At 40.8% G+C, this 60,948-nt stretch overlaps 3 protein-coding genes across 4 annotated transcripts in view; 2 read left to right on the forward strand and 1 right to left on the reverse strand.

The window, feature by feature from the left end:
* Positions 1-10,202, forward strand: part of LOC103178145 (magnesium transporter NIPA2) — a 10,247-nt gene extending 45 nt beyond the window's left edge. Inside the window, exons 1-6 of the mRNA XM_042340549.1 lie at positions 1-189; positions 1,088-1,271; positions 4,767-4,823; positions 5,557-5,647; positions 8,197-8,357; positions 9,321-10,202. The exon at positions 1-189 is cut by the window's left edge and continues 45 nt beyond it. Of these exons, the coding sequence (XP_042196483.1) occupies positions 1-189; positions 1,088-1,271; positions 4,767-4,823; positions 5,557-5,647; positions 8,197-8,357; positions 9,321-9,970 (1,332 nt within the window). The 3' untranslated portion in view covers positions 9,971-10,202. The remainder of the gene's footprint in view (positions 190-1,087; positions 1,272-4,766; positions 4,824-5,556; positions 5,648-8,196; positions 8,358-9,320) is intronic.
* A 5,941-nt stretch (positions 10,203-16,143) lies between these two features.
* LOC103178215 (fibronectin type III domain-containing protein 9) lies at positions 16,144-16,949 on the forward strand. Its single transcript, XM_007892839.2, has one exon. It carries the CDS (start codon positions 16,145-16,147, stop codon positions 16,823-16,825), a length of 681 nt encoding a protein of 226 aa, XP_007891030.2. The 5' UTR covers position 16,144; the 3' UTR covers positions 16,826-16,949.
* A 16,154-nt stretch (positions 16,950-33,103) lies between these two features.
* Positions 33,104-60,005, reverse strand: txk (TXK tyrosine kinase). Of its 2 annotated transcripts, XM_007892717.2 has the most exons (15): positions 59,726-60,005; positions 49,916-49,964; positions 49,701-49,785; positions 48,965-49,170; positions 47,116-47,181; positions 46,316-46,370; positions 45,931-46,010; positions 44,586-44,710; positions 44,274-44,348; positions 43,245-43,416; positions 40,818-41,034; positions 40,057-40,121; positions 38,378-38,496; positions 35,050-35,207; positions 33,104-33,227 (listed from the first exon to the last, which is right to left on the reverse strand). In XM_007892717.2, exons 1-15 carry the CDS (start codon positions 59,739-59,741, stop codon positions 33,153-33,155), a joined length of 1,563 nt encoding a protein of 520 aa, XP_007890908.1. In that variant the 5' UTR covers positions 59,742-60,005; the 3' UTR covers positions 33,104-33,152. The 2 variants fall into 2 exon arrangements, with proteins under 2 accessions (XP_007890908.1, XP_007890909.1); XM_007892718.1 differs by lacking the exon at positions 59,726-60,005 and having other exon boundaries at positions 49,701-49,780; positions 49,916-49,927.
* Between the last annotated feature and the right edge of the window lie 943 nt (positions 60,006-60,948).

A 60,948-nucleotide genomic window follows, 5' to 3' on the forward strand; every position in this document is an offset into this window, starting at 1 on the left:
GGGCCGTATTTTGCCCACCCCTGCTCTAAGACGACGTGCTTGGCAATGCTACTTTGGCATCGAGTGAACTTTGTGATGGTCTCGATAGTCTGGTTCTTGAGCCACACAGATTCTCAGTGCTCCATAGCACTGCTGAAAACAGCTCAGCTTAGCCAGCCTGGCTATCGGCAAGAATTGGAGGAGCAGCCAGTCACTGAGAACAAGGATTCTTCCCACAGTAATTTTTGTATTGCATTAACCCTGCAAGTCAAAGCCCTAACAGGTAGGGTGGTGCCGTTGAACAAGGTTGCCAGATAGTGCTCTCAACAGCATGTCATACAATTATAACGGGTTAAACTTCAGCAGTATCCCAAAGCATATTCCCCAAGAGTTGGCTCTTGCTAACCTTGAGTGTTCAAACCAGACAGAAGTCCACATTTGCATATTGTTTATGTATGGAAATATCTCTGGTCTGGAATCAATGTAGTCGAAACGCTCGTCCACGCCTTCATCACTTTTCCAATGCCCTCCTCACTGGTCTCCCCAGCTCCAATATTCACAAAATTCAATCAATCCAAAACTCACCCGCACAAACCTCCGTACCTCTATCACACTCAGGCTCCACTGGCTCCCAATCACCGAAAGGATCGATTTCAAGATCCTTTCACTCGTTTTCAAATCCCTTCATGTACTCACACCTCCCTACCTCTCTGATCTGCTTAATCCCCCACTCTCCCACCCACTGCCTCCCTCGGCTGCCTCTGGCCTTCTGGTTGTCCCTCCACCCCTCCGCTCCACCATCAGTGGAGGGAGGAAGAAATGAAACAAATGCTCATTTTTCTAATAGTTATGTGACCAGCTATAAAGCAAAACTATTTTTATTCCTGAACAAATAGTATAATTAGCCTGCAAAATATGGTCACTACACTTTACAGTAAATCCCGTGAAGCACTTTGAGATGTCTTCCCAATGAGAAAGGAGCTGTATCAAGTGCAAGGATTTTATTATTCTAATTCTTTCTTGTTTACCTTCCAGGTGCCATCTTTTCTTTACCCTGCCCGACCTCCACTCAGAAGGCCTTATGTCGGATTATTAATGTAACCAACAGAGAAGCCAATCACGTCCACAGCATCTCCAACACATTAAATGGAACACACACAGGATCAGAAAACAATTCAGTTTGTATATTGGTTTGTTCCTAGCAGTCATTTCCAGTCTCTTCATTGGATGCAGCTTTATATTTAAGAAGAAAGGCCTCTTGAGATTGTCAGAAAAAGGGATTACCAGAGCTGGTAAGGGTTCCTTCTATGTTCGAAATGACAGTGTGTAAGTTTAACGAGGTGTAATTGTTCAGGCATAATCTACCTGAAATATAGCTCTTTGAAAAAGAAATTAGTTGACAGTAAATCACTTGGATGTTAGTCAAGTGTTCCTCAGTATTTTTTTGGTGCACTGCAAGATGTAAAATGTGACCAATGTAATTAACTTTCCTTTTGAAGTGTTTGCATGCCTGATGCTCTGAAGCGTTGTGAAAAATAAAAACACTTTACTGAGTGCAATAGGTTCGTGACCATAAAGTGCAGTTTAGATTATTCACATGATTTTGCTGTGTTGCACTGAACATGCAAATCGAGCTGTATTTGCCTATATTGGTCATTAAGGCCTACAGAAGTCACAAAAACAAACTAGACCCACGGCAGTTCGGAACAAGACCTGACTTTTTGGCACTTAGTCCACTCCATGTACAGAGGAAAGTTTCCACAGTGAGAGGAGGATGAGAGGGGATGCTGAGGGCTAGGGGCACAGTCCTCATTCCTAGCATTTCCCAACCTCTCCACCTGCTCACACCACCACTATTTGGCCAACTTTGCCTATCTATGGTCATTTCCCCTTTCTCCCCTTTGCCTTGGTGTCAAACTCCGCCATTGTTCAACGCTCCGAGACCTTACCCAGCATGAAGGGTGCAAAATAAATGCAAGTTGTCAGTGTTGAAGAGCTTTCCATAACTGACACTTCATTCCATTGTTATGTAAGCCTTCTTGACCATGTGATAATGTGCTATATTAAATGCAAGGATTATTTATTGCCCTTTTGTAAATTCCTTCAATATTTTTTGTACTGAACTGTAATTTTACACCCAGCTAAAAGTAGATCCCACTTGATATTAACTAATCTGTCAGAAGTAAGTAGTAGACAAAGAAAATAACTTGAATTTATAATAATAATAATCCTTGCATTTGATACAGCACTTTTTACCTCTTCTCGACGTCTCAAAGAATAGACTGTAAAGTGAATTGACTGTATATTTGTGGGCAAAACGCAGTAGCCAATTGTGCACAGCAGTGTCCCTCAAACAGTCGTGGATTGAAAATGCCCAATTTATTATTGTTTTTGTTTTTGGAGGGATTAATATCAGGCGTGTGGAATAAGGAAACTTGCCCAAGGTTTCGCCCTGCCTGACTATTATACAACAATAGTCTGATGAATACAAATGCTATTGTTAAACTCTGGAATGCTCTGCCTCAATCCTTCCGCATTGCCCTGTTTTACCCGAATTCAAAATACACCAGAAAACCATCCTCTGCGACTGTGCTTTCTGTTTCATTCGCGCAATAATCACATCTAGGCTCGACTACGCCAACTCCCTCCTTGTCGGCCTTCCCAACTCTTCCCGCCACAAGCTGCAGATTATCCAGAACTCTGCAGCACATGTCCTCTCCCACACCAGGCTCCATGATCCCATCACCCTCACCCTCGCCCTGCTCTACTGGCTCACCATCCCCCAGAGGATAGAGTTCAAAATCCTCGTCCTCGCCTTCAAGGCTCTCCACGTCCTTGCCCCTCCCTACATTTGGGACCTGCTGACCCCATATCAACCTCTTTGTCTCTTTCATTCAGCAGGCTCTGGCCTGCTCCATGTACCCAGCCCACTCCACCATCGGCAGCTGGGCCTTTAACCTTTCTGCCCCCACCCTATGGAACTCCACCCCATCCTATTATCTTCTCAATTCAGCCAGTAATTTGCTCTGTAAAGGTTGGGTAGGACCCAGGAACAGAGGGAGACAGAGACAGTAAATTTCCTTTTTATAATTCTATTTATTCCTTTAACATGCATGTTAGTCATTAATATCCTTCAACTACATTTGCTATGTAATAGATAAAATACACGATCTGTCTCGTGTTGACATCTGTTTTGTAGGAGGTGAGGCAGCCAGCACCCATCTTGACTGTATGGTTATGCAATCACCTCTTCCTTGCTTACCTTGTTGTTTATTACTATATGCCTGTACAATTCATTGCTTTATTTGGAAATCATATGAAAAAGCTGAATACAAGTAGTCTATTCTTCAAATCACAAGTTACTGTTTTGGGCATCTGGTATGACTTCAATATCCCAACAGTGTCACTATTCAGTTCCTCATTTAATTTCAGACTAACAAGCAATTCATTTTGCATACAACATTAGATTTAACAACAGCATTTATAATTATCACAACACTGTTGTATAAATGCAAACTATTGCCTTTGTCTACTATTTACACATGAGTCATGACAGATCAGTCAATATCAAGTAACATATGCTTTTATTTAGGTGTAGCATTACAGATCAGTACAAAAAATGTATCATCATATGTTAAATTGCTCTTTTGGAGCACTTTCTAAGTACTTCCTGTATTTATCCTCCTTAGTTTTTTTTTCTTGGTCAACCAGGAGCCTGACACATGTAGAAACCTATCACCATGCTAAAGAGAATTCAAACTAAACTGAGATTTCCATGCATCCCACCTATACATGGAAATTTGTATTGCTATATAAAAAAAATATATAATTATATTGCTTGCGCCACAAAAGGGAAACATCAGAAACATAATCCAACAATGGAGATGGATTACTTGTGTTCTGTGCCACTACTGATTGCACATTGGGAGTAAACTCTTCACCAGTTTGCATTCTGTCCAGTTCAGCTGAATGCCAAGGATTTCAAGGTCAAAAACAGTGTAATGCTTTGTTTTCTGTAAATACAAACCTGTATGTTTTGTATAACTGAAGATCTGTAGCGCAACCTTGAGTATTTGTGAACCATATAACATGACTTCAGTAACTCAGCCAAACTCCCTTCATCGATTCCTAGTGAGCACAGGTGGTTTCTCTGTCTGGCTTTCTGCCAGGAAACACTATGCAAATTTGTATTGAAGCTATTAAAATGTTGATAATGTTTAGAAAAATATTTCTTTGACAATTAGTAAATATAATTCTTAAATACAGCTTTAATTTTGAAACAAAAACAGAAGTCGCTGGGAACACTCAGCAGGTCAGGCAGTATCTATGGAGAAAGGAAAGTGAGTCAACGTTTCGGTTCCACAACCCTTCATCAGAATTGAACTAATTTTGAAGCCGTTTTTCTGTCATTTTCTTTTAAAGGCTACAGGAAACCAGCTTCAAAGTTGAGACTGAATTCAATAATTTGCCACATTCTGGACCTCTATGTTAATAATAGATATCATATCCATCATATGAAACAATTAAATCATACACAGGGATACGGCACCGAAACAGGCTATTTGGCCCAAATAATCAGTGCTGGTATTATACTCCACACGAGCCTCCATTCTCCTATTCCCCGTTTCCTCATGTATGCATTAAGTTTCCTCTTAAATACATTGGTGTGTTTTTCTTCAACCACAGCTTCTGGAGGTTATTGGCCTTTGTTGCCCCACTGACATCAGCTCCAAATTGGCCCTGACGCTGAATCCATCAAATGAATTGACTTCTGTTTATCTTTACAGGTCAAGGAGGGTATGCATACCTCAAAGAGTGGCTGTGGTGGACAGGTTTGATCTTTAGTAAGTGATGTTTTTAATTAAAATAATAGTGACCAAAGGCAAGAATTAGTTAACATGAAGATCATTTTCTTTTAAAGTTCATTTAATTAAATTGAAACCTCCTTAGCACATCTCGGCCTTAGGCTTCGAGTTCTGCACATTCCGTTGTATGTCTTCACACATGTATTTATTGCTCAGATACCTACCTTACCTTTAAGTGCCTCCATGGTCTTGCTCCATTCCTTATCTTTGTGATTTCCTGCAATCCTACTCCACTGGCCACATCCTGTGCACAGGTACATTTGGCTTGTTTTAGGGCCCACTATATATTTATATGAATGCAATTTGTTATTGATCCACCCTGCCATTGACAGAGAAGCTTTCAGCTACTTTTCCAAAATTCTTCTGTTAACAAAAGCTATCTGAAAACCCTTTTTGACTGCACTTTGACCACCTTCCTCCTACCACCTCCATCTTCCTCCCAACTCAGGCTAACACTTTCTTTGTAAAGTGCTTTGAGATGTTCTTCCTACATGAAAGGTGCTGTGTAGGTGCAAATTGCTATCGTTGTTGAAGATTGTTAGTTTCATTTTAAAAACACACAGGTTGAGAAGACTAAAGCTATCGAAAACAGCTTTGATAGTTTGCATTGACTTCAGATACTGAGACTGAGGTTTTGGAGTCAGGACTGCAGTCCTAATTATACAAAGCTATTTTCGCCAACAGAAACTAATGGTAATGTTTTCATTTTCAGTGGGTGCTGGGGAAGCTGCTAACTTTGCTGCCTATGCATTTGCACCCGCCACACTTGTGACACCATTAGGTGCATTAAGTGTACTTATAAGGTATGACTTTTAATTGCATGTATTTTGAACATGTATTTTTTTTCAAAACTTTCAATTTCAATCCTTGTCCTTTTACATACTAGGAAAGCACTCTATTTACTTGGCATATAGGGAGCAATCAAACACTCAATTTTGATCTTTAAAGAATAAATTAGAACATAAATTTTTATTCAAACTCTCAATAGAATTCGATTCTTTGATTCAACAAGTTCACCAATTATTTAAAAAAAGTGTAATGCTGTGATGGCAGGAGTACAGCAGGGAGGGTATTCTGGAAAGGTCAAATGTCATTTTCAATGAATAATAATAATAATCATTGCATTTGATATAGCGCCTTTATATCATGTCTCAAAGGGCTTCACAGAATATACTGTAAAGTAAATTGACTATATATTTTGTGGGTGAAATGCAGCAGCCTGTTGGACACAGAAGTGTCCCACAAACAGTCATGGATTGAGTGACCAAATTTATTATTTTCATTTTTTTTTGGAGGGATTGTTACCCCACCCCCCACCCCCCAAAAGTGATCTACCAATCGACTAACAACCGGGTTCCTACTAACTGCTAGGTAAACCTGTGTCCTCTTGCTTGTTAACTCTGGATTTTTATTTGAATAATTTGCCGAAGATCTTTTCGATATAATAATTTCATTCTGCAAATACAGTATTTTCTGTGTGTGTAGTGCTAAGAAAATAACATGTTCAAGGCAAAAATTAGAGACTGGATTATTTTATCGATTTTTGTTCTACTGGCATTTAGATTGAATTGTAAATGGACGTTCCAAGGTGCTGGACAGTGTATAGCATTTCAGACCCGAGCTGGGGTCGGTAGTGGGGAAGGGAGAGGAAGGGAAGGGGGGTGGCCGATGGCATGGTCGAAGAGGAGGGTCTTGAGGCGGGACTTGAAGGAGGGGTCGAGACGGAATGACTGGGTGATGGTATTCCAGAGGTTGGGAGCAGAGTGGCTGAAGGCTCTCCCGCCAATGGTGGGGCGGGTGGGTCGGGGGACGTGGAGCAGGCCAGAGCCAGTTGAGCGGAGGGAATGGGCGGGTTAGTAGGGGGTTTAGAAATTTGCAGAGGTAGGGTGGGGTGAGGCCATGGAGGGCTTTGTATGTGAGTATCAGCATCTTGAACTGGATCCTCTGAAGGATAGGGAGCCAATGGAGTTGGGCGAGAATGGGGGAGATGGGGTCACGGAGTTTGGTGCGGGAGAGGTCACGGGATGCAGAGTTCTGGATTATCTGCAGCCTGTGGAGGGAGGAGTTGGGAAGGCTGACAAGCAGGATGTTTGCATAGTCAAATCTGGAGGTGATGAAGGCATGAACAAGAGTTTCAGTGGCCTGAGGGGTGAGGTATTGGCGGAGTCGGACGATGTTACGGAGGTGAGGGAAGGCAGAGCAGGTTATGGTTTGAATGTGGGGGAGAAAAGACAGTTGACGGTCGAACAAGACACCCAGGTTCCTGACTGGTTTGGTGAGTTGTAGTGTGCAACCATGGAGGCTGATGCTGCCAGAGCCTGAGGTGCTGAGGCACTGGCACAAGCCAATCAGGAGGGCCTCAGTCTTGTTCACATTCAACTGTAGGAAATTTGCCCTCATCCAGGATTTGATGTCCGACAGACAGTCTGTCAGGACAGCAGTGGTCCTGGAGTTGAAGGTGGAGGCAGAACGATAGAGTTGGGTGTCATCCGCATACATGTGGAAGTTGACCCCATGTCTGTGGATGATGTCACCAAGGGGAAGCATATAGATATTAAAGAGGAGAGGGCCAAGGACAGAGCCCTGGGGGACGCCAGATGTGACAGTGCGGGGGCTGGAGGAGAAACCGTTAGAGGCAACGAAGTGGAGATTGTGAGAGATAGGAATCGAACCAGGCAAGGGAAGGTCCACGAAGATTGAGTAAAGCGGAGAGGCAGTGTATGAGGATGGAGTGGTCGACAGGATAGGATTGTACTGGCATTTTTTGGGGGTTAGTCGGATGTCTGATAAAATGCGGAAACCCATCACCATCTTTAAGAGTATCCAAACTAAACTGAGAATTCCAAGCATCCCACCTACACATGGAAATTCCAGCGATAGATTGTTGGAATAGAATGCACACTCTTTCTGGAGGGTTGCATCCTGCTTTACCTAATTCCAGAAAGTATTAGGCACAGGTCAGCAAGAGGAGTAGGAATTACATGAGAACATTACAGAAGCTCTGTTGAAGTTATTGTTTTATACGCTGGAGAGCCACAAAGCTCCATCAGGAGCTTTGCTCTGCACCTAAGCCCTTGCACCTGTAGCTAACATTTGGGTGTTGCCCAAGTGCTCTGAAAAGCTACCCTGCGTGGAGGATGCTATATAAGTGCAAGTTGTTGTTGTTACTGTTGCCAACCAAAGATTTTGTTTGTGGAGTTTTCCATTCCCTGTCATTGATATCCTAAAATTACTGAGCATAAATATTCACTCAAAATATAGATTTTTGTATAGAGTTTTAAAAAAGTGCACCTTCAAAGGATGCATCTTATTGAAATGCAGTGCTAACTCTTCCTTTGTACATCACAACCAGTGCAGTGCTTTCATCATATATCTTAAATGAGCGACTTAATATTCATGGAAAACTGGGCTGTATGCTGAGCATCGTGGGTTCAACAGCAATGGTAATCCACGCTCCACAAGAGGAAGAAGTCCAATCCTTGCAGGATATGGAAGAAAAGCTCAAAGATACCGGTATGTTCCCTTTTATTGTTTATTTTATTTTTTTAAAGAACAGAAAGTGCAGAATTCTGAAAGGAGATCTCATTTTAGCAAGATTTGCAGAAGGATTTGTGAATGTGAGGTAGGAACAGACGAGGCACATGGCATGCTGGGCTATATTGGTAATGAGTTGGGCTCAGATTCTCAGAAGTCCGACTGGAGCTCTATAGCTCTGGCCTCCTGCTTGTTCCTCATCCCCTCTGCTCCACCATCGCTGTCTATGGTTTCAGCCACTGAGCCCCAAAGCTTTGGAACTCTTTCCCTCAACTGCTCCGCCCTGCCCCCTCCTTCCCCTCTTTTAGATCATGACTCAAGATCTTACTCTTTAACCGTGCTTTCAGTCACCTTCTCTCCTCCCAGCTCGGCGTCAGGCTCTGCTACTGTTGAACGCTCCAAGACACTGCTCCGTGTGACACCAGACCAGAGCACTGTATATTTTAAAAGGATTACGAAAATAAACTCAGAGGCCAGAACACTGGGCTAATTTTTTTTTGAAAAACAGCTTGATGGTATGATAGGAGGACAGTAGGGTAGGTAATCTGGAAGGATGAGATCAAATGGGTTGAAGGATATGAGATGGCTGACATTCTGTAACTCCACTCAGATGACAAACCTGAGATTGTGTCTGAACAGAGATTGAGGCTTGGCCTTGAAACATCGAGATTCTCTATTTCCAAATCTTTTTACGAGTCTCCCAAAGAGCACCCATGGACTCTTTCCAGAAAGCATTGCTTCTCTTTGCAGGAACAGCCATCAGAATAGTCCTGTGTTTTATTCCACTTTTGTAAAGTACCTTAATTTTAATTGATGGACTGCATTCTTGTCTTCATGTAATGCTAATTGGAAATATTCAGCCCAACTTCACAGTATGCTGGCTAGAAGTATTGTTTTTTGAAAATGATAATCTTATTTTATTGTATCTTCTCTTTCCTCTAGGATTCATCATATTTGCCAGTGTCACAGTTATGGTTATTGTGGTACTGATTTTCTTTGTGGCCCCCAAAATGGGACACAGCAATATCTTGGTCTATATTTCCATCTGCTCACTGCTTGGGGCCTTTACTGTATCCTCTGTGAAGGGACTAGATATTGTTATTAAAGAACTACTTGAAAAGAAACCGGTAGCAACCAACCCATTGACTTGGATTCTATTGTTCACCTTGGTGATTTCCACAAGCACTCAAATCAACTACCTAAACAAAGCACTTGACGTCTTCAACATCTCTATAGTGACCCCTGTTTACTATGTATTTTTCACTAGTGTGGTCATAACTTGCTCTGTAATATTTTTCAAAGAATGGAACAGCATGGACATTAAGGACACCATTGGGAATATCAGTGGGTTCTGTACCATAATCATTGGCATCTTTCTACTTCATGCTTTTATGGATGTTGAATTTACCTGGGAACAGTTAACATCTCTCATTAAGAAAGATAGAGCACAAATGAATGGATTTGGGCATGATGACCACCAAGTCTTACTGGAGAACATGGGCAGCCCATCAATTAATTATAATGATGAAGCAAATATATTCTTTAACTCTACCGGAGCAAATATTTTGGATGACGCCAATCTAAGTAAGTAACCACACACACTATGTATGGCTTTCAAAAAAACCTCCAGGACTTTAACCCTTTGAAGTCCGCTGAAGTATTTTTTGTGCAATATCCAAACCATTCTCCAGGCTGCATAACAAATGTACAATTATTTGTCTATTTTTGTTTGTACTGTTTTCAGAGACTTCTTTAGGGCCAAAGGTGATGTAAAAGCATCTAATTTATAAGATACACAGAAAGGATTTATAAATGGTGAATTATGTATGTGTCTCTATTCAGTCAGTGCTTCTTTTAGGATTTCCATGAAATCGGCATTTGACTAGCATTCCAGAGAGTTGGAATTGACTCGTCCAGGATTTGCTATTTACAAATCCTTTCATGCCTATCATTGAAATTACCCATTTCCAGTCCTCAAATGGTTGTGAGACAATTGTCTGGTGAAAAGACAACTGTTCAAAAACAAACTGGTCAGCAGAACACAGAGGGCTGTTTGACACCTCATCTGGTGATGCAATCCAAATGGTTGTACTGAAAAGTATGCTGCATAGTATTTTTTTAAAAAGCGGTATTGTTTCTTTAGAAATAAATGTATGTGTTGAAACTGTTACTTGTAAAGATCGAGAGAAGCATCGCAAACATAGCACCTGACTCCTTGGTGAATAATTCTTACATTTCATATCATTATGCATTGGTGATATTTATATAAATTAAGAAAGCACTGTAATCACTGACTGGGGTACTTAAAACAGTTGTAAACCTCTGCTTATACCAATCTTTGTAAAGCTTTCACATTAATATGTATAGTGATGTAATAGTACGTAACTGGTTAGCTATATAATGACTGTGTTGCCCTGGTTATTATGAAACAAATGTTAACCTTTGTGCTGTTAAATGTATGCATATAAAAGCTTTTTAAAAGTTTACAAATGAGTTTTCAGAAAATGTTTATACACTTATGTTATGCTGACTATTTTCTAGGAATATTTCACCAAATATTACTGGATACGTGAGCCTTTTTCTGTCTTTGTTTGTCTGTCTGTTTATAATGGTCACTATGTGCTATACCTGGAGTTGAGTAGCCTTTTGTCCATTTGTCAGCAGAAAAAAGTTTACTAAATGGGATTGTTCACCTTTTGCACTATTAAGAATTACTGGGCAACTTTCTCACCCCATGTAAATGGTTTGTGTAAGAAACAGAAGGTGGGCTTCAGAGTCTGGTTAAATGTGCACATTGCAGACACCGGGGAGAGAGTTTATCTTCAACCTGTGCTGTACGTGTCTTGTGAATGCATAAGTTGATTGTACTGGAAGTTTTGCATTCCCTAGCAGAAAAGTATATCAGTTTTTAGTTCTTTATAAGATTGATGTCCTGGAATGGACCAACAGCATAGACCACTCTTACTCATTCTGTATGAATACCATTATCATGTAGTTTCTATACTATTATTGATATTTAAATAAACTACAAATGAAACATATATACATTGGTATTGTATTGGTGGAAAACTGATTAAAGACCAAGAAAAAACTTTGACTCTGAATATTGACGTGGTTGAACATTTTGTCTTACAATTTAAGATAAATTTGCAGTGTTGTATAACATGTTCCTTTTTCTGGTATAAAACACAGACGTTTCTGGGAACATGCAGCATGTCAGGCAGCATCCATGGAGAGAGGAACATGATTTAACGTTTCAGGTCAATGATCTTTTGTCAGACAACCTTTTGGCTAGTTCTGGTCATTGACTTGAAACGTTAACTCATTTTCCTGCTGCGTGTTCCAGCGACTTCTGTGTTTATACCAGATTTCCAGCATCTGCAGTACTTTGCCTTATGTTCCTTTTTCTTATCATGCAAGGAATGGGTTATAAAATATTTCACTGCTAAGTACCATTCCAGGAAAACCACAGGGAATAACTGAAGATCGAGGCAAGAATCCAGTTTGATATCAGTTTCTATTCATTACAGTGAACGATAAAACCCCAGACAGTATCCTTAGATATAATTCAGTGTTGCTATGTTACAGTCTACAATTTGTACCTGAGTGTCATTATTGCATTCTCTTTACTCTTACCTGTATTTCAGTATTCATTGCCGTGATGAACAAACCAGATACATGCTGCAATACAAAAGATGTCATGCAACATGGAAGACAATTGCAGTTGAAATATGGGGGGAAAGCTTCTAATGAATTCAACCGAAAATTACTAGCAGCAGAAAAGAGAGTAATTTAAAATAATAATAGTCCTAGCATTTGATATAGGGCCTTATCACGTCGTTGAGACATCTCAAAGCCCTTCAAAGAATATGCTATAAAGTGGATTGACTATATTTGCGGGCAAAATGTGGTAGCCAGTGTCCCACACACAGGCATGGAGTGAGTGACCGATTCATTTGGGGAATTTATTGCCAAAAAAAGTTGCTTCTCTTTTCAAATAGTGCCATGGGATCTTTAACGTCCACCTCAACAGGCAGACGGGACCTCAGTTTAAACTCTCATCCAAAAGACAGCACCTCTGACAATGAAACAACCCTGCAGCACTGCATTGGAGTATTAAAATAGTTAGCAAACAAGTAAAGGGGGAGTCAGGAGAATTTTGTTTCATGTCGAGTAGTTAGGATAAGCTGAGAGGCTTTGTACCTGAGTGTCATTGATTCTACCTGATTCTACCTGAGTTGAGGTAGAATCCATATTAGCTTTCAAAAGAAAACAAAACAAATATTTTAAAAAAAGTAAAGTCTAGGGGTATGGGGAAAGGGCAGGTATATAGGACTGAAAAGATAGCTCTTCAAAGAGCTAGCACAGATAGTGGGCAGCATGGCCAGCTGCTGTGCCTTAAATTTCAATGGTTCTAAGAATCACAGGATTATTCCAAAGTGTTAATTGGAGAAATGTGAGAATTCAATCTCAGGCTGGAGAGGCACCTCTTCACACCCCCTCTTTATGCTCTCTATTTTACTCCATTTGACTTTCATAATTTGTTTTATATCCTATAGAGCAGAAACCTGAGCACATCTGACAACTGCACCTGACAACAATAACAACAAATTGCATTTGTATAGCGCCTTTCATGTCAGGACAGCATCCCAAGGTGCTGGACAATCAGGGATTTGGACAACAACAATTTGCATTTATATGGAGTAGCATCCCAGAGTGCGAGCATGGGGTTGGGATCAGGAGGGATGGAGGGCAGGGAGGGTAGCAGTAAAAGGGTGAGAGTCGAAGTGGAGGGCTTTGAGCCAAGCCTTGAAGGAAGCAAGGGAGGGATCTAGGCTAAGGGACTATGGGATGGAGTTGCATAGGTTAGGGGCAGAGAGGCTGACATTCACAATGCAAACTGTAGAAAGAGTGAACAGTACAAATTGTACCTTACCACCCAGGGCATCATATTCTTGCACTCCTTTATTTCACACTTGCATAAATGGACAATGCCAGGGATCACATCCGGAGGCAAATCATGTTCAGCCTTACTCAGCATTATATTCCTTAAACACAGGGGCTAAAATCTTTAGCAAAATGGGAGAGAGAACCCAATTGTCCAGCGCTTTGGGACATCCTCCCGACGTGAAAGGCACTCTATAAATGAAATCTTGTTGTTGTTGTTGAGAAGGATGATTTGCCATGTTGTAGCCAATTAAGATGTGGAATTACTACAGGATTGTACAGGAAGGGTGGCTGAGGGGTATGGGTGGGGATAGAGAGGGAGGGGAGATTACTTTGGGTGGAGGCTCACAGGGAGTATAAAATACTTGCATGGATTAGTTTGGCCAAATGATCTGCTTTGTTGCTGTAGATTCTAAATGATTCTATGTAATATTTATTTTATCAGTTTCGAGAGAGAATCAAGCAAAGCTCTGTGATAACAACAGTGAATGCTGCTGTTTTGCATTGAAATTTATTTAATGAGTTTGTGACACATGTAAGTTGACTCTCCTCTCCCCCTCCCCTCCACCCACTCGAGCTTTACAACTGGTCCACAAGCTGCTGTCTCGTTACCATCTTGTTACATTACTAAGAGCAGGCGTTTCATATAGTATATTAACATCCTCCATTTGTCTTCTCTTGGCAAAGATAAAAAAAGATAGGGCTTAGGAAGTAATCTTTCTTTTACAACGCAGACTGAAGTCAAAGAGATAGAGAAGCAGTCTGTCCCTTTGGAAAAAAAACAGTTATTTTAATTAAGTGCCATTTGGTAGACCACAAATACAAGAGCTCAGTGATTAGCCTGAGGTCCATCACCACTTTGATAATAACATCACATTTGACAAAACAACAAAAAGATAAAAGAGCAGCATCAGGTAAGATTGTAAATAGTGTACCAGAAAAAATGATTTGTCGTATCATTATTCCTCAAGAACAATGTACAGAAAATTCTATGAGTGTAACATTCGTTTTTTTTTTAAACATTTAGCCTTTGTGTGTATTTTTCTCTTTTTGATTGAAATGATGGTTAAAATGATTGCCTGAAGCCTGGGATAAGCATATTTTCTGTGCTGTTAAAGCTGCATCATCAGTTTGCCAGTAATGGAAGCCACAGCAGAGACCAACAGAGCAAATGAAAAACATCATTATATTTAAAGAATTTGAGTTGTGAATATTAAGTAAAGTACAATCTCTCAAATGGCAAGCATCAAGCAGAGGGAACATAAATATCTGTGGCTGTTGAATTAAACATTTTTTCTTGAATAGCAGAGGTTGTAGCTAAGGTTCATCTTTCAAATACAGTATGATGAAAAATGAGTCTACATACTGTGTGCTGCGGTTAGTGATAAATATATCAAATATGCTCTTATTTCCCCTTTACAGAAATATTGCAAACAGGATTGCAATCCTGTTTTACAGATGAACATTTTAAAACTGTCCAAAAATTTCCATGTTGAAACGTTTTATACTAATACAAGAGAAAAAATTTCTCTGCAATAGCAATTCAGTGGGAAAATAATTCATTATCATTATTTCATTAATATGCTGTTTAGGTACGCGAGTTTTAATATATTATTATCATCAATAGGCAATATCATGAAGAGAACGTTTTACGAGAGATGATTTTATTTTAAAAAACATTATCCATTTGCTTCTAAGCTTTTGCCTCAAATGCTTGTAGCAGAAATAATATCATTTTATGTTGCTTTTCCAAATTGAGAGATATGGGCTCAAAATGTACACTTTGTGTTAAATGTAATAGTGACATGTTCAAAGTGCCTGTGGTGACATGTTCTATGTGGAGCTGGCTGAGGGAAGTGAAATATCAGGCTATCAATACTATTTTATAAGCGATTGAAGCATGAATAAGGCACAAGCATGAGTAATCTGATAACACCTACCCTCTCATGGAACAGGGTTGGGGTGAACGGGTTGTCTTGTGCCTTTGCTACTTATAGTGAATTTGTATGGGCTATTTTGCTATATTCTGTGGGATAAACTTAGCAAACGTGAATTTTGCAATAGCAAATAGAGGAGAATAGCCCATACAAATTCACTATAAAGAAAGCTCTAATAAGTTCTGCTTTAATAGCTAAAGTGAGGGTTGTATCTGCACCATAGTGAAAACAATGAGAAGTCTTAATACTTAAAAAACTTCATTCATAGAATATAATTAGAAAGACAATTTCTTTAGGATTTGAAATACTGCACTTTATAATATTTGACATTTAACTACAGTTTTCCCCAATGTCATTGTTGATTTCCATATATAGCCATAAGAAAACATAAAGACTGTAGAAGAACCAGGTAATGAATCTCTCACACATCTATCTCTCTGCATGTTGATCCATGTTGAGGTGTATGTAGTGTTATCCCATCACATATCGCATCCACCAACCCCATAGTTTCAAAATATAAAGTTAGCAAATAGCTCAGGAGAATGTTTTTAGTAGAATGGTCATCAATATGTGGAATAAACTGCCATCACTGTCCGAGAAAGGAGGAAATATAAACGGTTTCAAGTAGGAACTATTAATGTGCCAAATGAATACGTGAGGAAGTTAACTCAATATTTTGAGTGAGCTAGGTGACAATGTGGTCTGCACCTGCTTGTAACTGTTACTATCTTGCTCTAATACAAGTTCTCCTTTATTTAAAGCAGTACAATATATACGTTCAGATTATTAGAATGCAAATTCCTCTTTAAGCAGATTAACCTGTAAAGCTAGTTGAACTGTATTTTTCTGTTTAACCTACAGCACGAGAGAGATCTGCATAAAATGAAAATTGAAGTAAAAAATATTTCTTTTACATCAGCCTTGGTTTCCTGGTCTCCTCCTCAGCGTAGCTGCCTCAGGAATTTCTACCAGATCATGTATAGACCTAACTGGAATAGGATTCTCTCTGGAATTTCGAGGCAGAACTTTCCCCGTGAGAAGCTGGTTCCTTTGAGCCACACCTCCATAACATTGAAGGCATTGACACCCAGCACACAGTATATTTTTTGTATGGCATGCCAGGGTACGCATCTTTCTAGAGATCAGTGCACCACCTTTCACACCATGGCCAAAGAGACTGTGGTCGTAGGTGGTAAGAAGCTTGACCTGGCCATGATTGTTTGGCTAACAAGTAGCACTCTTCTCATTATAATTGTCATCATTCTACTTTATGGTTGCTTCAAGATGTGGGTTAAAAGGTGCAAGAGGAATGCCAAGGGATACAATCTTAGCCATAGCACTACTGCCAATAGAGAAGCTAGCCAAGCCTGGCACGTGGGCAATGCTGAAACTGCCCTGGTTGAAGTTCAGTTTGAAGTGCCCACGCTGGCACTACTTGATCGATTTGCAGAATCCAAATCTGATGCTCTAATTGAAAAAGCTTTCAGCGGGACAAAGAATTTGCTGTCACAGAAAAGGGACAGTGATAAAAGGGCTATTTTACCACAGAGTGGTTATGAATAACAAAAGGGTCATCTTGCTTTTGGTGACGTGCATTCAATTACTAGTAAATGTTAAGAGATGTTATAGATTCATAATGTAATGTATGAACATACTACAAATTGTTCAGAGAATTGGTGCAAGTAAATGCGACTCTGACAGATGTTTAAATGTCAGATAAATATATCATATCTACAATATGTGTTCTATCTTTTGTTTTGCTGTAGCTTAATCATCGTAATCTGCTGTTATATCACAATAGGAATTGTACTTATTAGGTATTATGATGCATGAATATAAAGTCTGCAACATATTAAGTCAGATTATAGTAAATTTTGCTGCTTGTTTTAAAAAAGCACCATTTCTGCAGAGAGTTGGGTTGAGATTGTATAAAATGTTACCTTGGATTTAGTGACCAACAATGGCTGTGTTGTTCTTGCTTCACTAAAGATAACACCTTTTTGTTTCACTTATTTAATTGTTTTAGTGTTGAATGCAACATTGAAAGGAAGTGTTATCAAGCTATGAATGCATTTAAAATTTAGAATACAACATTTTATGCAATAACAGAGGAGTCATTAAGCTTATTGTTTTCAGACTGGTGAAGCTGGTGACTCCCTTACTGAAGCTAATCCTGTTCTCATGCTCTTTCTCCATTCCCCTCATCTCCACCCTCTAATATGACTTTTCCTTAAGTATTAGCCAATTCCCAATTAAATGCTGTTATAAATTCTGTGTAATTTGTGGTAAACCACACTGTAACAATTGTGTATAAAAAATGAATTTTCTAACCTCAGTTAATTTATTTTTGGTCAGCCGGGTGTCTTACATGTTCGGAAACCCATCACCGTGCTTAAGAGTATCCAAACCAAGCTGAAATTTCCATGCATCCCACCTACACATGGAAATCCCAGAGATAGATTATTGGCATGGAATTCTCACTCTCTCCCTGGAGGGACTCATCCTGCTTACCTAATTTCAAACAATATTAGGCACTAGTTGGCAAGAACAAAGGCCCAAAGTGTGCATGCTGCAGACAGGACCTTGGTTTAACATCTCATTGGAAGGACAACAAAATTACATTTATAGAGCGCCTTTCACATCGGGAAGACGTCCCAAGGCGCTGGACAGTCAGGGGTCAGGACTGGAGCATGGGGGAGGGGTGGGGTAGGGGTGATAGAAGGCAGAGAGGTGGGAGGGCGACTGAAGGCACGATCGAAGAGGAGGGTCTTGAGACCGGCCTTGAAGGAGGCAAGGGAGGAAGCGAGGTAAAGGGACTGTGGGATGGAGTTCCAGAGTGTGGGGGCAGAGAGGCTGAAAACTCGGCCACCGATGGTAGGGCTGGTCGGGTGGGAGACATGGAGCAGGCTGGAGCCCACTGAACGGAGGGAGCGGGCAGGTTGGTAGGGAGTCAGCAGGTCAGAGAGGTAGGAGGGAGCAAGGCCATGAATGGCCTTAAAGCTGAGAAAGAGGATCTTGAATTCGATCTTCTGAGGGATGGGGAACCAGTGGAGTCGGACGAGGGTGGGAGTGATGGGGTCACGGAGCCTGGTGCGTGAGAGTACACGAGCTGCAGAGTTTTGGATGATCTGCAGCTTGTGAAGGGAAGAGTTGGGAAGGCCGATGAGGAGGGAGTTTCCATAATCGAACCTTGATGTGACAAATGCGTGGGTGAGGGTTTCGGCAGCCTGAGGGGTGAGGCAGTAGCGGAGTCTGGCAATGTTGCAGAGGTGGTGGTAGGCAGTGCTGGTCACGGCGCGGATATGGGGGAGAAAGGTCAGTTCAGGGTCAAATAAGAAACCCAGGTTCCTGACTGGCTTAGTGAGGTTGAGTGTGCAGCCGTGGAGGCTGATGCTGCCAGTGTCCAAGGTGCGAAGGCGCTGGTGTGAGCCAATCAGGAGGGCCTCGGTCTTGCTGACGTTGAGTTGGAGAAAGTTGTCCCTCATCCAGGACTTGATGTCCGACAGGCAGTCGGTCAGGACAGCAGTGGTCCTGGAGTTGAGGGTGGAGGCAGAGAGATAGAGTTAGGTGTCATCCGCATACATGTGGAAATTTACCCCATGTCTACAGATGACATCACCAAGCGGGAGCATGTAGAGGGTGAAGAGGAGGGGACCGAGGACAGAGCCCCGAGGAACACCGCACAAGATTGTGCGGGGGCTGGAGGAGAAGCTGTTTACTGAGACAAAGTGGAGGCGGTGTGAAAGGTAGGACCTGAACCAGTCAAGGACAGAACCTTGGAGGTTGAGGTGGGAGGAGAGGCGGTGGAGGAGGATTGAATGGTGGGCAGCATGGAAACCTGATTGGAGGGGCTGATGGAGGGAGTGAGAGGAGAGGAAAGAGCGAAGCTGGGAGGCAACGGTTCTCTCAAGGACCTTAGACAGAAAAGGGAGGTTGGAGATGGGACGGTAGCTGGATAGCTGTGATGGGTCAAGGGAAGGTTTCATCAAGGTGGGGGTGATAGTGGTTGTTCTTCCGACAATGCAGCACTCTCCCAGACCACAACAATCTTTTATGAAACACCACTTTTGAAAAGGAAATGATTCACCAATGAAGAAATAAATATTATCTTTTGATCCATAAAATAAATAAGTTTCTTGTATCAACACTGGACAACTTTTTAAAGTGAGACATATGGAGCTGCATTGTAAAAATACAAAAGGAAAAAGTGGGTCTAAAATCACAACAAGCATCCAGGACATTGTCATTTGTATTCATTGGGTATAGACAAGAGAAAAACAACTTCATCCAAACGTCAAGTCACTTGTATTATTATTCCACATTGGATTTCTAAGAGTTCCAAGTAGATTGATTTATCTGATGACTCAAACCACTCTGAACATATTATCGCCCATCAGTTGTGCTTTGTTTCTGACCACCATGTGGAGCTAGCTGGTAAAGTAAATATACTCTGAACTGCAGAGGTGGAAATGACACCTCCGACAATGCAGCACTCTCTCAGATTACAATAATCTTTTATGAAGCACCACTTAGAAGCATCACATTATGGTTACAGCACTCGCCTCGCAAGCGAGAGGACCCAGGTCGATTCCCGGGCAGGGCAAAAGTTTCCTTACTTTGGACGCCTCTGTTGATCTAGCAGTAAGTAGGAACCAGGTTTCTACTGGATTGGCAGATCGCTTTTTGGGGGTAATAATCTCTTAAAAAATAAATAAAATAATAATTTGGTAACTGTTTGTGGGTCACTGTTGTGCGCAGTTGGCTGTCGCATTTTGTCCACAAAATATACAGTCAATTCACTTTACACCATATTCTGTGAAGCGCTTTGAGACGTCTCAATGACATGATAAGGCGCTATATCAAAAGCAAGGATTATTATTATGTTTCCATCTACATTTACAAACAGAAAAACTGGAGGGAATTAACTCTCACAGATAGAAACTAAATGAATGAAATATAACAACAACAAAATTATATTTGTACAGCGCCTTTCACATCGGGAGGATGTCCCAAGGCTGAAGGATGTAAATTATTTATTAAAATCAATATGCTAAGTTAGTCATGGTAATGGCCAGTGAGTGGCAGCACAAACCTGTGCACCACAAGTGAAAGGACAGGAAGTTTGCTATACTGAATCTATACTGATTCCCCCACTAGTGGAAATAGCTTCTCCCTATTAACCTTGTCAAATCATAATGTTGTACACCTCTAACAAGTCCTCTCTCAACCTTCTCTGTTCCAATGAAACAGACTCAACTTTTCCAATTCTCTCATCACAACAGTAACCCCTCATCCCTGGTATCATTCTTGTATATCTTCTCTGCACCTCCTCCAAGGCTTTAACGTTCTTCCTGAAGTGAGGTGAGGTGACCAAAACGTAATGCAGTACTCCAGTTGGAGCCTAACCAATGATTTGTACAAACTGAGTATTAGTACTGCACTTTTTTACTCTGTGGAGTCCTGTAGCTTAGTGTTAGAGGACTCGCCTCGCAAGCGAGAGGAGCTGGGTTTGATTCCCGGGAAAACTTTAGGCAAGTTTCCTTACTCCACACTCTTCTGTTAACCTAGCAGTAAGTAGGAACCCAGTTGCTAGGGGATTGACGGCTCGCTTTTCCGGAGATAATAATCCCTCCAAAAAAATGAATAAAAATAATACATTTGATCACTCAATCCACGACTGTTTGTGGGACACTGCTGTGCACAATTGGCTGCCGTGTTTCTCTCACAAAATATATAGTCAATTCACTTCACAGTATATTCTGTGAAGCACTTTGAGACCTGTCAAAGACGTGATAAGGCGCTATATCAAATGAAAGGATTATGATTATTATTATTATTTTTATGTCCCTGTGTATAAAACACAGATTACCATTAGCGTTTTTCACAGTGCTTTCCACTTGCATTGCCACTTTCAAGGACGTATAATAATATATCACCAAGAAGTAGTTATTCATAGGTTTTTTTATGTCCTGTTCATCTTTTTCAACCGCCTTTCAGTCCTTAAAGTTTTTACTATCTTCCCTGACTACCCTCATTTTGTTATAATATTGAAAGAATTGTTTTGCATTATGTTTTACATTTGCTGCCATGTTCCTTCCCAATACTCTCTTGTATGGTGTATACTCATCCCAATGGATACCCTTTCCTTTATCCTTACAAGCTTTGTAAATCTTCAGTAGTATTCTGTTACTGGGAAGCACCCCTTTTAGTTATGTCACTGGGAGGCCCAGAAGACCAAAATTCTATCAAGTGCTACCCTACAAAACTATTTTGACTTAAATGCTAAGATAGAACAGAATTGTGAAAAATACTTAAATTCAATCTCAATTTGAAAGTTGTGTTTTTTTACTAAACTGAACCACAAACAGAAGTTGGATTCTTGTCCACCTATTAGATGTGGAATGCAGAACACAGAGAGACTGTTTAGCAAAATAAAAGAACTCGACTTGGTGATCACCCGGGGCCTCAGTGTCTCGGATGTCACTATCACCGACAAGGCCATCTCCGACCACCACTTCATCTCCTTCACCACCTCCACCCCCCTCCCCAGCTCCACCAGACCCACCACCATCTTCTACCGCCCCTGGAAGAAGTTACCCCCACAATCCCTAACCGCTGCCTTGGAGTCCTCTGAACTCCTCTCCCTCTGGCCTTCAACCCTCACTGACCCCTCTTCTCCTCTCACCCTCCTCCACAACACCCTCTCCTCCACACTTGATACTCTTGCCCCCATCACCTCCCGTACTGTCTCCTACTCGCTCCCCCCTGGTTCACCACCCACCTCCACTCACTGAAGAGCCAGGTGTGGGCCGCTGAACGCACCTGCGTCAAATCTGGCCTAACGGTCCACCGACAAATCTGGCTGGACCTCCTCAAAATCTACCGCTCCACTCTAGCCTCGGCCAAATCGTCCTTCTACTCCAGGATAATCCTGGAGGCGAAGAACAACCCCAGGCTACTGTTTTCTACCACATCCCGACTCCTCCGTCCCCCCGCCACCCCGCGCAGGTCATCTCCTCCAACCTTCACTGCGAGGAGATGCTGGATTTCCTTGAATCCAAAATCAAGGGAATTCGCTCCGCGGTCACTTCCCCTCCAACATCCACCCACACCCCACCCCCTCCCTCCCACACTCCGACTCCTACCCATCCTCCCCTACACACTTTCGTACCCGTTTCCCCACCCTCTGTCACCAAACTCATCCTATCCCTGAAACCCACCACCTGCTCCCTTGACCCCATTCCCACTCCACTCCTTATCTCCCAGCTCCACCTCCTTGCCCCACATATCATAGACATTGTCAACCTGTCCCTCTCCTCTGGCTCTGTTCCCATTCCTTAAAAACTGCCACCATCACAGCCATCTTGAAAAAAAACCTCCCTTGATGCGTCGCAGCTATGAAGTTACCGGCCCATCTCCAACCTCCCCTTCCTGTCCAAGGTCCTGGAAAGAGTTGTCGCCTCCCAGCTGCGCTCTTTCCTCTCCACCCATTCATTATTCGAAATCCTTCAGTCGGGTTTCCGTGCTGTCCACAGCACAGAAACTGCCCTGGTCAAGGTCACCAATGACATCCTGACCATCTGTGACCAGGGCTCCCTCTGCCTCCTCGTCTTCCTCGACCTCGGCAGCATTCGATACGGTCAACAATGCTATTCTCCTCCACCGCTTGTCCTCCCACCTCAACCTTCAAGGACCTGTACTTTATTGGTATAGGTCGTACCTCTCCCACTGTCTTCACTTTGTTTCCACAAATGGTTTTTCCTCCAACCCCCGCAGTGTCTCGTGCGGTGTCCATCAAGGCTCTGTCCTCGGTCCCCTCCTCTTCACCCTAAACATGCTCCCCCTTGGTGACATCATCCGCAGACATGGGGTTAACTTCCACATGTATGCGGATGCCACCCAACTCTACCTTTCCTCCTCTACCCTCAACTCCACGACCACCGATGTCCTGACAGCTGCCTGTCCGACATCGAGTCCTGGACGAGAGACAACTTTCTTCAGCTCAACGTGCGTAAAACTGAAGCCCTCCTGATTGGCTCACGTCAGCGCCTCCGCACCTCAGGCGCTGACAGCATCAGCATCCAAGGCTGCACTCTCCACCTCTCAAAGCCAGTCAGGAACCTAGGTGTTCTGTTCGACCCTGAGCTGTCCTTTCTCCCTCATATCCGCGCCACAACTGCCTTCCATCACCTCCGGAATTTTGCCAGACTACGACACTAACTCAACCATCACGCTGCTGAAACTCTGGTCCACGCCTTTATCACCTCAAGGCTTTACTAAGGGAACTCTCTCCTCGTCGCCCTTCCCGGCACCTCCCTCCACAAGCTGCAGGTCATTCAGAACTCTGCAGCTCGTGTACTGTCCCGCACCAGGCTTCGGGACCACATCACTCCCACCCTCGCTCGCCTCCACTGGCTCCCCATCCCCCAGAGGATCGATTTCAAGATCCTCATCCTCACCTACAAGGCCATTCACGGCCTCGCTCCCTCCTACCTCTCCGACCTACTATCCCCCTACCTACCTGCCCGTACCCTCCGTTCCTCTGGCTCCGGTCTGCTCCACATCCCCCGCCCCAACCGCCCTACCATCGGTGGCCGGGCCTTCAGCCTCTCAGCCCCTAGGCTCTGGAACTCCATCCCCAGTGCCTTCGCCGCCTCCTCCCTTTCCTCCTTCAAAGCCGGTCTCAAGAACTTTATCTTTGACCGAGCCTTCAGCTCCCCTCGACTCTCTACCTCCTCCTCGCTCTCTCCCTTCCCTCCCCTCACCCTGACCATTTCCCCCCTGCTCGGGTCCTGACCCAACTGTACAGTGCCTTGGGACGTCCTCCCGACGTGAAAGGCGCTCAATAAATGGAATCTTGTTGGTGTTGTTGTTGTGTTCATTAAAATCTGTCTCTCTTTGAAGTTGGATCAAAAGGCTAGATCCATTCACTAGGAAAGGGGTAGTTATCCAACTTTCTGTAAATAAGTAATGTCCTTTCACCTAATTATATACTCTTAATTCATTTTATCCACATTTTCAGTATAAACTTGCTTTGACAATTATTGTACGACTTTGCTATAAACTACTACTACACACATCTGGTTACAAGGAAATGGGTATTGTTGCTAACAACTGCTGGCTGAAAGATTTCACTGTGTGACAAAAGCTATAACGATAGAATACAACACTACACATCTACATTGATATACAGTAGTGACTTTCACATCAGGATCATGTCCCAATGCACCGGTAACCACAGGTTACAACAGAGATTCCATAATAGCATTCCCTTTAAAATTTGTCTCTGCAGTAAATTCACCCTATTCACCACATATTTAGGGCTTTGGAATGTCCTTCTGACATGAAAGGCGCTATAAGATGTAATTTTGTATTGTATTGTACAATAAAAAAGTCTACAACATATTACTTTATGCACACATTCTCACAGGAATTTCAGCCCTTCTGGGTCTTTTAATTTGGAGCCACAAATTGTGAAGGTTTTCAATGCATTTTCATCAGCAGCTAAACAGCACATTTCAGAAGTCAAGCTTCATGTTGCATTTGATATAATACCTTCTCATATTAACATGTTTCAGAGAGCTTCATATGTTGAGCAACTGGTGTTATGGTCTTACCTAAAAACCAATCTTTTTAAAAATCTATTTCTTTGACACACCTTCATCTTCCCCGCCTTCTTATCTCTCACCTCAGCTCAGGCTTCACTCAGTCTTTGAAAAGTAAGTTGAGATGTTCACCTTATGAAAGGCACTATATATGATTGTGACAACTGATAAGTAGTGGTCATGGAAAAATGCATTGCTGTATTTAGTTTTGAATACTGTATTGAGGTTCTGATTCGTTGGAAGTATCGACAGATCCTTTGCACCCTGTTGCAGAAGACTGGTGCCTAAAATACTAAAATTAGTTGGTGTACATCTGACAGATTAACCTGAACTTGAATCATCTGGGTCACTTCAGGCCTGGAACTCAGTTCACTGATCATTTCTATTCATCAATTAAACCTCTATGATCAGACTGGCCTGCCGTAATGTCATACATTGATGGAATAGCATTGAACATAAGAACATAAGAAATGCTAGACAAAAAGAGTCCAAGGTCCATCTAGATCGCCTTCCACCTTCCTGGCAGTCGCGTGAACATAGTCCCAAACTACCTATGTAATGTATCCCATAATGTTATTTCTTAAAAGAAAACTATCTAATCCGTGTCTGAAAGAATCAACACTTCCTGCTTCAATCATCTCCCTAGTGAGCCTGTTCCACAGGTTCACTATTTGCTCACTAAAATAGTGTTTGCATAGATTAGTTCTGAACTTAACCCCTTCAGTCGCAGGCCATGCCTCTGGTATTACTAGTCTGGACAAGTTGAAACAGCCTGTCATGATCTATATTGCTTAGCCCCTTTAGAATCTTAAAGACAGTAATCATGTCGCCTCTCAACCTTCTCTTTTCCAGCGTGAACTTGCCCAATTCACTTAGTCGCTCCTCATAGTCCAGTCCTTCCATCCCCTCAATCATTTTGTATCTTCTCGATTTTTCCAATATCCTTTTTGTACTGTGGCGACCAGAACTGTACACAGTACTCTAAGTATGGTCTCACCAATGATTTATACAGTAGCAAGATTACCCCACTATTTCGGCTTACTATTGATCTTTTGATACATCCCAACATCTGGTTTGCTCTACTCACTGCCACAGAGCATTGTTGGGAGAGCTTCAATTTATTGTCAATCAGGACTCCCCAGGTCCTTTTTATTTTCCATACATATTATTTTCATTCCGTTCAAATTATAGTCCCTTCCAGCATTTTTTGTCCCCATGTGAAGAACTTTACATTTCTCCACATTGACTCTTGTATTGAAATATATAGATATTACTCTTTGTTTAATGGATCCACTATTCACATATATCACTCTGAAGTAAAGGGTAATTATTCTGATATTTCACTTATTACACGGTGAGCACTGTTAATGCATGAATCCTGCTGTTCTGTGAGATATGCTCATTGGATACAATTCAAAGACAAAATGTTTACATCTTCTATGCTTTTGTGCTTTCAGCTTCATGAAAATGTGTCATTTTTTCCTGAGCATGTCATGTGAATGTTATTTTAAGATGATGTAGAATCCAATGAGGAAAGCTAGAATGCAGAAATAACAGTGGAATATCAAAGCATTTAGCCCATCAAATTTGTAGTGTGATTTATCTCCGCATCAGCTATCTAATCTAATCTTGTTTCCTGCCTAGATCCCCATAACCTCTAATATTCATTTTTTTAATCAATCTCAGTGAAACCTGAGAACAATACATTACAAAGATTTGAAGAGGGTGTGACAGCTCCACATTACACCAGTTTGCAGGTCACCAGATATATTTGAATGGCCTGAAAGGAAAACATGGGATTGGAGAGAAAATTGGTTAACAGTAGAAACGGAGTGTGAGGGCTTTTTTGGTTATACAGGTGTCTGACACATGCGGAAATCCATTACCATGCTTAGGAGTAAAACAGCCTCAAAACAGCCACTATCAACCCCACCTTGAAGAAACCTTCCTCGACCCATCACAGCTATCCAGCTACTGGCCCAACTCAAATCTCCCCTTCCTATCCAAGGTCCTTGAGAGAGCCGTTGCCTCCCAGCTTTGCTCTTTCCTCTCCTCTCACTCTCTCCATGAACCCCTCGAATTGTGTTTCCATGCTGCCCACAGCACAGTCAAGGTCACAAACAATATCCTGACTGTGTGTCACCAGGGCTCCCTCTGCCTCCTCATCCTCCTCGACCTCTCCGCCGCTTTTGACACCGTGGACCACTCAATCCCCCTCCACCGCCTCTCCTCTCACCTCAACCTCCAAGGTTCCGTCCTTGACTGGTTCAAATCCTACCTTTCACACTGCCTCCACTTCGTCACAGCAAACAGCGTCTCCTCCAGCCCCCGCACCGTCTCGTGCGGCGTTCCTCAGGGCTCTCTCCTTGGTCCCCTCCTCTTCACCCTCTACATGCCCCTCCTTGGTGACATCGTCCAAAGACATGGGGTAAATTTCCACATGTATGCGGATGACACCTAACTCTATCTCTTTGCCTCCACCCTCAACACCAGGACTACTGCCGTCCTGATCGATTGCGTGTCCGACATCAAGTCCTGGACGAGGGACAACTTTCTCCAGCTCAACGTCAGCAAGACCGAGGCCCTCCTTATTGGCTCGCGCCAGCGCCTCCGCACCTCAGCCTCCACGGCTGCACACTCAACCTCACTAAGCCAGTCAGGAACCTGGGTTTCTTGTTTGACCCTGAATTGTCCTTTCTCCCCCACATCCGCGCCATGACCGGCACTGCCTAACAGCACCTTCGCAACATTGCCAGACTCCGCTACTGCCTCACCCCTCAGGCTGCCGAAACCCTCACCCACGCATTTGTCACATCAAGGCTCAATTATGGAAACTCCCTCCTCATCGACCTTTCCAGCTCTTCCCTTCACAAGCTGCAGATCATCCAAAACTCTGCAGTTCGTGTACTCTCACGCACCAAGCTCCACGACCCCATCACTCCCACCCTCGCCCGACTCCACTGGCTCCCCATCCCCAGAGGATCGAATTCAAGATCCTCTTTCTCAGCTTTAAGGCCATCCATGGCCTTGCCCCCTCCTACCTCTCTGACCTGCTGACTCCCTACCAACCTGCCCACTCCCTCCATCCATCAAGCTCTGGCCTGATCCATGTCTCCAACCCATCCCGCCCTACCATCAGTGGCCAGGCTTTCGGGCTCTCTGCCCCCACACTCTGGACCTCCATCCCATGGTCCCTTTACCTCGCTTCCTCCCTTACCTCCTTCAAGGCTGGTCTCAAGACCCTTCTCTTCGACTGTGCCTTTGGTCGCCCTCCCACCTCTCCGCCTTCCCTCACCCCTACACCACCCCTCCCCCATGCTCGGATCCCAACACCTGACTGTTCAGCGCTTTGGGACGTCCACCCGATGCGAAAGGAGCTCTATAAATATCATTTTGTTGTTGTTGTAAGAGTAACCAAATCAGAGTTCCACATATCTATGCCATCTATACATGGAAGTCTTCTTGTGTCTGGAATTGAATGCTCACTCTCTCCCTGGAGGAATGTGTCCTGTTTACATAATTCTGTAGAGTATGTAAGCTGCAGATTAATCAGCTACAGTGGTGTAAATATCTAGCTCAGTTACATACAGGGCCTTGCTGTAATATATCAACTATATTTTAGAACAAAAGCAGAATATGTGGAGCAGCTACAGTTTCTCCATCTCACTAGACCGTATTTAGGCTTCTTGGCTCACTCCTACAATGCTCTGTCCCTTATTAACTTTAGAGCACATTTCATTTTAAGCATACAACAGGAACTTGCATTTATGTAGCGCCTTTCAAATATCAAAATGTCTCAAAGTGCTTAAAAAGACTGTGTTCAAGGAGGGTGGGTGGAGGTTGTGGTGGTGTGGGTGGGTGATGAAATGATCATAAGCACAGTCCAAAAGGTAGATTTTCAGGAGGCTTTTAAAGACAGGTTGAGAGAGGGCAAGGGAGGGAAGACAGGAATGCAGGGATATTGTGTCTGAAGGCTTCCTGTCTTCCTCTACGATTTCCATTTAAGAAACAAACTGGCAGGAAATATAACACTTCATGATCTGAGATGTCAGAAGCCAAATGAGTGGAATGTGTGCAGGAAACCAAAGTTTTACTCCTACGCGTTTCTCACACTAACTGTTACCACTTCGGCATCCCACAAGAACCCTTTTTGCTTTAAAATTAACATTAGAGTAATAATAATCCTTGTATTTGTTATAACGTCGCAGCATCTCAAAGTGCATCTCTGGTAACTGCTGTCGTTGCTGCCAAAGGTGGACAAGTTGTATGAGAAATTGGGAAATTTCCCGAGAGCCTCTGTGATTGGCTCTTGATGCTTAGTACCCCAGAGCCTGACATTCAGGTGAGTGACAGCTCAGACCAGTCAATCATTGCCCGGCTTCTCTGATGAGTGACAACTAGGATAGTCAATCACCACCTGGATCCCACCTTACTATTTAAGCCTGTACAAAGTTGAATGCTGAATCAGCATCCCGGCCGACTAACACCCCCTGCAAATCAACGCCCCAATTTTACCTGGAAATCCTGAGCCCTTTCTGGGAGCCAGTCCGCAACTGGTAGCAACTGTACTTGTAGGCATATGTGGCAGCCAATTTGTATACAGCAATGTTTCATAAACCAATTTTTCATCCTTTTTTTTTAAAAAAGTTAAGTCTCAAAGACGTGATAAGGCATGATGTCAAGTGCAAAGATTATTATTATATAGTATTATTATAAGCAGAATGTGTCCCTCTGGGAAGAGATCACATTTTCCATTCCAAATATAAGAATTTCCACGTGTAGGTGGGATGCATGAAACTCTCAGCTTGGTTTGGATACTTCTAAACATAATGATTGGTTACCGCATGTGTCAAACACCCGACTAACCAAAAAATAATTGTCAGAACTTGCAGTAGCAGGAAAGAAAAAGTGTGAAAATTTAAAATGTCAACTGGACCACCAGCTTTGCTAAAGAAATGCATGCAGAGATGTTATCTGAGGACATGCTGTAAATTAAACCAGATTCACTTGATCCGGTAGCAGAGGGAAAATCAACTAACATGTTTAATCTTATATTGTGATGGTCTCGAAAAATGCAGCCAGCAGTGAAACTAACTCTGTTCAGCCTGGGAGAAAAGACACAGCGGGAAATTATTCTGTTCAGCAAAATTTAAATCCAGGAACGTGGAACAGAGGAACCAAAGTCACTTGTATTCTACGCTCAACAACTCATTTTGTTATTAAGGAAAAAAGACATAAAACATGAGTCCCAGAAGCTCGGGTGGGAGATCTACCCTCCCAGAGGGCCAAAAGATGTACTCAGTCTCTCTCTAACTCAAATTGCTGAAGTGTGGCTCAGCTATGCTTTGGTATATCTTGGCTCTTTTTTCCTTTACTTCAGGCTGAGCCGCACAGGTCAGCATATCCTCCCCCACCTGATAATTGTTGTAATTACCTTGGCCTTAAATCCTTAGGCTGACTTTGATCTAGAAATACAGGACCCTAACATCAACAATTAATACAACAAGCTACAGCTGCAATAATAAATTCACTTCTTTCTCTGAGCCAATTTAACTCTTCATAATACAAGGCACAGCATACCAACATCCTACCCAAAGTGATATCAAACCCCTTGTAACACCTGCCATGCTCAGATAGATGTTTTGCAACTCAGCTCTATTTAATTAAAGAATATATTTTCTGCAATTCATTTTGACACTCCTAATGAGCATAGTGTCTTCATCTAATCAAAATACATTTATAATCAGTATTGTAATTCTGCAGATCAGCTAGATACTAGCTAATATATAATAATAATAATCCTGGCATTTGATATATACAGAATACATTGAAAAGTGGATTGACTGTATAGTTGTGGGTGAAACGTATTGTCCCACAAACAGTCATGGATTGAGTGACCACATTTATTTTGGAGGGATTAGCTAACAATCATAAGTATACCTAACTGAATGATACAATCACTTCCGATCATAATAGCAATTCACTTCTGATCGCAAATAAGCATACTTAACTAAAACAATAATTCACTTCTGATCACAAAAATTGTCAACAAATTTATTTAAATGAATAAAACTATCAGGACCAGCCTTTAATATTAACATGTTTCTAAAAAGAATGGCACTTTGAGCAGAGCAATTCCCTTTGGGATTTCTTAAAATTATGACATGCTTTGGTTAAGAATACTAAGAAATATTTTAGACACATTTCAGATACAAGCTTAATCAAACATAAAAGCACTATTCCACCTGGATCCAGATTTACTCTGTTTATTTCACAGGAGATTTGTTGAATTCAGTCTTAACTTGTTGTTTTTCTACAGGGCTTAAAATAACTTACAGAAAACTGGTCTGAAAATTCTTGGTTCTCTTAAATGTTACATAAATAAGATAAATCTAGATGCAGGTAGAATTTCTACCCGTTAAACAATATTCCATAGAACAAACCAATGGTGTGTGGCAATAGTGTGCAGATATAAGCAACTGCAATAAGGACAGATACCTCACTGATTTGACACTGGTGATTGTTTGCAATACAGAAATAGTAATCTTCTAAAGCTTGCAACCAATTTGTGGCATTTATTAATGGGACTTCTTAATTAAGTTGCAGAGCCTGGGACAAAACATGACAGGCAGGAGATGGTGTGGGTGAAGCTTCACTGTCAGTCTCCTGAGGTTTCCTCCACAACTTTGCAGCCCATGACTTTTTCTGCAGTAGGCTCTGCGAACCATCACCCTCATCTTCACCTGGCTCCATTGGCTCCAGAACTCTGTGTTCAAGATCCTCGTCCTCACTTTCAAATCCCACCTTGCCCATCCTCCCCTGTGTCACCTTCTCAAACCATACAAACCTGGTCACTCCCTGACCTCAGTGAGTATCAGCCTACTTCATGTCCACCATCCTATCCACCCCAAATAGGCTTTAAAGCCTATTTGCTCCACTCTCAGGAAATCCATCCTAGAGTACTTTGACCCGTCCCTTTCCTCAATTCTTTCAAGGTCCATCTCAAGATGTCATCTTTCCCCTGCTCACCCTCCTCAGCTCCCACCCTCAGTTCGGATTCCAAGCCATGTCTGTCAAGTGCCTTGGGATGTTCTCCTGACGTGAAAGGCACTTTATAAATGTAAATTTGTATTGCTTTGTAATGATCAGATACAGCAACAGCTTCTGTGTTACTTGTAATGCTGCTACTGATGCATAAAAGAGTCGCTGTACATTGATTAGATCATTCTGCCCCTTTTGTTTTTCCACAACTGTGGGTCTAACAGCAGAGTTCTTTCTGCAACCTGTCAAACATTTATGAATTTTGAAAACAATAATTTACAGTGAAAAATCTAATTTGTAAAACATTTGCGTTGTCAGTCTATTTAGCAGATGTTAGACATGCCACCCACCCTTCAACATACTCTCTCAGGGGTAGGGACAGTTATCATAACATTGTAACATACAAAGTACTTACTTCTGCAAACACTGCTCTAATCAGGAGACAGAATACATAAGGATTCTACATTTGGAGACCAAACCATTGTGGTCACATCAGCCCATAGATGCTTAGATGATAAATCACTAAATGGAAAGTACTATGAATACTCTTACCCATTAATCTATTTTATATAGGACTGTTACTTTATTTTTAAGAACTTTCAAAGAAATTCTACCTTTTCCACCTCTGTGACCGACTGCAACCCTACCACCCTGGTCGTTCCCTCCACTCAACTAACCGGCCTGATTCATGTCCACACCTGACCCACAGCAGTGGGTGAGCTACCAAACATTTTGCTGTCCTTTGGATGAGACGTCAGCATACTCAGGTGGACGTTAAAGATCCCGTCCGAAAAGAGAAGGGAGTTTGTCTCAGTGTCCTGGTTAACAATCCCCTGGATAAAATTGATCATTGACGTCATAGTTGTTTGGGGGCCAGGGGGCGGGGTTGTTGGGTGCAAATTGGGAGCGTCAGCATTATAGGCTCCACAGCAGTTTAAAGAGAAGATCCAGCATTATTCCAATCACAAGATGAGCGACAAAATACAGTCACTAATGGGAATCCTGCAGTAACTGATGTTGCATCACAGCTGACCTGTGGGATTGTACCTCTCACATTGCCAGTTACCCGCAAGAATCTTCAATAGAGTCTCTGAGCCACTAAGTCATAGTCTTTTTTGGCTCCACTGTTTCTCATTTTTACAAGATGTGATGAGCAAATGTGAACAGGTGAAACATCAGCAGAAGAATTTGCGAGCATTTTTTTGTACAATATCATTGCGTGGTCTGAAAATATAGGACATCTGTTACTGATATTCAGTCCCTGTAATCTCTTTGATTAAATCCAACAGCTCGTCAAAACCGGGACGTCCATCTGGTTTCTGAAAATAAATACCAAAATTATCATTTAGATAACCAATCCTTCAAAATATTAATTACCGATATTCAAAGAGTTTCTTCTGCCTGCCTAGTATACAATAAAAATTTGAACCATGTGACCAAAGTATAGGGAATCAAATGTAATGAGGCTCTGTAACACACACTCTGAGTCAAACTGATAAGGAGTCCTGTAGCATATTGGTTAGAGCACTCGATTCCTGTGTGGGGTGAAATGGTAGGCATGTTTCTGTACTCCACAGGCCTCTATTTATATAGCAATAGGTAGGAGCCAAGTAGTTAGTCGATTGGTGGATCGCTTTTCCAGCGGTATTAATCCCTTCAAAAATAATAAAATAAATAAAATAATAATTTGATCACTCAATCCATGACTGTTTGTGGGACACTGCTGTGCGCAATTGGCTGTCACGTTTCACCCACAGAGTATACAGTCAATTCACTTTACAATATATTCTGCAAAGCGCTTTGAGACATCTTAAAGACATGATAAAGCACTATATCAAATACAAGGATTGTTATTATTATGAATATGTGCAGGATGTTCGCATTTTATGGCAGTGGCACTTTCTATCTACTAGAGCTATTTCTTCTGTGAAAATTAGTTTGAAGATAAGATTAAGTTTAAATGTTCTAAACCCACACCACAAGACAACAGACTAATGAGCACTCATCCTGTGTGCAGCTGCACTGTAACCTAACCACAAAGCAATAGAGGTGAACTGCCAAATCTATTCATTTTCTCTCCCCAATGACACAGTTGATAATACGATTGCTTAGATTGATAGTCCTCGGTGTGATATTCAGTCTGTTACCTGATCTCAGAAGAGGAAGTAGTGGAGCATTACAATTTCATCATTGTCCATACTGTCCTTTGGTACCCAATACAATGCAAATTTATATTGATATAGTGCCTTCACCCAGACAAACGTTTTGCCTCAGTGAGGATTGGCAGGCTCTTTGATCCAGGTGGACATCATAGTTGGGCCCAATCCTGTCCTCTCCAAAACATGCAGACGTGTACATTTTTCAGCAGTAGGTCACTGGCTAATGAGTAGGAGCAGACCTGCAAGGTATTTTTCACTTTCCTAGCCCCGGGCAGTGAAGCCAATTATAGGTCTAATCCCAGCCCTCGCTGAGATCAGATAACTCAGCACAGATTGTGATTCCGCAAAACCTCTGCTTTGTATGGTCTATTACTGCACAGGGCAAGTACACACCTTTATCCTTTAGAATGAATCATTGGGTTATCTCCAAATGCTGCAAACATCAGTTTGTCTCAGTTGAAAGCATTCTCGTCTATAGGTCAAAGGGTTTGGGATTCAAGCCTCACATAAAGCTTATAAACTAAACAGTCTAAGATGATAATTCAACCCAGTGCAGGGAAAGCAATGCATAGATCATTGTTGGCCAGAACTTTGGCAGAAGGTTGGGATTAATAGATTTATGTCTTAAATTTACCGGTTTGGTCATATTTTAAGTAATTGGCTGAAGAAAGAGGCTGCTGTCCTTTGGGTGAGATGTTAAACCAAGGTTCCCTCAGCCTGTTCAAAGCTGATGTTAAAAATCACTATTTGAAGAGAGGTGGGAGCTCTGCGAGATTCTGTCAATAATGATCAAGATAAATTGGTCATTCACTTCAGGTGTGTTGGTGGGGCATTGGTGTGTGCAAATTAATTAACCTACAAATACAGTTTGTGCTACAAATACAATTAACTTCAAAGTGCTTTGATTGATGTCAACATTATAGGTACTATATTAAATTCAAAGATTTATGTTATATAAGTAGAAAATGCCATAGCAACAAACCTCATGCCAGCAGCTGTACATGATTTGATAGACCAGGCGAGATGCCTGGGATGGTCTGTAGAGCCTCTCACCTCGAGAAATCTCATCAACGACTTCAGCATTTGATTTGTTCTCAAAAGGCATTCTGCCCTCAGTAAAAACTTCCCACATCAACACACCTGAAGAAAAAGAGAAAAGAGGCACAGGGATTAATATAGAAATAGTCTCTTTACATCCTCCTGGTTTGAAGTGTGGAAATATATTTCCATATGTAACTGAATTAGGAGTGGATGATTATTCCATTGTTACAAGAATAGGATTCAGGCTTATTGGATTTAGATGTAGATTTATTGAAGGAATATTATGTCCCTTTTGCTTTCCTCAGATGTGAACAGGCTTCAGATGGTTGAGCAACAGATAGGAGATCATTTGCAATCCTACCACATTTTGTTCTAACTTCTATATGTTTTCTGTGACGTGATGGAACACATTTGGATTCTGATCCTCAATCTCCTGTAAAGTTTGCAGCATGCCTGTGAGATGTGGAAAACAATCCAGATACTGTTTCCGTTCCTTGATTGTGTTCTTTGTTTGCAATTGTCCAGCGAGGAGACTTCTCACAGCGATAGCTCAGAATGGCTAATGTTTTTGAAATCAAACGTGTTGTCTTGCAGACCTTTTTTTTTTACACAGATTTGGCTTCATATCTCTCAAAAGAGAGGCTTTGTTTTCAAATTGGTCATTCTTGGGGAGTAAACTTCAATATAACGCCAATCAGGTGTGATTTCAAGAGGAAGAATTGTGCTGCTTCACATCAGAAGGCACAAATTACCAATACAACCTTGAGTGTTCAAAAATAGGAGAGCAGAAATGACGTCAATTACATAGAATGTGACTAAATCAGTCAATATAGCAGTAAATTTAAACCCTAAACCTATTAATCCCAACCCTCCTTTTCAGCCTCACAAGTCAGAGATGTTCTGTGATGTTCTATGATTCCAGTGTCTGTGAACCATTTCTACACTATTGGACATATCAGCTAAACATTGTTTTGAGATTTAACTACTGTGCTCCTTTCCAAATTGGACATGACAAGATATTTATGGGCATGGAGCAAGCAGATAGTGTTGGAATTAGTTCAAGTAATCTAGCATGAAGAATTCTTCCCTTTGATAAACAAAGTCTTATTTTTTTTAAATTGGTCAGCTGGATGTCTGACAAATGAAAATCCATCACAACGCTTAAGAGTATCCAAACCAACTGAGATTGCCAGGATCCCTACTACACATGCAAATCTCAGAGATAGATCGTTGGAATGGAATGCACACTCTCTCCCTGAACGGACACATCCTGCCCACCTAATTCATTTGTAAGATGTGCATTGCACATGATTAAGGGACAAAATGTACCCGTACAATAATGAGGTGGTAATGATCAGATAAGGTACAGGATTTTTCAAGTAATCTTCAAGACTGTTGTTGCTATGGATTTAACATAGTACAACTCGTGATTATACAGGGCTTTCAAATGTTTTATTCAATGTCAAAAAAGCACTTTTGCCATTCATAACATTTTATCTATTTGAAATACCACAATCTTTCTGCTATACGTCTTTATTAACAACCACAATGTCCTATATTTAATTTCGATCCCCTTGTGGGAAATAGAATGAGTCAGCTTGATGGTCTAAAATTTTATTCAGACAGAAACTAAGCCAAGTTCAAATAAGGGTAGAGGGAATGTTAAGAGAAACCTGATCTGAGTTTATGATTTTAAAAAGTTCAAAGATAAAATTTGACACTGTTTGAAATAAGAACTGTGAAATCTAACACAAATTAAACTTATAACATAATCGATGCAAATCTCAATTCATTGGTAATGTAATACTGTAATGTGATACTGTAGTTAAGTGTACAATCTGTGTGGGAGGGAGGAGAGGAAAGATGAGGGGGATGAATGGAACACACCTTTGAGGTGTGAAATTGCCCCCAGTCTTTCTCTGTTATTTTGCATAGTCTGAATTTGGAAGCTTTTTTTTAAAAAAGAACTTCAGAAACTGACTTCCAAATTAAGACTGAATTTAAGAATTTATCACAATCCTGCATAATCTTACATTTAAGGCAAAATGGTCTAACCCTCTAAGATTTGATGAAATATTGCTTCAATGATGTCTTGTCAGAGTTTTCACAGCTTGTGTGAAATTTTCTGAAGGGAGCATTTTTTTAAAAAAATGTGAGAACTCAAAACTAGCCTTTGTATATTTGGACAATGAAAGGTAAACAAGCATTTTTTTATTTTGCTAGTTTTGCCTCAATGATAAATATTAGCTAGATTATTTTTAATTAATATAGATAAACTAGACATCAGGAAAAAATAATAATATAATAATAATCCTTGCATTTGATATAGTGCCTTTATCTTCGAGATGTCTCAAAGCACTTCACAGAATATATTGTAAAGTGAATTGACTGTATATTTTGTGCTCGGAGGATGGGATGGAGGAAGTATATTTAGTTGAGAACTAATTTTAGCCTCGGCTCCAATCATTATAATCTTTATTAACAAATAAGAGTGTACTGAGCAGAGTGGAAATATTAATACCATGACTGAGTCACTGAAACAGACTTGGTTGTCTGTGACCACACCACAAAGAGCACTGAGCTCTAAATTGCAGGGATGGACATATTACTTCAGAGACTGACACCGTACTGAACATTATTTACTCATGATTCTAATATTCTGATTCCAAATTAGCCTCAGGTTCAGGTTAATTTTAATCAAACAAATATGGGCTGATTTAAATCTGAATGAGAATGCTATGAGGCTATTTAGCCTTTCTCCCTACCCTCTCATTAGTGAAACAGGACCTTCGTTTTAAATAAATTCAGGAAGTAATAATAATAATAATCCTTGCATTTGCATTTGCATCTTCTAGATGTGTCAAAGCGCTTCACAGAATAGACTATAAAGTGAATTGACTGCATATTTGTGGACAAAATGCGGCAGCCAATTGCGCACAGCAGTGTCCCACAAACAGTCGCGGATTGAAATGACCAATTTATTCTTTTTTTTGAGGGATTATTATCAGACGTGTGGAATAAGGAAACTTGCCCAAGGTTTCACCCTGCGGTGAGTTAACGCCAAATTCGGGTTTTAAAAGAGTGTGAGAGGAATGTAATATTGTAGGAGACAAGCAGTGCAGGAAACTATACAATGCATTTTGATTTCAGCAGTGATGCTGCAGAGAGAAGTGTTTTAAAGCAGAATTTCTGAAGCTTTGTATTTTGCAGACATACAATGTGCGAACATTGATATAATGAATTCATCAGCTGACTGCAAACCATCTTACCAAAGGACCACACATCCGATTTGCTGCTGAATTTAGAAAAATGAAACACCTCAGGAGGCGACCACTTCACAGGAAATTTGGAACCCGTAGAGCTGGTGTACTCATCATCAAGCACATACCTGGACAGCACACACAATGACAAATAAACAAACTCCTTAAAAAATGTAATAATAATAATCCTAACATTTGATACATATACATGTCCTCAACTTGAAAACCCTCCATGGTCTTGCTCCACCCTACCGCTGCGACCCAGAACCCTACCAACCTGTTTGCTCCCTCCGCTCAGCGGGCACTATCCTGCTCCATGGCCCCCGCCCTGCACGCTCCACCATCGGAGGTCGGCATTTAGCTTTTCTACCCCACCCTCTGGACCTCAATCCCAGAGCACCTCCATCTTGCCCGTCCAAGGCCCATCTCAAACCTTCCTCTTCGACTGCACTTTTTGGTCATCTTCCCACCACCGCCACCACCTTTGCCCTCCACCCCACTTGACTCCAGCCTGTGGCTCGGCTGCAAACCTTTGACTGTCCAGTGCCTTAGGATGTCCTCCTGACGTGAAAGGTGTGATATAAATGCAATTTGTTGTTGTTATTGTTGTTGATATAGCTCCGTTCACAACCAATTTTAAATGCAAATTGAGAAAGTAAATCCAGACCAATGCTTTCAGATATACCAAGGCAAAGGATAAGTCAACAGGGAACATTTGTTTAGATAAAGGGTAATTGATGACTGGAACAAGTCAATCAGAATGATGGTTTTGGCTGGGACACTGGACACATTTAGAAACAGCTTGATGCTGTGATGGGAGGACAATTCAGAGTGGGTATTGTGGAAGGATGAGATCAAATATCTTCATCAGAGCTTCTCTTGTGACCTTTAAACTTCCAGTCAGAGAGATGGTAGCTTTACACTGAGTATTTTGTTCAGCAAAAAGTCACAGTCACGCTAACTGTTGATCGAGGGTGCAACCGGATTTATAGACATCAGCTTGAAAACAATGTCAAAGGAAGGTGTTCACTTCTGGCACATCTGGGTAATTCCTATTTGATATTTTGGGAATCTCCATATTCAAGTTGCTATATTTAATGTTAGACCCCATGACCAGATTTAAGTTTCAAAATAATTTCATTTTGCAGTTGATGTCCAATGATTAGGCTTTAATGTTTGACATTTGCAGACACTCTTGAGGCTTGGAACCCAAACTTGGTGAAACCCAGACTAACCACTAACAGGAAATATTTTTTATGACATGCATTCTACACTTGCTTAGAAATAGGACACTATATTATATGAACTTTCTCATAAAGTCAGACATCAATACCCGGATGAACCTTAACGTTCTTCACCAAAATGTTAACAAAGGGTAAAAGTCAAAAGTTTGTTCACAACACTGAGGTTCATCACAAAACAATTGTTAAAAATAACCATTTTTTTTTATCCCTATGTTGCAGCCATTCAACATAAGGAGACCCTGCTTGCCTCCCCCAAAGGAGGATAGTCAACAACAACAACAACTTGCATTTATATAGTGCTCCTCACACAGGGTAGCATCCCAGATTGCTTTCTCAATTGCATTTAATCACTAGTTAGTCATTCAACACAATGACAATAAATTCACTGATGTTCACTATCCTCAAATGGTAACAACCAAAATCCAGGCGGGTGGCAAGACCTACCTTGTCATTCCAAAATCAGATACTTTCACCATATTCTTCTCAGTCACCAAACAGTTTCTGGCAGCCTAGTTATAAACCAAAGAACAGAATTATGATTAATACTAAACTGGATATCAGACAATGGATTATTGATAGAGGATTGTTTGGTTTCTCAGGACCATAAGTATGGGTCTGAAGTCTTCCTGGAACACCTCGTAATTAAGCAATAATGATGGTTACTATTACGCACGGGCATTTCCCTTGACTGGTGGATGAAACTCTCTCTCTCCTTCACCCGTAAAGCAGGACTGTTGATCTGTGCAGACCAATGTACAGCAATTTCTAGCTGAAAAGACTTTAATGGCAATCTTTAATTTCATTCTCCAGAACATAGGAACTTAGGAATTGCTAGACAAAAAAAGACCAAAGTCCATCTAGTCCGTCTTCTACCATCCTGGTAGTCGCATGCTACAATATGGTTATTATTATTACAATTATTAGAAATTGAGGGATGTTCAATCCCAAAACAGTATAGGACAAAAATTATCATAAATTCAGTCCTTATGATAATTATCACATCACACACCATAATCTTTCCAGTGTTACATGTTCTAGGGTTATACACATCTCATTTGAAAAGACTGCGATTTGTTTAGTCCTGGCTCAAGCACACCTTTGAGCTTAAACCTTGACACTTTTGAGCTTAAACCTCTGAGATGCATTGTTACAATTATCTCTGGTGAGTTTATAATACCAAGTGATGACTTTACAGGAATACTTACCAAGTCTCGGTGAATAAAATGGTTTTCCTCAAGGTAAGCCATCCCTTCGCACACATCCTCACAAATACTCAGTAAGGCATCCTTCTGAAGTCGGCCTTGTCTCTGGCGCAGATAGTTGAGCAGACAGCCATTCTCCATGAACTCAGTTACTATATAGATGGGTCTCTGCTGTGTACATACCCCATGAAGCTGAACCAAATTAGGGTGTGATAAATTCCTGGAGAAGAAAGTAGGGATTGATTTAGTTTCATACAGAGAAGCATGCATGGATTCTGGCCGTGCGAAAATGAATAAAATGGTGGAATATGTATAAGGAATGTTCAACTGGTTCTGGTTTGTAGCGTTGGACTGGTTTTATACAAACAGATTTAATAATCCTAATAATAATCCTTGCATTTGATTATACTGGCTTTCACCTCAGGAGCAGATCTCAAAGATGCTTCACAGGATTTACTGTAAACCGTAGTGACTAAATATTTTTTGTAGGTGAATGCAACAGCCAATTTGTGTACAGCAGTATCCCACAAACAGACAGTGACCAATTTCATCTGGGGTATGTTGGCCAGCACATCAAAAGAAACTCCCTTCTCTTTTCAAAAGGTGCCATGGAATCTTTAACATCAACCTGAACAGCCAGACAGGGCCTCATTTTAACATTTCATCTGAATGTGACCAATTATTGACCATATTTGGCTGATGTTATAAAAGGTTGAATAAATTTGTGTATGTTCATCACACTAGGTAAAAGTGACAATAAACACCAACACGGCAAGTTCTGAAAAGTGCTTAAACAAAGCAAAGTAATCAATTTAACCTATATATAGATGATATGTAAATATTTCAGTTCTAGTTCATGCTGTAAAGCCACAATAATCATTTTCTATGAAATGTAGCCTCACATTACTTCTCCATTTGTTGCTATTTCTTTACATTTTCTTTTGAAATTACCACTGTAAAACACGCTTACTCGTATTTAATTTGTGATATTCACACAGTACGTTGAAAGGACTAATTGTGACTTCTGGTTTCAAATATTACAATTTGTCTGTGTGAGTGAATCATCCTTATATGGGGATGGTAGAGCGATCCAGTGGAAGGGGGCATAATAATAATAAGCCTAACATTTGGAGCACATCCCAAAACGCTTTGTAGGTTATACTACAAAGTGTTGTGTGGGTGTGTTTTTTTTGAGCAGCCAAGTTGCGTACAGCAAAGTCCCACAATTTTATTTGGGGGGATTGTTGCTGAGGACACCAGGAGAAACTCCCTTCTCTTTCCGAATAGTGTCATGGGATCTTTATCATCCACTTGATCAGGCAGCCAGGACCTTGGTTTAATGCCTTATCCAAAGGGCAGCAAAGCCATAAAGTCCAATCTAGGACAGTCAGACCTGAGGTCAGGAAGCATCTTTATAATCAGGAAGCGTTAGATAATTATTTGGGGAGGACAAGTTTGCAGGGGAGAGAGCGGGGCAGTGGGATTGAATTGGATAGCTCTGTTCAAAGAGCCGGCACAGAGACGATGGACCGAATGGCCTCCTTCTGTGCTGCATAATTCTATGATTCTACAATCTCTTCGGCCCCAGAAAGAATCTACCCTGGAAAGCTGTAATCAATAGACACAGACACAAATACTGTACTTGGACAGTAGAAGTGTTAAGGAATAATAATAATAATCCTTGCATTTGATATAGCGCTTTTCACGTCGGGAAGACGTCCCAAAGCGCTTTACAGAACACACTGTAAAGTGAATTGACTGTATATTTGTGGGCGAACGCGGCAGCCAATTGCGCAGAGCAATGTCCCACAAACAGTCGTAGATTGAAAATTACCAATTTATTATTGTTTTTGGTTTTGGAGGGATTATTATTAGGCTCTGTGTGGAGTAAGGAAACTTGCCCAAGGTTTCGCCCTCTGCCTGGAATTGAACTCAGGTCTCTCGCTTGCAAAGTGAGTGCTCTAACCACTGGGCTACAGGACTCCACGAATATGATGAAAAGGCAGGGCATTGGGATTAAAATATCTGACAAGACCTAATAAACTGGTGGAACATGCTTGATGGGCCTAATGGCCTATTCCTATCCCTGTGATCCTATGTTTCTAATTTGAGATATTGGCTATCACGTTTTGCCCACAAAATATGGTCAATCCACTTTACAGTATATTCTGTAAAGCGCTTTGAGATGTCTCCACAATGTGATATATCAAATGCTCGGATTATTATTATTGTCGTTATTACTTTTATATTCACAATTATTTGTTTTGTAAATATCACAAGTTAGATAGCTTTTGATAATCACAGCTAGAAGTCTCAATTAGCACATCCAAAACAGTTTGCAAATTTCACAGATTAAATCTCATTATGTTTAACACAAGGACACATACAATTCATGCATAAGGTGGGAAGCAATAACCCAATAATACTTACATCATGATCTTAGCTTCCTCGATAAAGTCCTCCTCTGACATTGCACCTTCGTAAACTGTTTTGATTGCTACTTTATGCTTAGCTCTAAACTTCCCTAAACGCACCACCCCAAACTGTCCACTTCCCAGCTGCTTCATGAAGGTCAGGTCAGATGGGTTAATCTCCCATTTTTCTGTTCAAACAAAAAGGATGTTAAAAAGTCCATCTAGAATCATTCTGGTCACACTCTTAATAATTCTTTGAGTATAATATTGCAATAATATAGCTTTCAGTATAATATTGGTTAGTATGTGTGAAAAGAAAAGGCCAAGAAAAATTAGAATAAAAAATCTTTGGGAAGACTTTACATGTACTCTTGACATTTGAATAGGAGTTGGTCATTTGAGTCCTAAAGCTCAGTGGTCAGAGCACTCGCCTCGCAAGCAAGTGACTTAGGTTCAAATCCCAGCAGGGTGAAAGATTGGGCAAGTTTCCTTACTCCACATGCCTCTGTTTACCCAGTAGTAAGTAGGAATCCGGTTCTTAGTCGATTGGCAGATCGCTTTTCCGGGAGTACCATGTAACATGTTATTAAGCTATGGCAACTCTTTATAATTTTAGTCCCATTTCCCCTCTCTTTCACTAAATCCCTTAACACCCTTACTTCCCAAGTATCTATCATTCTCCTATTAAATACATTGATATCAGAAAATTTAGGAAAGTGAATTTATCTCAAGAGTGAAAAACTGCTGATGATTTTAAGCAATATTACAAACAGAAGAAACTTCCATTGTAAACTTCAGAAAAGTTATACTGCTGGTTTAAGTTCCTTTCCAACTGTTTCAAAGTTGAATTTGCTCTTCCGAATTATTACTGAATTATAATTTGCCAACACAAAGAACTCAGTGTTTCTCCACATGCATCAGGCCTTTTTTGAGAAGCTTTCACATTTATCTCACACATATAGTTATTTAGACTCAGGACGATTGTATTAGGATTTGTGAGAAAATGCAATGAATGGTTAAACAAGAACTAAATATCATACTGTACCAAAACTGAAGCTGGCTGTAGCAGGAATGCATCTTCCCATTGGTCCAATAGGATATCGGAATCGTGTGACCAGACCTAAAAATGTTATAACATAATAGGAATAAATAAAAGTGATTGTGACCACATCAACCACAACTCCAACAACAACAAATCACATTTATGTAGCGTCTTTCATGTCGGGAAGAAGAATATACATTTCATTCCATCATTTGCAGATCAAATATATAAAGTTTGTCATAGCGAAACTCAATTAGAAAACAAAATATTTTGATTTCAAATATTAGGATAAAATTATAATGCACCACTCCATACCTCCTGCATTGTGCTGATGGTAGTCAATAAGCTCAGGAATGGTGTCAAATAGGTGTTTTTCCGCTACGTAGTATTTTGTCTGTTTCTGTTTTATATGGTAATGCCTGATCCCTCGATTCTGATCTCTGGAGGCACATAACACAAAAGCCATTAGGGTTAAATATAAATCAGCTTACTTCAACTACTATACGCCTTCTTCACTCTGCCTCAAAGCTCCTGGACTGTCTCTCTTCTCTCTGGACAGCCAAAATAGTTGAGAGAAAATAAACTGACATGATATCATCAATGAGCATAGCCTTTGGGGTTTACAACAACAACAACATGCAGGGTAGTGTCCCAGAGCACTTAACAAGCGCTTAACAAGTTGACAAAGTGCTCCTCTTCAAAGCAGCAATGCTAATGGCACTTCACCCGCAACCCCTTTTACCTCCCCCACTTCACCCCACTCCCCCCCCCAACAGGTACCAACAGGTACCACGATGTTAACTACATTTTCTGCAGGGAGATTCATGTATATCACACCAACTCACAAGACTTCAATTCAAAGCAGATCTCGAGTCAGGGATCAAAGAGTTCAGAAATATTTAATCCAACAGAAACTCTGCTCCTGAGTTAGCTTCTTTCAGACACACAGAGTTGAGTTACTGCGGGTTCATGGTAGTGATATGATCTAATCATTACAAATTATTTGTAAATTCTGTTGCACATTTCATGTTTTTGATCCCATTGAAGATTGACTCTTTGGATGGTAAATTTATTGGGAGTTCACTAATCCTTGCCTAGCTTAAGCAAATATATTGCTTAAATGTTGTTATATTGATAATATTGCATTTTGTATAGTACATATTTGACCATCGAGATGTCTCAAAGTGCTTCACAGGAGATAGAATAAAGTGGATTGACTGTATATTTTGAGGGCAAAAGTATAAGTGATATTAGTAATAAACGTATATAAGTTACAGTAGGGACTTTGAGCTCATTATTTTGGCTGACACAACAGTACAGTTATGGGGGAGCACTGTATTGTCAGATGTATCATCCTTCAGATAAAACTTTAAACCAAGGTCCCATTTGCCTTTCAAGTTAAAGATCTCATGGCACTATTCGAAAAGATAAGGGGGGTTTCTCCTGCTGTCCTCGCTAACAAACCCCAACATAAAATGGGGTCTTTCATGGCTATTTGTGGGACACTGTGTGCAATTTGGCAGCTGCAGTGGCCTGCAAATAACAATCAGTGCACTTTACAGTAAATCCTGTGAACACTTTGAGATGTTATGATGATATGATAAGGTACTATAATAAATGCAAGAATTATTGTTATTCACTAACCAACATCCTTACTTACCCTCCAGCTTTGGTGTAAACAGACACTGTATACATCCCATGCTGGCTGGAGTCCCTCACAATAAAGGCTCCTTCTTTAGCCTGGAAGAAAAAAATACATAAATATCTAATTTATCATAGATACATTGTTTCCAAACCTATTAAAGATTATTAAAGATATTTTACTCTTGCAATTATTTAAGACCAGTTTATAAAAAGATCTTGTCAACATCTAGTATAAGAGAACTAACTGACCTATACTGTCCTTTTTGCTTTTGTTACATATGTTTAATGTAATTATTGCAGTTCATTTCCTTAAACTTGACATCTTTGCAAAACTAATTGAAGAGCTTTGAAAAGCAGTTGACTATACATCAGTATAGATTTAAGATTTATATCTAGGTTACCTCCTGCCGAAGAAGGTTTTCTGCTTTGGCCCTTGTTATATTTTTGCAAAACCACCTGGAGAAAAAAACAAAGTTTTTTTATTAAACTAATTTCTTTACTTGCATTAATCAATTCTGTGGGATGAAAGTAAGATATGCTGTAATTTCCAGCTGTATAAGCCCTTAGTCAATGACCTGCTAAGGAAATAGGTGTCAGCTTGGTTCATTCAGTTGAATTTTTGCCTCTGGGTCGGAAGATTGTGGGTTTTATCAGGATTTGTTGGGACACCATCTCGTCTCACACTTGAGTGCAGTACTGAGAGAGCGTTGGATTGTCCGAGGTACTGTCCTTCCATTAAGATATTAAACTAAAGTCCTGTCTACCTGTTGAGGAATTCTCCAAAATTCTATACCATTATTCAAAATGAGAAAGGAGTTTCTCTCAGTACCTTGGCCGACAATCTTCCAGGGAGATCAAAAGCACGGTTGAAGAGGAGGGTCTTGAGATGGGTCTTGAAGGTGGCAAGGGAGGGGCCAAGGCAGAGGGACTGCGGGATGGAGTTCCAACGGGTGAGGGCAGAATGGCAGAAGGCCCTCCCGCCAATAGTGGGGAAAGCGAGGCGGGGACGTGAAGCAGGCTAGAGCCCGCTAATGGAACAAGTAGCACAAATAGGACGCAATGCATGCTTTTGAGGGGCAAAATGCATTATCACCCTGAACTAGACACTCAAACAGGAATCATTTAATTGTCAAGATTAGCTATTCTTCTTGGATAACAGCGCTATTAGTGTGCATGAAAACAAGTCAGATAATGAACTTACTCAAATGCCTGGATATTGTTAGATTTCTTCTCTGTGACATAGTTGCTTGGGATGAATCCTTCATTTCTGAAAAAAGGGTCAAATACTTTTATTTATGCCTGTAAATCTGCCAAGAAACTCAAAGTAACAAATTTGATAAATGAACACAATAGAGGCAGAAAGAAAAACAAGATTAGAATAAAGTAGATGAGTCAACCAGCTCAGAACCAAGTGAAGGAAAATCGGGACTAGTGAAATGGGTTACAGGGTACTGTGCCTTCTTATGTTCCTAAAATGGGCTCATGATTTAGTAAAGCTTGGAGTATCCATTTGGAGCAGTCAACATAGACCATTATTGCTTACTCAAGGAAAGGCAGCAATTGGCACCGGTCAAACAAAAATGCCTATTGGAGGAACCATTCAGCATGATTAATCATAAAATAGCCACCTAAGGAAAGATTCGCTATTCTTCTAAATCCCGAGGTAAGGATTGAGCAAAAACTGGATCATCCACTGAGGGGAGGAGGTCAACGACTAAGGATACACTAAATGGTACTAGTCAGCATCTGTACAGGGCCCAGCATGTCCATCAGGAGATATTATTTGGAATGAAAGAGGATTGCCATTTTACTGTGGGATGAAACAGCTATGATCATTTTGATTCAAATCACACTGACTATTCAAAAACAAGCAATCCCCTTTCATTCCATTAATAGTATTTGCAAGTATTCCAACTATTAATTATTCTCCCAGTCATAACTCTTTCACAACACATTGACCCCATTTTTCCCAATATACACTAAGCCTGTGGGTTTGTGCTACTACTTTTAGTTTCAATACTGCTTACTCAGGATAATTCCTAATGGACATGCTGGGCCCTGTACAGATGCTGACTAGTACCATTTAGTGTATCCTTAGTCCTTGACCTCCTCCCCTCAGTGGATGTTCCAGTTTTTGCTCAATCTTTATCTCAGGAGGTACTTTATGACTTAATTATTATGACATACAGTAGTACCACATGAAAATGAATAGCTATAGCACAGCAAGATGACACTGTGAACAATCATACTGAACAGCAGCATTAGTGCTCCATAAATTTTATAAATATTGCTTTGGGTAGGTGGACAGACCAATATTTGGATTCATTCTAAGTTCAATATAAATATTGCCTTTGAATTCAACAATTATATAACAGCAGTTATGTTAGGAAAAAGTGCTGTATAATAGCATTCCTAATAACAATTTAAGTGCAAATGCAAGGATTATTTAACAATTTAATAAAACAATAATATTACAATCCTCAAGATAAAATTTACTTCATGTCTATTGTGGGACTTTGTTGTGAGTAAATTGGCTGTCACGTTTGCCTACAAATATAGAAATCTTTGACCCTCTTTGAGAAGCTCTCAATGGTAAAAGGTACTATATCAAATTTAATGATTTTTATTAATATTTATCCTATAAGACTATTTACTTCCATGCTGAAGTTGTTTCAAAACTATGTATGATCTTGTTTCTACATCAACAACAAATTACATTTGTATAGCGCCTTTCATGTCCGGAGGATGTCCCAAAGCGCTTATTATTATTATTACATCTACAATAATGTAGATATTGCAGCTGCAATATCTGTTTATTGTAGATACAGATCTACAAATCCATGTCATTCTTAAGTGCTTTTTCCAGTTTGAACTGGGTGTATGGATTTCATTGAATTGACTCTGCATAACTGATGAGACTTGTATTGAGATGATACTAACAGAATCTGTTTTCCCAAATACCCGTCGCAACTCAAACATTGCATCAAATATTATTTCATGAACTACTATATGGTAAAAAGTTAAAAAAATGCAGAAAATATGGTTCCTACCCATGCTTGTCTCTTGCTTTCCACCAGTGGGGGTCACACTTCTGAAGTATTGTGTATTCCTCGTATTTCCTTAGATTTAACACAGTATCTTCCTGGGCAAAGAAATCATACACTGCTATAACCTTAAGATCCCCTTCCTCATCTTCATTATCTGGTGGAGGCGGTGGTGGTTTCCTTCTTGATGGGGCTATCCCATACCTGTTTGGCTGAACGGGGGAAAAAGTTGCTTAGTACCTGGATCAATAATGCAATATTCATAAACAGGATTTAAGTCACTAACTATAACTTTCAGCTTGCAGGTTTCAGACTGTGAGTTTCTCAAACTGTGAAAGCCATGACAGCAACTTCCACAAAAAGGCTGATGAGTAAAACATTGTTTGAAAGTTGCCAGCATTTCTCTCGCCGGCCTTTGCCAGTTTAGGACTTGCAACTTAGGGGTTGCAGATGTGCTGAATTCCAAAATAAATATGATGTTAGTGTTTAACAGCTCTTAAACGGATGAGGTGCAGGACTTTACCTTGCATGAATGCAGCGTAACTGTCAATTTGAATTTAAATAAGAATAATATTTTCATACCGCGTGACGGTGTGAACGTTACGACTGTTGATGTTTTAATTAACAGCTGAAATATACAGCCTGTAAATGTCTAAGTTGTTGACCACGGGTGTTACATCTCACTAAAATGACCAAAAGACACTGTTATACAATAAACGTGCAGTTAGAACACATCACCTACTCGATATTGATATGATGGCAGGCGTTCGCTCAAGGAATATTCGTCCATTGCATCATTATTTAGACTCATTTCGGTCGCCACTGCTCTGCAATTTAAAACAAAGCAAACAGTGTTGAGCATAACATTGAGAGTATAGACACAGTCTGCATAGTTTCACTTAAAGTAAATGAATGCATTTCAGGGGAACATGACAATCATAACAAAAACAAACTTACCGGTTTTGAAGTGAGCAGCAACAGCAAAACACCGACTGCATTGTGTGGTCTGTAAAGGAAGAAATTTAAAAATAACCATTATTCATAATATGGATTAAACGTTCCCTCAGACACTTCTGAAATATCCAGGTGCCTGAGAATATTTGGGTGTACTAAGTTAATTTTATAGGGCATCCTTTCTTCCTGATACTATAGCCCCATTGTTCAGTGTCATTCTGACTCAATCGCTTTTGGCTCAGAGGTTTGTTGGTTCAAGCCCTGTGTTGGTACATTAAGTTTCCAGTCTAGATTGACACTCCAGTGCAGATTGGGGAGTGTTACATTATTGGAGGAGCTGTCCTTCACATGAGATGTTAAACTTGGGTTCTGTCTGCTTGTTCAAACAAATAAATAAACAAACAAATTCCACTTATATGCTAAAACAGAAGTCGCTGGGAACACTCAGCAGGTCAGGCAGCATCTATGGAGAAAGGAAAGCGAGTCAACATTTTGGGTCCATGACCCTTCATCAGAACTGGGGCATGTTGGGAGGGAGAGGCTTTTAAGGGCTAACAGACAGGGGGGAGGTAGGGCAAGGAAGACAAAGGTAAATATCCATTTACATAGTGTCTTTCACGTCAGGAGAATATCCCAAGGCACTGAACAGTTGAGAGTTTGCACCTGAGCTGGGGTTCAGGAGGGGTGGGGGGCAAGTGGGGTTTTGGGAAGATGACCGAATGTGTGGTCCAAGAATAAGCTGTTGAGTTGGACCTTGAAAGAGGCAAGGGAAGGAGCAAGGCAAAGGGACTCCAGGATGGACTTCTAGAGAGTGGGAGCGGATAGGTTGAAGGCCCGAAAGACGATGGTATAGCATACAGGGTAGGGGATGTTCAGTTGCTTTTAAAGATCCTAAGTCACTCTTTAACAATGTCCTGGCCAACAATCCTCCACATAAACTGATCATTCACCTGAAAGCTGAATTTGTGTGCAAATTGGCTGCCATATTTGGCTAAAACATACGATAAACATACGTGGAGTCCTGTAGCTCAGTGGTTAGAGCACTCGCTTTGCAAGCGAGAGACCTGAGTTCAATTCCAGGCAGGGCGAACCCATGGGCAAGTTTCCTTACTCCATACACCTAATAATAATCCCTCCAAAACCAAAAACAATTATGAATTGGTCATTTTCAATCTACGACTGTTTGTGGGACATTGCTGTGCGCAATTGGCTGCCGCGTTCGCCCACAAATATACAGTCAATTCACTTTACAGTGTGTTCTGTGAAGCGCTTTGGGACATCCTCCCGACGTGAAAAGCGCTATATCAAATGCAAGGATTATTATTATTATTAAACTCCTTTGAGACACTTTAACAATATAAGGTACCATATCATATACAACAATTATTATTATTATTACTATTATAATACGTTATAATGTTAAACATCCTATAACCCTATTCAAAAAGAAAAGCAAGAACAGAAATTGGAATTGGCTTTGGTATTAAAAGCAGGCAAATGTTCTGGCCTGCAGCAGGGGGAACCTATGTGTAATGATAATAATTCTTGTGTTTGCTATAGCAATGCTTAAATCAAAGATCTTTACAGTAAGTGTGTATTTGTAGTCAAACACAGCAACCAATTTCCCTACAGGAAGGGGTAAATGAATAATTTATCTGGAGGATTGCTGGCCAGCTCACCAAGAGACTTTTCTTCTCTGTTTGAACAGTGTAATGGGTTATTTAAAACAGATAGGATGTCAGTTTGATGTCTCATCCAAGAGACACTACTTTGAGAATGCAGCACTCCCCGAATACTGTACTGGACTATCAAATTAGAGCTTCCTTGAACGCACAATCTTCTGACCCAAAGACTGCTATCAAGTGCTACTTGATACCTGCTGAGACAAGCTGACAACTACAAGCTGATATAGCAGTCTTGTGCTCACTGCCTAGTAGCCAAATATATCATTGGAACCATCTCTACACGTGCAACTGTTTTAACAATCCTGCAGCAACTGTTTTAACAATCCTGTTGGTCCTGTGCTAATGTAGATCTTAGAACCACGGCATAGACCATAGCTCTGTAACACATGTACATCACTGGTTACAAAACAGATGTCAAGCCTTGTGCTATTTTCATGCCCTTCTTTTAAACCAAATAAGGTTATTACGCAGAATTACAAAGAATGTTGCAGCACAGAAGCAGGCCATTCATTCCAACTTGTTTGTGCCGGTGTTTACATTCTACATGAAGCTCCACACCTCCCAATCCCATTTCCCATACCCTGGGTGGGTATAATAAAATGAATAGATCAATGGGCTGAAAGATCTTCCTCATCTGAACCTCTCCTATGGTATTGTGAAATACTTACATGATATCCCTTGAGGTAGTGTATGGGAGGCAAGTATTTTATTGTCAAGCCATTTATTCACTCACAAAATATACAGTCAATTCACTTTACAGTACATCTTGTGAAGTGTTTTGGGATGTTGTAACGGTGTGATAAAGTGCAATATCTAATGCAAGGATTATTATTATAGATTGCTATGCCATAAGCACGTCAGTCAAACATCAAGTAACATATAAGATGATGAAGTATTATGTTGATGGCAATAACCTTTGTCCTTGATCCCTGAATTTAACATTGCTTATCCAAAATACTGTCCATTGGCTACAGATAATTTAAATTATAGTTTAGGGATTACTGCTCTGAAGTAACTTCGATAAATCAATTATTACAATATATTCTGTGAAGCTCTTTGAGATGTCCAGAAGACGTAATAAAGTGCAATATCAAATGCAAGGATTATTATTATTATTTGCCAAGGAAACCACCTCATTTTATTTGTTTGGTTGTTTTGTGTCACCTTTTCAACAGTAAGGTTTTTTTTGAGTTTCATACTTTAACATATGTCCATTTAGGAAATAAAAGTGATTCTCTAATTCTTTTCATTGTTGTTAACCATAAAATTAGGGGTACTTGTAATTCCCTTTATAGAAATAGGTTTACACATGGTTAGCCCAAACCCGCAAATTGGACATGAGAATGTTAATGTTTACTTTCACCATCTTAAAGATAAAATATTTTCCCTTCATGTAATTTTAGATTACGAGTACAATTAAGAGTCAACTTACTTATCAATGGTGTTGATTCATGCAGATGAAAATAAAAACAATGCAACATAGATATTCTGAATAGATTCCAGTCCAGGAAATCCCTTGATAAATAGAAGATAAATACATTCCCATCCGTAGTCCTCCACAGGCAAGTCTTTAACACTTGTGAAAGAAATAACCAAGGAAATAACCAGGTCCTGTAGTCAATGCCATGTGCTGACTTTTAGTATTGTTAATGTTTCAGGATTATTGTCCATGTTGTGCTAAGTCACAACAACAAAAAGGAAACCATACATCTATGTGAAAGACCAGCTAGCAGATATGAGCGTAGAGCAATGGCTCTAAGGAAAGCCCAAATTTGGATCTTCGTCTTGACTGATATCCGCTGCTTGTGGTTTCTCTCAAGACTAAGTTGGTTAGTCAGCCAAGTCACCTGAGGGAGTGGAAGGACTTCCTTTGTACTACTCTGGCCTGCTTAGTGGGTTAGCTCAGGAACTGGTCAGTGGCTGAGTCAATTCATCTGAATGTAGAGAACTAATCCAGAGGGAGAAAAGAATAACATGACAGTCACATTACTGACCGAAGTCCAGAATGGAGATTAGGAAAAATGTTTTCACACAGAGAGTGGTAGGAGTGTGGAATTCTCTGTTTCAGTCAGTTGTTGGGGTGGTAACCCATGTGGACCTTTCATAGAAAGAATGGACATATTGTTAAGAGGGAATAAAATTGAGGATATGCAGTGGTGGAGGGGCTGGGGCAGGGTGGGGTAGTGGTGGGGGGGGGGGGAGATATGGGACTAGGCATAAGATCTAGGATAGATTCTCATGTGGAATATAAACATCAGCCAAACTGGATGGGCTGAATGGCCTGTTTCTGAGCTGTACCTTCTGTGAATCTATAAAACCCATAGAAGAGTTCTGAGACTTAGCATAACTGAATTTATTGGGAGGTCTCTAGCAGTCTCCTGCCAAACCAAACCCTACATGATGATTATCCATAATCTTACAATTCTGAATGCTCACTTAAATATGTTTAGACACTAAGATAGTTTCACCTTTTAATTGTATGTACACCAATTTAATTGGTGTACAAGATATTAATTTGAGCAAATGCCTCATTCATAGAGATAAAATGTTTAGCTCCTTGTGACTGTTATTAAGGAGGAGACTGTCAAGGTATAAAAGGAAAGCAGTTGGCAAGTTGAACTTCTTGTTGGTAAACTGGGATGCCATTTGCTCAAGAATTCATTATGGTCAATTTAAAGAAAGCCTTTGAAGACCTAAAGATGAATAGTATATATTTAGCTACAGAACCGTAAAGACCTCCACATTTTAGTTATGAAGCATCAGCATCAATATGCTGGATAAAGATTTCTATTTATAACTGGGGTTGTAGGCGGTGTCATATTACTTTGTTGCAGTTCATTAATGGAACATTAAGATTCAGGGTAAAATTCAAAGATATGCAGATTGTGCGAAACACATTGATAGGTCATGTGATGGGAAATATGTTGCTTCGTTGAACCTGGCAACCTTTCGATCAGAGAACCAATGCTGAGAAATACCACACAACATTTTTTTCCACAGCTGCAAAATGGTGTTTTATTTTTGAATCAGGCATTTACAATCCCACTCACAACATTACACCTAGGCCCAACCTAAGGGTGACTAAAGCTATGGTTGAAGAGATTGCTTTCCAGGAGACCTACTAACAGCAGGCATAGGTATTGTACTAGTTGACAGAGGCTAAATACCATAGGACAGGTGTCAACCTGTCTCAATTAATGGCACTCTCACTTCTGAGTCAGAAGATTATGAGTTCAAGTCCCATGTTAGGACTTTGAATGCACAGTCAAGGTTGTCACTCTAATGCAGTGCTAGAGGAGTACTTCATTGTCAGACCTGCTGTCTTTCGGATGAGATGTTAATCAAAATCACACCTGTCTGTCCAGGTGGGCATTAAAGACTCCATGGTACTGTTCAAAAAGAGAAAGGAGTTTCTCCTGGTGTCCTGTCCAACAAACCCCACAAGTAAGATTGGTCATTTACTTCATGGCAGTTTGTGGGACACTTGTGGAAATTGGCTGCCATATTTGTCCATAAAACATAAAGTCACTGCACTTCACAATATATCTTGTGAAGTGCTGTGGGATGTCCTCCTGACTTGAAAGGTACTATACCAAATGCAAGGATAATTGATTGATGGTACTAGAGGGCATAGTTACTGAAGGCTCTGCCTCCAATGGCAGCGATTTAGAAGTTTAAAATAATAGAAACTTGAGGTACTAGTTGACACCTGGTGTACACGGAGCAATATTCCAATAAAAGGTAAAAAACAGTCAGTTGTTCTCAGGAGAGAATTAAAGAGTGAAAAATTAAACCATTTGTGAGTTGTTTTTAATTAAAATATTTTGTTAAACTCTGCATTCCTCTTAATCCGGTTGTTGCCAAGTTCCATTTGTTCCATCTCCCAATGGATAAATGCCCTCACCCTCACCTAGAAATCCTTCCACACTCCACTATCTTCTTATCTTTCTGATCTCCTCCTACCCCACTTTTGCTCACTCCCACTGCTCAGCAAACTCAGGCTTGCTGCATGTCCCCACCCTCTCCATAACACCATCAGTACCTGAGCCTTCAGATACTACACCACAAATCTCTAGAACTCCCTCCCTCTCCGTCTCATCCCCTCTCTGTCCTTAAGCCTTGCCTTAAAACCTATAACCACGCCTATGGCCATTTCTTTGTCTCCCTTGCTCAGTGTTGGACCCCATGTTTGTACAGTCCTCAGAGACCTTATTACACATGAAGAAGCTGTATAAATGCAAGTTGTTGATGTTAAAACATTGAAGGAGAAAGTACTTTAAATTACTTTGTGCCTTTCAATCAGTTTTCTTTTGTCAGAATTGTTTTTAATTAGCTGTGCTACACAAAAAAAAAGTTTCCCTTCCTTTTTCTTTCCTCTCTTTTACATATCTATAGTATGTATTATTCAGAGTCTCATTTCATATCCTGTCACTTAATTTTCTCTGAGGAAGTGGTCTATGTCCACTTGACACTTCCTACCATCAGCCTAGATGTAATTGGAAACTCATCGTATGTGTGGGGGTAACTGTGAACATTGAACTGCGTCCAAACACAAGTCCATTAACACGTTACATCATCAGTGGCAACTCATTTAACATGTTTTCAATGGTTCTCTTGTGCGCACAAGTTTTTGGAATCAGTTCTGTAATCTGAATTCCTGAGAACATATAACAGCACACAGACACCAGCACCAAATTATACAAAGACCAGAAAATGGTGAGTGGAAAGGTGCATCTGTGGCTGTTTATTTTACTCAATATCAGTATCTGACATTTGAGAGTTTATTATTTTTACTTATTATTTTTACATTATGTCAGCCGAGAGGCTGATGTAAAATGCATCTGTAAAATGTAATAGAGAGAACAAATAGTCTGTGACATGGTCACATGCCTCTTGTGGAGAAGATGATGCGGCTTTTGAGCGCAGTATGAGCACCCGAATAGAAAGAGACCCAGCAGTGAGAGCAAGGCACGAAGGAAATGCAGCACACTGACCATGGACGCAGGAACCCTCACTCCTGGGTATCAATATTTCTTGAATTCTGCCATAAATCAAGAAATATTCAATCAAGAAAAAAACTGAAAACACTACCGTTCGAACACAGACTTACATTGATTCGTCCAAATGTTGGGGGGTGGGGGGGGGGTGGGGGGGGGGGCACTTCCTGGCAGCCCCCTGGGCGACTTCTAGCCTGCGGATCATAGGTTGGCAACTACTGATATAAACCAGAGTGGTCCAACCATTGTCCTGCTGGAGCCCAAAACATCAGCAGGCCACATAAGCAATATTTTTGTGTTTCTCTTCCAGAAACATAACAATTACATATTGTAGAAAGGACATCTCAATCGCTCAACACTGCTGGCTGGGTGGGAGCCAAGGGAGGAGGGGTGGGGAAGGGAAAAGATGACCGAAAGTGCAGTCAAAGAGTTAGGTCTTGACGTGCTTTGATATAGTGGAGGGAGGGAGAGAGTCTGAGGGTTTTTGGGAAGGGAGCTTCAGACAGAGGAGGCAAATTGGCAATGGTGGGGCGGATGGGGTGAGGGGGACATGAAGCAAGCTGGTGTTTGCTGGGCAAAGGGAATGGCTGGATTGGGGATATCTCAGAGATAGGGTGGGAATGAAGGCCGTAGAGGAGTTTCTCACTGGGGAAAGAGGGAGCTTGCTGTGAGGAACGCACATCAGGTTGCTGAGAGTCTGTCTTCAGTCTTCCCCATGGTGGCCAACGGAGGCTCCGATCATCCGTCCTGACAGTGAACCACAAAACATTGTCCTCAGTTCCCCTCTCCCTCATGCTCTCTCACTCGCTGCTTCTCTCTCTCCCTCTTCCTTATGCGCTCTCTCTCTCTCCATCTCTGTCAATGAATGACTTTCTCTCCCCTTCTCTCTCTCTCAATCATGCTTCCCTCTCTTTCTCAATCACTCTCTCTCTCACACACTCTCTCCCTCTTTCACAAACCCTCTTTCTCTTTCAATTACTCTCTCTCACTCCCCCTCTTTCACACCCTCTGGAAAAAATTATTCTGTTCTATAATTCCTTTAGGACTTTAGTCATAATTTAAAATAGAGCTCAGACTGATAACCAGTCTGCCATTTAAGGTCAAGTAGCATCAACAGCAACATTAGATGGATGTTCAAAGATCTTCACACAGATGGCAGAGAACCCGAGGTGAGGTGGGGAAAGGTGGGTGGGGGGGGAAGAGAAAGCGGGGAGATCTGAAATGGGGGAGGGGGAGAAAGTTGGTTGAAAGCACAGTCGAACGCACAGTCAAAGAGGTAGGTCTTGACGGGTTTTGAATGCCAACTGAGAGGGAAGGTAGAGGGACTAGTAGTAGATGGAATGCCAAAAGTGGGGACCAAGTGTCTGAAATGATGGTGGACTGGGGAGCCAGGGGAGCTAAGTGAGGATGGGAAAGCGGGCTTGAGGAACCTGGTGCGAGAGACGACACAGGCAAGGACAACTGAAAAATACCGTACCATAGAATTACTATGATATATAATTTCTAATTCTGTGTCATAATTGAAGTTTGCAATTGCAACATTGTGAGATGCAATTGAAACCTACACATTTCTATCAATATTATCAAGGCAGGAAATAGAGCATGTGTATGAAAACCTCGAGCAGTACCGGAAACTCCTGTCTTCCTGTCTTTAGTATATGCATCACATCTGTTACCCTCTCCACCTCAAAACAATTTTTACCTTATTAAACCAACCATTGCCACAGGAGGAAAAAGTACCAATATGTTCACGTTCTTCCTTGCAAGGGCCGATTTTGTCCAACTATTTTGTCCAAAAATAACAAAACCCTTCTCCTTGCACTAATACTTTCAGTAGATGTATTATTTTTTTCTTTTCAAAATTGCAAAAGTCACTGAGTGATCACCACAAACCTGATATTTACGTACATGTGCCTTATCATTCGAAAGAAATTGGAAAAAATGTGTGTACGTCTCAATCGGCTGCAGCAAATCAAGACATATTTGCATAAGTCAATATACAGTCAATTCACTTTACAGTATATTCTGTGAAGCGCTTTGAGACGTCTCGAAGACGTGATGAGGCGCTATATCAAATACAAAGATTACTATTATATGATGTGAACTCAGCAGGTCCTCACCCTCACCTAGAAATCCTACTGATATAAACCATTGTGTAAATAAATATATTCAAACAAACTAAAGTGTAATTAAAGAAATAGAACCATGGAAATCTATAGAACAGAAAGCATCTATTCCGTACATCGTGTCTGTGCTGGATCTTTTAGAAAGCAATCCTGTCAGTCCTTTTTCCCCATAGCCCTGTCGTTGATTCATTTTAGATATCTATCCTGTCCTCTTTTGAAAGCGAATATGGATTCTGCCTCAACCACCATTCCCAGTCGGTGATCCTATATGCTAACAACCCTCTGCATGAAAATTAATGGTGGATGTATTAAAAATGTTTTTAATACATTTCTACTCAAATATTTGAGTACTTAAAAAAAAATTGGGGATGTCAGTTTTTTTAACTTTCATTTCAATCTCAATATAAAACATTCATTTACAGGTATACAATCACTGTCCTTTACTGTAAACCATGTGAAGCACTTTGCTTTGCACTATTGCACCATGATAAAAGCGCGAGACATGTTTTAAATTTTTTTAAAACTTTGTTATATTAAAAAAAACTAATTCTTTTGTAGTATATCTTGGTGCCCTCTGCCATGTAATTAAGTTCAAATATTTGGGCCAGCAAAATTAAAATTGGAATTGTTTTAATATAAACGTAATATTGTATTACTTTATTGGTAGTAACAGACAGTATAATGGTTCATGTCTTTTGTTTTTCAGATAGCACACTTTGCGTAGAATCAATATTAATACAAGATTGAATTTGAAACATGTAGCATATTGTATGAAAAAGTGAATTACCAAACAATACTTATTTTAAACTAACATTAAGTTGTAAATGTTTTATTCACAAGAAACTTCAGATCGCACAAAACTAAAATTACCCATACAACGTTTTCAGCCTGCCCAATTCATAAAAAGGTGGTTTAACAACACATTCTAACTGTCACCATTTCAAGATTTCTATCAATGTAAAACACCAAATCTTTGCTTTAGATGAAAACTTTTAGTTTACTTACAGGTGGAAAGTGTCATCTTGTTTCTTTTGGTGCAGTTTAAACTATCCTTTTAAATGCTGAATACTGAACCCTTGCAGAATGATTCATTTGCAGACTTTCAAGTTTCTATCTGATAACTGATTTGAAGCGACATCACTCAGGATATGACGCACACATTATGGCCTGATCTGAACAGGTTGATTCAAAATATGAATTCTCTCACAGCAGAGACACCCACTATCGAATATGTTCAGTGAAAAATAGGTTTTACCTTTTCAATATCCCACTTCCAATGGCAGCTTTCTGGAGGTCAAATATTTTCTGATAAAATTAGAAACTCTAAATTATACCACAAAGAACCAAAACATGTCCCAGCATTTGCTTGTCTGTAAGGTTACTTTTGCAACTGGACATAACCTAGTTGGGAGCGAGGGGAGTGGGGACAACCAAGTATCTTCAAGAGAGAGGACCGAGGGGAAAGTTGACTGGAGAGTCACTTATTGATTTAAACTAAAGACTTTAAAATAGCTCGCCAGATTGCTTAAAGATCCCAAATATACAGATCAAAAGGCCATGGGTTCAATTCCTGATCCGTGCCAATTTAGTAAAATACATTTGGGCGACCACAATTTGTCTTACAGATGTAAGATAGGAAAAAAGCCACTTCTGATTACCATTTAGTGATCTCTTTGGAAGTTCCAATGTGTGCACATTGGGTGAGAACAGCATTGACCTTATCCTTCACAATCAATTAGCATGTACTGTCTGACCTCACTCGAGCACGGTGCTTGAAGCCTGTAATTTTCACGGGACTTTTGCGGTCAATTGAGCGTCACGGAAACCCATCACCATCCTTCAGAGTATCTAAACCAAACAGAGTTCCATGCATCACATCCCTACATGGATATTCCAGAGATCTTTGTTGGAATGGAATGCGCACTCTCTCCCTGGCGGAACGCATGCCGTTTACCTAAAAGTATTGGGCATCGATTGGCAAGAGCCAAGGATTGGGATCCCAGAGTGTGCATTGGGGTACTGCTAAAAATGCACAGCTTGCCATTGATATCACTGTCTGGCAAGCTTTTCCACTGCTTGTTCAGCTTGGACCACCCTAGGTTTGCAGGGTTACCAGGAGCTGAGTGATTCTCTGCCTCCAGTGACTTGTCTGCCCTTCCAGGTCCTGCTCATGAGCCAGGCTGACTGTGTTGTCATTAGCAGTGCCCTGGAGTACTGCAGACCCGCCT

This window comes from Callorhinchus milii, unplaced genomic scaffold (genome assembly GCF_018977255.1).
Source record: "Callorhinchus milii isolate IMCB2004 unplaced genomic scaffold, IMCB_Cmil_1.0 Scaffold1, whole genome shotgun sequence".
In the NCBI taxonomy this organism is placed as follows: Eukaryota; Metazoa; Chordata; class Chondrichthyes; order Chimaeriformes; family Callorhinchidae; genus Callorhinchus; species Callorhinchus milii.

Bases quoted from the DNA above. Each gene is read 5' to 3' on its own strand.
- txk (XM_007892717.2), bottom strand. The intron at 49,786-49,915 runs GTAAGTTTGTTT...TTTAAATTGCAG, and splicing joins TGCTGCTCACTTCAAAACCG to AGCAGTGGCGACCGAAATGA. The intron at 41,035-43,244 runs GTAAGTATTATT...TTTCTTCTCCAG, and splicing joins GAGGAAGCTAAGATCATGAT to GAATTTATCACACCCTAATT.
- LOC103178215 (XM_007892839.2), top strand. From the start codon at position 16,145: ATGAAAATTGAAGTAAAAAATATTTCTTTTACATCAGCCTTGGTTTCC.